This window comes from Leucopleurus acutus, assembly GCF_964270905.1.
Source record: "Leucopleurus acutus genome assembly, chromosome: 5".
Classification (NCBI taxonomy): Eukaryota; Metazoa; Chordata; class Mammalia; order Artiodactyla; family Delphinidae; genus Leucopleurus; species Leucopleurus acutus.
Genome location: NC_139147.1, coordinates 137949875 through 138021963, shown reverse-complemented (window position 1 = coordinate 138021963; position 72089 = coordinate 137949875). Strand labels below are relative to the sequence as shown.

Below are 72089 nucleotides of genomic sequence, written 5' to 3'. Positions count from 1 at the left end.
GATAAAGCAAGTAGAGTGAAATGTGAAATGTTAAGAGTTGAATCTAGGTAGTAGGTATATGGGTGTTCACTGTGCGGTTTTTAAAATCTTCTATGTTTGAAATTTTCATCATAAAATGTTCGGGGGGGGGAGCCCAGCTTCAATATTAACTCACCCATCACCCCTTCCTCCCAAGCTGTCCCCAGAATTCAGGAGGCAGGCTATTTCCAGGATGTTCTGAAGCAGAAGAAAACAACCTCATTTCAACCGGCCCTGAAAACCATCACTGTCTGAATGGTGAATGGCTTGTGACATCGACTGAACATTATTTTTCATTATTTCCCTGCTCAGAGCACCCAGATGACATACTGCCTTAGGCTGAAGGCCCACAGTTTCAAGGCCCTATTCAAAGTGTTATGAGCAGCAGGCAAGGACAGTTCAAGGGCAAAGGATTCAGGAGGCTTGTTGCCTCTGCATAATCAGGCTGCTGTGAGCATTTAGTGAGCTCCTGTGTGCAGTCCTTTTATGAAGTGAGCACCAACAAAAGAAAAGGCAATGTGTTCATTTACAAAGTATTCACAACTGTGAAAGGATGTCCATCTAAAATGGAAATCTCATGCATGTGCCCTGAAAAGAACGGAACTTGGAACTTAAGAACTGAGAGACTGATTTGCCCTAAAGGCTGTTATACAGAAGACCCAGATTTACCTCCTGACCAATGAAAAAGCGCCAAGAATCTCTTCCCGTCCTCAAGCCAATGAACTTACTGCTTGGACTGCAACCAGACTCCCTGTCTTTGCTCTCCCCCACCCCATAAATACAGCCCACCCACACACCAGCACAGTTGCCCTTAGCTTGCTGTGGTTTGCATTTCCTTAAATTGCAATTCCCATGCTATTCCTGAGTAATCTCAATTTCTCATAGTTCAAGCTTACCTCAATTTACCTCTTCATTTAGTTTAACACAACTTGCTGAGGTAAGCAAACCACAATTAGGAAAGAAAAGGCTTGGGGAGTAGGAATTGAGGGAGCAGGTTGACCCTTGGAGGTTTAGTTCTGGCTTATTAATACTATAGAATAGTATGCAGCTATCACAAAGAATGACCATTATACAAATATAATAGCATAGGTGGATCTCCAGGAAATGCTGCTGAATGAACCCTGTACAGTACAATACCATCTATATTAAAAGCAAACTCACACTGGCATATAAGTACAATTCTCTATGTGTTCAGTCAATGCATATAAAAATGCAAAAGCCAGAGAAAGATTTAGAAAGATATGCAGCCGATTCCTAAATGTCGTTGCCTTTACTGGGCTCCCTTGAGAGTAAAACTTCTTTTTCTCATTTTTATATTCCCAGTGCCTCACTCAAAGAAAGTTCTCAATAAATAGTAGTAGTTCTTTCTACGTGCAAACTGGACTCTGCTTCCCTTGCTCTACCATGATCCCCCTCTTCGTGGTAGAGTTTTTAAATTGTAAGTGCAGGGGCTTCCCTGGTGGTGCAGTGGTTAAGAATCTACCTGCCAATGCAGGGGACACAGGTTCAAGCTATGGTCCAGGAAGATCCCACATGCCGCGGAGCAACTAAGCCCATGCGCCACAACTATTGAGCCCGTGCTCTAGAGCCCGTGAGCCACAACTACTGAGCCCGTGTGCCACAACTACTGAAGCCCACGCGCCTAGAGCCTGTGCTCTGCAACAAGAGAAGCCACCACAATGAGAAACCCGTGCACCACAACAAAGAGTAGCCCCCACTCGCTGTAACTAGAGAAAGCCCACGCGCAGCAACTAAGACCCCATGCAACCAAAAATAAAAAATAAAAAAAAAATTGTAAGCGCAAACCTGATCCCACAACCCCCTGCTTGAAACCCTCCAAGGGCTTCTCATAACATTGAAAATACAATCACAACCCCATAACCTGATTGGCAAGGCCTACCTCTCCAGGCCCTTCTCCCAGGTGTGTGGTTTACTCCAGCCTAACTCAGGAAGCTTTTTCCTGCCTCAGGGCCTTTGCATTTGCTGTCTTGCCTGACACCTTCCCCCAGACAGCATGGCTGGCCCTATTCATCTAGTATCCTTTGTCTGGAGATGCCTTCCCATCTAAGAAAGGAAGGATGGGGACCATCTTCTGCTACTCCAGCATCTAGTACGTCTTTGCCATATTCCTTCTTACCCACCTTCTATAATACACCAAGATCCTGAAGCCCACAGATGGATTGAAATTGTCCCCACTGAGGATGCAGACTCTGAGGACTAGTCTGGACAAGGGGGTATCACAGCAGGTTTGGCCCAGTGTGTGGCCAATGACTGGCATCCTTCCCTCCCAGCACAGCCACCTGCTTATTTAGAGACAACAGCTCGATGAGAATATAAAATAAAGAAGGAGGAGACAGATGCCTTAGGCTTGGGCCAACTTCCCACTGGAGACAGTGGCTGTGATCACTGGACATTTATTTTAATAACCTCTGAAATAAAATCTATCTGTCTAAGGAAAAATTACTGGAAAACAATTAGGAAATGAATCCTAGGATGGGGAAACATAAAATCTCCGTCCCTGGTTTTCAAGCATCTTTGCAATTAAATCATGATTTCCAGTGTGAGTCTTAACTCTGCAGCAAATACCATTAGTGCTATTTTTTTCATTTTTATTTTTAGTTGTTCTTAGTAGCAATTTTCATATCTAATGTGAATAGGCCTAAATGTGCTTGCCTGAGCACTGCCCTTGTAAAGAGAGAGGGTTTTTTCCCTTTTGTTTTCTGTTTATAATTACTAACACATAGGACTGTTTTAGCAGCCTACCTACCATTTACAATGAAGGTACAAACTAAGTAAAAGAAATGAAGTCTCCTTCTTCCGAACTCCGGCTAAATGGCTGACTGCTTTTCTAAAGCACTATGTGAGTATCTATCTCTCTGAGCAACTTGAAAATTATATAAGAACATCAAATTTCCAAGGAACCAAACTTTGGTATGACCTAGATTTTCTCCAACAATCTGAATATCATGAATTTTACTAATGTTAGTGCCAGATTATTGTTTAAAATAAAGGTAAGAGGGAGTCTAATTCCCTAACTCCATAAAAGTGTTCATACACATGATTTCACAAATTAAGGAAAAGATTTTTAGGACAGGTTTTCTAGTTTAGGTCTCCTTATCGAGGGAAAATCTGTTTCCTCAAGTCCTTAATCTTAAGTCCTGGCTGGCTGACCCTCTGGGTCTAAAATCAAAGCTCAGAGTTGGAGTGTTTCAAAATTTATAAAGTAGGTGCTATACATCAGCAACCACTTTGGGTGAAAGCAACAAACAAACAAACAAAAGTGTGAAGCATAGTAACAGAACATCCTCCCAAAGCACAAAAATGTGTATGTTGTTATAAAGTATTTCAAACATATAGAAAAATAAAGGGAGTGATTTAATTTCTGTACATTCACCAGCCACATTTTCTTAATGTTTTCATTTGCCGGCGAGATATATATTATTAGTTTAAGAAATCCTCCTTCCTAAGTCCCTTTATCTCAGTTTCCCAGTGCCTGCCTCCACAGAAGTAAACACTCTAAGGCAGGCTGTATCCTTCTTGTTCATGTTTTTCAACATTTACAAAATAAAGCCTGTAGTAAACACACTAATTTAAAAAAATTTTTTTATTAAAATAGAGTTGATTTACAATGTTGTGTTAGTTTCTGGTGTACAGCACTGTGATTCAGTTGTACATAAATATCTATTCTTTTTCAGATTCTTTTCCATTATAGGTTATTACAAGATACTGATTATAGTTCCCTGTGGTATACAGTAGGTCCTTGTTGTTTATCTATTTTATACATAGTAGTGTAAGGTATGTATGTTAATCCCAAACTCCTTATTTATCTCTCCATCTCCCATCTCCTTTGGTAACCATAAGTTTGTTTTCTATGTCTGTAAGTCTGTTTCTGTTTTGTAAATAAGTTCATTTGTATCATTTTTTAAGGTTCTACATATAAGTGATAGCATATGATATTTGTCTTTCTCTGTCTGCCTTACTTCACTTAGTATGATCATCTCTGGGTCCATCCATGTTGCTGCAATTGGCATTATTTCATTCCTTTTTACGGCTGAGTAATATTCCATTGTATATAAGTGCCACATCTTTATCCATTCCTCTGTCAATGCACATTTAGGTTGCTTCCATGCCTTGGCTATTGTGAATAGTGCTGCTAGGAACATTGGAGCAAGCATGCTCTTATTAATTGTCTAGCTCAATGAATGTTTATATATGCATATACTTGGTCATCCGCCATCCAGACTGATATAACAATATATTCCCAACACCTAAGAAGGCTGCTTTTGGCACCTTTCTAGTCAGTGCCCTAAGGCAACCATTACTCTGGCTTCATCATCATAGATTAGTCTTGTCTGTTCTTGAACTTCATGTAAATATGCCCATAGAGCATGGACTCATGTTGTCAGGCTCTTCTTTGGAACACCGTTATGTTGATGATGTCTATCATGTTGCTCCATGTGCCATATGTCACTTATTTTTATGGTGGTGTAGTATTCTATTATATGACTATCACAGTTTGTTTATTCGTCCTCTTGTTGATGAACATTTCCAGTTTTTTACTACTATGAATAAAGTTGCTATGAATATTCTTATAATGCCTTTTCGTTGTCGTATATGCTTATTTCTCCAGGGTATATACCTAGGGGGGACAGTTGCTAAATCATAGGGAAAGTGTATGTCAAGCTTTAATAGGTCCTGTCCCTCCCAAAATAATTGTACCAATTTATACTCCTGCCCACAGTGTGTGAGGATGACAGCACCGCCCTCCTCATAAAGCTTTGGTACCGTCTATCTCTTTAATTTTCACCATTTCGGTGGTTGTCGAGTAGTATATTTCTTTGTGGTTTTCATTAGCATTTACAACATGTATAATAACATTGAGCACATTTTCATTTGCGTCTTGGCATCTAGGACGTCCATCTTTTGTGAAATAAATGTCTGTGCTAGTCTTTTACCCATTTTTTATTGTTTTGTGGTAGATTTTTACTGTACAGTCTGGATTTGAATCCTTCGATGGATATATATGTTGCAAATCTCTTAGTCTGTGACTTGCTTTTTCACTCTTTTGAGTGTCCTTTGATGATCAGAAGCTTTTACTTTTATGGGTTTGATTTATCTGTATTTTATTTTATGTTTAGTGTTTCCATGTGTCCCGTTTAAAAACTCTTTGCCTAGCCCGTGTTTGTAAAGATATTCTCCTATGCGTTCTTTGAGTTTTATTGACCTTATCTCTCACACGTACGTCTCTTTTGCAACTCAGTCAATTACTGAGTATAATGTGAGATGGCAGTGGTCATGGTCACCATCTTATTAAACTTTCTCTTTGTATTTTATTTCTAAACTATCATGTGAAATGTTTGGAGCAGAAGGATTGCCTTATAACATGGCCTTCTAGCTCAATCTTTACTGAGAGTTCACTGTAATATTGCCTTTGAAGAATAGTCTTGATACTCCCATTAAAGACTGCATGCTCTTTAATTCGTTTTTAAAGCAGGATCACCCTTGGCCTCAGGCCAAAGGAGCCCCTACACTGGGGTCCACAGTTTAAAGAATCCCTCGTGTCATAAACGCTCAAAGACAAAGTGGAGGCGGGGACATCTCTGTCACTTGTCACTTGTCACCTGCTATGAGCTTCAGACAGGGCAACCCCGTAAACCTGGACTTCACCCTTCTACCCAGCAGGATCAAGCCCTTGCCTGAGACGCACTTCCTCGCATCTGTTGTCCTTGAGCCTGGAAGCAGAAGGCGCCTGCATAGGAATACTGAGAAGTTTTGCATGTGAAAGAGGCACAGTTTTGGAGTGCAGGAAGGATTTGAGTGGCAGGAATGCTTAGGTAAGAGAAAAGACAAATTAATTAACTTGTCAAATCCTCCTTCTAAGCGTGAATGCAAAAGATTCTTGCATAACAAAGTATTCTTTCCCAGAGTACCAAGCAGCCGTTTTCTTGCTTCTCTTTGTGTTCCAATTCATGGTTCTGAGGATCCTCGTCAACTAGCGCCACATTCACTAACGCTGCCCAGTGTCTGAGGAACATTTTGTAATGTTAAGGAATTCATTTTACCCTTAAATGTATATGTATAGAGATCCAAACATTATCTCCGGGAAGCACGAAATAGACTTTTTCATTGGCAAATAGATGAACATTGAATGCAAAGAGTGTGAACAGTTTTATAAAATTATTTAGGAAGACGTCACTGAATTCTCTAAAAAGCTAATAAAACATTCAGCTTATTTTAATATCTTTGACTAAAAATTTGATAGTGATTAACTATAACTTCATTTTGCCTTTTAGTTTTGAAAGGGCACTTTGACTATGGTAGAAGAAAGAGCATTTTTTAAAATGTAAAAAATAATTTGAATTTTTAAATTTTTTTACATTCATGTCATTCACCTTTTTTTGGATGAACATACATTTAAATTTTGTACACTTTAAATACGATTACATTTTGACCGGGTAGTTATGTATAATTTTGAATTTAAAAAAATAAAGAAGAAAAAAAAAGTCCATGAGAAAAATGTCCTTAGAATATTTTCTGGCAAATAATGGGTATTCCATAAATATTAGGGATCCCTGTCTGCCACCCACCCTTTTCCTCTCTTGGTTTTAACTTGATATCAGATTAAACATCCTTTCCCTCCCTCTTTTTCCCACTCTCCACCCTCCAAATACAAACATACATATCCTGTTTGGAATGTGGTTGCCTTATGGAAACAAGTCTAAAATTTGGAAGAAAACAGAGCCAGCAGAATTGACAGGAGACATTAGGGGAATCTCGTTGAGGCCAAATTAAAAGCTCAGTTGTTAAAGATACCCAATTCTTTTTGAAGAATTCTGACATACCACATATGTCAGGCACTTCTCAGCCTAGTGAGGAGTTTTGGGCATCTCAGAAATGTGGGTCAGACCAAAGGGAATTTAACCGATTCTTGCTAATCATTTGACTTACAGGTTGGGCTGCCAGCCCTCAGCAAACCGAATGAAAGCTTCAGGAAGTTAGCACTGCTGGCCACATCCTCACAGCTTTAGACGCACACCTGGAACGTTTTAACAGCTGGAATCCAATTTCTGAGTTGATCTCTGAGAAAATCAAATTTGTTGTAGCACTCAACAATAATAAAAGAAGAATAACTAACAGTTTGGGGGTACCTACTACATGGTAGGCACTGCACTGATCCCTTTCTGCAAAATGTTCCATCTAATCCTTACCAGGACGTGAGGGCTATTATCTCCATCATAGAGATGAGGAACTTGGGGCTCAGAGAAGTTAAGTAACTTACACCAGACTCTCTCCTGATTTTAACCACTTTAACTTACAGCTGATGACAATGGTGGCTACTGTTTTTTTGTTTGCTTGTTTTTGTTTTTTTTTAATTTTTATTGGAGTAGAGTCGATTTACAATGTTGTGTTAGTTTCAGGTGTACAGTAAATTGAATCAGTTATACGTACATATGGGTATACACATATACATATGTGTGTGTATATATCTATATGTCTATATATCTATATCTATCTATCTATCTATATATCTCCACAATTTTTTTAGATTCTTTTCCCGTATAGGCCATTACAGAGTATTGAGCAGAGTTCCCTGTGCTATACAGTAGGTCCTTATTAGTTATCTATTTTATATATAGTAGTGTGTATATGTCAATCCAATCTCCCAATTTATCCCTCCTCCCCCTTACCCCCTGGTAACCGTAAGTCTGTTTTCTACATCCGTGACTTTATTTCTGTTTTGTAAATAAGTTCATTTGTACCCTTTTTTAAGATTCCACATATAAGCAATATCATATATTTGTCTTTGTCTGACTTACTTCACTCAGTATGACAATCTCTAGGTCCATCCATGTTGCTGCATGTGGCATTATTTCTTTCTTTTTTATGGCTGAGTAATATTCCAGTGTATATATGCACCACATCTTGGTCCATTCCTCTGTCAATGGACATGTAGGTTGCTTCCATGTCTTGGCTATTGTAAATAGTGCTTCAGTGAACATGGGGTGCACGTATCTTTTCGAATTATGGTTTTCTCCAGGTATATGCCTAGGAGTGGGATTGCTGGGTCATATGGTAGCTGTGTTTGTAGTTTTTTAAGGAACCTGCATACCATTCTCCGTAGAGGTGGTACCAATTTACACTCCCACCAGCAGTGTGGGAGGGTTCCTTGATGGTGGCTACTGTTTACTGAGCACTGACTAAGGGCCTGAACATGTGTTATAACAAGTTTCATCTTTGTAAAAACTCTAATGGGAAGCATTTAAGAGTCCCAGCTACAGATAAAGAACATTCAGCTGCAGCACCTGGAATTATGTGGAATACAGACGATGATAATAATAGGTGCAGAGTCTCTTCCCCACCTCCTCTTTTCTGTGCAGAAGAGGCTATTTTTCATTCTAGGGCCGTACTAGTCAATACAGCTTTCTGTGATAATGAAAATGTTTTACGTCGGCACTGTCCAATATGGTAGCTACTGACCACGTGTGGCCATTGAGCATGTAAAACGTGGCCGATGACACTGATGAACTAAAATTTTAATTTTCTTTTAACTAGTTAAATTTAAATAGCACATGTGGCTAGTGGCTACCATTTTGGGCAGCACAGCTGTAGAGGGTAAAACCGCTTGGTGGCCAAGTTCCCAACAGAGTCTAAGAGTTTCTCACACTCCACTCTTCTTTCTCTTAGCTCTACTATTGGTCAGCTTCTGGGGCAGGATCCTCAGACTAAGGCACTGCTAAGAACTGAGGAAGAGGGAAAAGGATCAGGATCTTTCTTACTCCCTTTATTCAAAACGAAATATTTATAGGGAATTCCCTGGGGGTCCAGTGGTTAGGACTCTGGGCTTTTCACTGCTGAGGGCACGGGTTCAATCCCTGGTCGGGGAACTAAGATCCTGCAAACTGTGCGGGCACAGACAAAAAAAAAAAAAATCCTAAATATTTAAGTGTGCAAACACTTATTTCACGTGTTCATTTATTTATCTAACAAATATTTATGGAGCTCTCCCCACATGGCAGGTATATCTGCTTATTATAAGTCTATGCATTGGCCCCTGGGTTAAAACAGCAAGCAAGGCAGGACTGGAGAGACAGACATTAATTAAATCATCACACAAATGCATCATTAGAAACTCACTCAAATAAAGGGAAAGTATCAGGAGTTGTGAAGGCTTTTAAGGACAGAGGATTCACGTGAGGCATCGGGAAACACTTTAATTTTTTTTTTTTTTTTTTGGCTGCGTTGTGTCTTCGTTGCTGTGCACGGGCTTTCTCTAGCTGCGGAGAACAGGGGCTACTCTTCATTGCGGTGCGTGGGCTTCTCATTGCGGTGGCTTGTCTTGTTGTGGAACACGGCCTCTAGGTGTGCGGGCTTCAGTAATTGTGGCTCGCAGGCTCAGTAGTTGTGGCGCAGGGGCTTAGTTGCTCCATGGCATGTGGGATCATCCCTGACCCAGGCTCGAACCCCTGTCCCCTGCATTGGCAGGAAGATTCTTAACCACTGTGCCACAAGGGAAGCCCTGGGAAACACTTTTCTGATGGTGCTCAAATTCAGCTTGTGGAAGTGACGTTTTAGCTGAGAAACTAAGAATGAGTTAGAATTAACTGAGTGACAAGGAAGGAAAAGCATTCAGGGTGGAGGGAATAGCATGTACAGGCCTGAGGTGTGCAGAGTGTGGACATGATTGAGGAACTTTAAAGAAAGGGTCAGTGGGGGAATTCCCTGGCAATCCAGTGGTTAGGACTCTGCGCTTGCACTGCCGAGGTTCCAGGTTCAATTCCTGGTCGGGGAACTAAGATCCCACAAGCAGCATGCAGTGTGGCAAAAAAAAAAAAAAAAAAGAAAGAAAAGAAAAGAAAAAGAAAAAAAAGAAAGGGACAGTGGGAAGAGACAGGCTGAGGCTTTCTACACAGCTTCATCTGCCATATCAGGGCTTCTGACCTTTATCCTAAAAGCAGTGGCTGGCTACTGAAAGGATTTAAGCAGAGGAGTGACCTGATTAGAAAATAAACTTAAAAAACAAAACCAAACACACAAAAACCTTGGCTTTTCACAAGGGCGTCATTGTTCCCTGTTCCTTCCTTCCCTCTCCAGCAGGCAGGCAGGTGACTTCCCCAGACACAGGGCTGCAGCTGGCTCAGGACAGACTAGAAGAGCTTGGTCCTGGGCCCAGTGGATGAATGGAGCTGAGCTGTGTTCTTTCCTCTCATGCTCTGTGTGTTCTGTGTGTTTCTGCCATTGAATAAATACTGGGTATTTATAAAAACTGTCAGCAAGCCACCCACTCCCTTTTCTCTGCCTCAGGCCCAGAAGCCCTCAAACAGTAACAGGCTGTACCAGAATCTCTGCGATATCCAGAGATCCAGCTCCTAAAGGACAGCTAAATATAACTCTCTTCCACACAGGCTGGTGTCTGTCGTCTCCACTTTTAAGATCCTAGCTGTGGAACATCCAGGAAACTTGAACTTGACGGGCGGTTTACACCAAACCAGGGCAGAGGGGTGTCATTGGGGAGGTGGGGTGACTTTCAGTATTTTCTTTTCTGGCCACCTTTCCATTGAGCCACAGGTCATGGATTGGCCTTCAGAGGGGAGAATGACAAGTGAAAGAATTTATTCCAGTGAGAGAAGGGCAAGAAGAGTGAAAAGGAGAGGAAGGACTTGTGAGTGTATTTGAACTTCAAAGTAATGAGACTCCAACTTCCTTCACAAAATGTACCTGTTACGGTCCTCTTCTTCCAAAATGAATTGATTTTACCTCCTTGCCTGGCATCCTAGAAAAGTTCCCCATTTTGTTGTTCAACACACTTGACCTTGATTCCCAGCTCTGTCGCTTACTCGGCGCAAGGTAACTCACCACCCAGAGCTTCAGGGTCCTTGTCTGTAAAATGGGTTAATGGTGCTTGCTTGCAGGGTTGTGTGACTGTGAGACAATGTGGATGGAATGCTTAGAAATAAGCAGGGACTTCCCTGGTGGTCCAGGGACCCCGCACTTCCAATGTCGGGGACGTGGGTTCGATCCCTGGTCCAGGAACTGAGATCCTGCAAGCTGTGAAGCACAGCCAAAAAAAAAAAAAAAAAAACAGAAAAAGAAACATAAATAAGCACCGGCTTTGTTATTATCCAGTAATGCGTCTGTGTGTCTCTCTTCCCCATGACACTGAGCTCCTCAAGTGCAGAGAACTCTCACTGGCCTTTATATCTACTACTTACTCCTGCAAGTGCTCAAGATATAAAATGAATGGTTGATGTAGTTATCTAATAGTGAAGGAATTCCTCTCTTCCTGCCCAAGATGGTCAATCTTCTAATTTCCTACACCCTTGACTGTTTATTTAGACACAAATTGGGAAAATAAAATTAGTGGATACACTTCCAGAAAGATAGTTTCCTACAATGTTTCTACTTACACATACACATACATATTTTAAATTAAATAACTTTATTTTTAAAGCAGTTTTAGGGTTGCAGAAAAATCGAGCAGAAAGTACAGAGATTTCTCACATGCCCCTTCACTCCCTTCCCTCTACCGTATTAACATCTGGCAATAGTGTGGTACATTTATTACCACTAATGAGCCAGCAATGATACGTTGTTATTGACAAAGTCCATAGTTTACGTTAAAGTTCACTCTTTGTGTTGTACATTCTGTGAGTTTTGACAAATGTATAATGGCATGTAGCCACCATTACAGTTTCATACAGAATAGTTTTGCTGCTCTAAAAAGCCCCTGTGCCCACCCATTTATCCCTCCCACCCCACCCCCCCAACCCCTAGAAACCACTGATCCTTTTACTATCTCCGTAGTTTTGTCTTTTCCAGAAGTTGTGTAGCCGGAATCATACAATATGTTGCCCTTTCAGATTGGCATCTTTTACCTAGTAACATGCATTTAAGATTTATCCATGGATGCAATGTTGGGAGGCCCACACGGCTAGGAGGTTGAGGGCAGCCTCTGGAAACTGAGGGCTACCTCCAGTGAACAGTCAGCAAGAAGCCAGGGTCCTCCGACTTGGAAATGCAAGAAAATGAACTCTGCTATCGACATGAGTGAACTTGTGAGTGTATCCTTCCCTAGCTGAGCCTCCTGATGAGAACCTAGCCCTGACCAATATCTGATGGCAGCCTTACAGAAGACCCACCCAAGCTGTGCTGCACAGAAATCATGAGGTAATAAATATATGTTGATTTAAGTTACTAAGTCGTGGTAGTTTACTATGCAGCAATAGATAACTAATATACTCTTGTTGAGAGATATTTGGGTTGTTTCCAGTTTTTCCTGACTATCAACTATGCTAATATAACTGCTCTGATGCACGTCTCCTTGGTGCATACCCACAATTGTTTCTATAGAGCAAATTACTCGAAATGGACTTGTAAGCATAAAGCGTTGGGCAAGACAGAGGGTGGCAAACTTTTTCTGGGAAGGACCAGGTAGTAACTGTTTTAAGCTCTGAAGGCCCTGTAGTCTCTGTTGCAACTATTCAATTCTGAAATCGTATTATGAAAGTGCCAAAGACAGTCCATGTGAGAATGAGCATGGCTGTGTTTTAGTATTTCATTTGTGAACACTGATACGTGAATTTTGAATAATTTTCACATGCTACAAAATATTGTATTTCTGGTTTGTTTCAACCAATTAAAAATGTAAAAACCATTCTTAGCTTGCAGACTACGTAGAAACAGGTAGAGGCCAGATGGGCCCACAGGCCATAGTTTGCAGGTCCTTGGGATTTTCAACTTACCGGATAGGGCAACATTGTTTTCTGAAGTGATGGTCCTGATTTTCCCTCCCATCAGTAGTGTAATGTTTAGGAGTTCTCATGGCTCCACATCCTTGCCCATATTTGTGACATCTATGCAATATTGAGTTTTCCAATCCAAAACACAGATAAGTCTTTGCCTTTATTCATATTTTCTTTTATGTTCTTGGTAGTGTTTTACAGTTTTTTTCACATGAATTTTTCCCTCATACTTTTTTTGAGTTTCTTTTTTTTTAAACGTTCTTTTTTAAACGCTGCATTGGGTCTTCATTTCAGCGTGTGAGCTTTCTCTAGTTGTGGCGGGCGGGGGCTACTCTTCACTGCGGTGAGCGTGCTTCTCATTGCGGTGGCTTCTCTTGTTGCGGACCATGGGCTCTAGGCGCGCAGGCTTCAGTAGCTGTGGCTCACAGGCTCAGTAGTTGTGGCTCATGGGCTTAGTTACTCTGCGGCATGTGGGATCTTCCCGGATCAGGGATCGAAACCGTGTCTCCTGTATTGGCAGGCTGATTCTTAACCACTACACAACCAGGGAAGTCCCGGGTTTATTTCTAATTAAATTATTTTCTTGTTGTAATATCTAGTGGGTCTTTTTTCCCTTGTATTTCAAATTATTTTTTGTACATTAATTATGTAATCCTCCACCTTAGAAGGTTTCTTTATTTTTTTCTTTATATTTGGGCAAACGTAGTACAAGTTGTCATTTTAGTGGACACATGATATTCTCAAGAATATTAAAGGCTTGGGACATCCCTGGTGGTCCAGTGGTTAAGAGTCCACCTTCCAATGCAGGGGATGCGGGTTCAATCCCTGGTCTGGAAAGATCCCACATGCCGCGGGGCAACTAAGCCCACACAACTGGAGTTGAGGCCTGCGCGCGACAACAAAGAGACTGCATGCCGCAACTAAGACCTGACGCAGCCAAAAATAAATTTAAAAAAAAGGACAAAGTCTTAAAAAAAAAAAAAAAAAGGACAAAGTCTTAAGACCCTGAAATAGCTTTGCATCGTTTCCTGCCCACTCTTTTAAGTTGCTTTTGAAACACGTATATGTACACATTACATACGTGTGTGTATGTGTGTGTGTGTGTGCGTGTGTGTGTGTGTGTGTAAAGGTGACATGGAGCTAGGGTGGTGAGGATGGATAGAGACATAAGCAGGGCCGAAAGTGAGCAGAAAGAAACAAATAGGTGCAAGTGGATCATAGGGAGAGAATTTAATGGAAATGTTTATGCAAAGGTGGTTGTGGAACGTGGGGAGACTAAATAATGTTACTAAGTTGATATTAATGATAATAACAATTACGTATTGAGCATCTACGCTGTACACTGTGCTCAGTGTTTGACAGACGTAGCTCATTTCACATCAACCAGCAAGGTTCCTAGTATTATCTCTATTGCACCGCTGACAAACTTGGGGTCCCAAAGGGCTAGATAACCTAAGAGCACCAACAAACCAGCAGCAAGCTGGGATTTGAGTCCAGCCGGCGTGCTCCTAAGCCTTTGCTACTTCCATTCTGCCGTGTTGACTTTCCGTGGGTCGGATATCCCGCAAGCAGCAGCATCCACGTGAACAGGCCTGGACCTCTGTGTTCGTGTTCGTTGTGATGTTATTAGAGCAAACAAAACAGAACAGAAACAACCACTTCATTACAGGTAAATGGTTCAATAATCTACATTACATGTTTACACTTACTGTAGAATATAATACAGTGGTTAAAAAGAATGGGGTAGGGGGAATTCCTTGACGGTCCAGCGGTTAGGGCTCAGCACTCTCCCTGCCGAGGACCAAGCTTTGATCCCTGGTCGGGGAACTAAGATCCCACAAGCCATGCAGCATGGAAAAAAAAAAAAAATGGAGTAGGTTGATAGGTACTGACTATCAACCTAAAAAATCACCACCCCGTACTAGATCCCATACTAGTAAGTGACGGGAAATGTTTACCGAATAATATTATGATTATGCTGCCATGTTATTTTTTAAGATACAGAAAACAAGACTTAATGGAGTCTACAAGTGTATTCCTGTATAAAAATTCATCAAGCTGTACATTTAGAATTTCTGCAACTGACTGTAAGCAAATTAGATCTGAATTGCAAATTAGACCGTGTCTATGTTTTCATGCACATACATATGAAAATACATAGAAACCGGTCTGGAACAAGTTACACCCAATTTTTGGCAGTGGTAACTTTGGGGAAAGGAAGATCTCTTCTTTTCCTCTACATACTTCTGTATTGTTTGAATATTTTTAAAAAGTGTCATTGGGTGTCTAATAAATACATAGAAGTACATGTTTTTGTCAATAAAAGAAATAACATAAAATAATTAATCAATTCATAGACAAAATTAACAGACAGCGAATACACTTTGGAAGAAAAGAAGCTACTGAGAATCCATGTAGAGATAGACCCAGCTGCTCCCTTGCAAAGTATTTCAGGAATATGTTTTCTCTATTTTTGCCTCTCTGGAAAGAAGTTGACCCTAAGTCACTTTTGTAAGGAGGTTTTCCTACAACCCTAATCACCAGCGGGCCTGAGGGCTGCATGTGGAGATATGAACACTCAGCCACCCTAAGAGAGATACCTGACCCCGCCCGGGAGCTGGAGCTGACAGGAGACTCAGGACTTGCTTGAAAGAACTGCCTCAGTAACCTTCCCACACTGACGTGGCATGGGTGTGATGCAGCTGCTGGGAGTGATCAGGCAGTACACCTGCATGAGTGGTGTGAAGGAATTATGGAATAAGGAATTCATTCTGGGGGACTTCCCTGGAGGTCCAGTGGTTAAGACGGTGCCCTTCCAATACAGGAGGCGTGGGTTTGATCCCTGGTTGGGGAACTAAGATGCCACATGCCGTTCGCCACGGCAAAAAAAAAAAAAAAAAAAAAGAATTCATTGTTGAAATCTGACCTCACACAATTTGTGGAAGGAGCCGGGCAACTGAACATCTGGGAAAGGAAGCTGGAAGGACCAGAGGAGTCCGTAGCCAGTCTGAGAAGCCAAGGATATCCAGCCACTGAAGTAGGACCACAGAAGGCATGCTGATGGAGGAATCTGGAGGGAGTATTTGCCTTTGGGGGTCCACTTGCTGGTGGATCTGGGGCTGCTGTGGGCAACGTAGAGGGAGCAAGGACAAGCTGGACCTGCTAGGCACCTCTGCATCTGGGGTCATCTCATTGAACCATGGCAGCTTCATGATGTACTGCCCCCAAATTCCTTTCTTGTAAGTCTAATCTGGAACCACACAGGGAAAAGGATTCTGAAAAACATAGTTTCTAGCCTAACCAAGTTAATGGTGGGAGATGATTCTGGAGGAAAGGTGGTGAGTTCCATTTTGGACATGTTATTTGGGGTTGACTGGAATACGTGCTCGTGGTGATGTCCAGTAAGTAGTCGGGCTTGTCCAGTCTTCTTCAATATGCAAACAAGCTGTTCTAAGACTCTAGTTCTAATACAGGCCTGGGGTGAGAAAGTGGAAGGCCGCTGTGGATTAAGAACCTAGGAACTAAAGATATCGACCAGGAATAAAGTTAGCCTCAAGAAATACAGTGCAAAACCCAAAAAGCCTGTACCTTTCAAGCAGTGACTTGGGGCGGCAGGATGGGAGTGGGGATGGTGAGACTCTCCAGGGCAGGTAGGAAGGGGTGCTGGAGAGATGGCTTGAGATACCTTACCCCTGAGTGGGAAGACAACTGTACATTAATTGAGAGTCACTCTTTTCTTTTCTTTTATTTTCTTTTTCTTTTTGCGGTACACAGGCCTCTCACTGTTGTGGCCTCTCCCGTTGCGGAGCACAGGCTCCGGACGCGCAGGCTCAGTGGCCATGGCTTACGGGCCCAGCTGCTCCACGGCATGTGGGATCTTCCCGGACCGGGGCACGAACCCGTGTCCCCTGCATCGGCAGGCAGACTCCCAACCACTGCGCCACCAGGGAAGCCCACTGTTTTCATTTTTTAAGTCTTATTATGCAGGCATAAGGCAGTCTATTCAATGAATGATCCTTATTTCAGAAATTTCAAAGACAAGTTTGTTACTTAACACAATTTGTGACCTTATTGCTTCACAGTTCTTCAGAATCATAGAGTGAGTTCTGACTGAGGTTCCAGGTGATGTAGTAAACATTCCAAGCAGAGAGGTCCACCAGCAAGTCAGGGGACCCTCCCACCGGCATCACCACCATCACCACTATCACCCACCCCTCCACTCCTACCACTGCCAACACTAGCCAGGTTGGAGGAACAGAGGCTGGGAAAGGTGGTAAAGAGAGGGCAAAGGATGGTGGCAATCCCAAAGGAACATGGAAGTTAATAGTGCTTTCAGGTAACGTTTCTTCACTTGTATTGGATAACAAATGTAGTCAATGAACAATTGTATCTGCAGTTTTCTTTTTCCTCCACTTTCTCAGTCATCAAATGAAACTTTGGCTTCCTGTTAGACTATGTACGTGGAGGAGTGGTATATTCCTCCGACTACCTTATACAAAAAGGGCTTCTGTCTCTCTCTCTCTCTACTTTTATTCTGCTATATTTTTCATGATAGTACTTATCTCTGATATTATGTGTTTCCACGTTTCCTTTATTTTTTTAAATTTTTATTATTATTATTATTTTTTTGCGGTACGCGGGCCTCTCACTGTTGTGGCCTCTCCTGTTGCGGAGCACAGGCTCCGGATGCGCAGGCTCAGCGACCATGGCTCACGGGCCCAGCCGCTCCGTGGCACGTGGGACCCTCCCAGACCGGGGCATGAACCCGTGTCCCCTGCATCGGCAGGTGGACTCTCAACCACTGCGCCACCAGGGAAGCCCCATGTTTCCTTTACTTACTGTCTGTCTTTCATATCAGAATATAAGTTTCATTACAGAAAATGCCTTTGTTCGCATCTCTATCCCAAGCAAATAAACCAGTACCTGGCAAATTGCAGACATCCAAGTGTTTGTTGAATGAATGAATGAATGAACGAATATATGAAGATGCATTACATTCTAAGCATAGCTCCACGTGAGAGAGAGTTGTATTATGGCTCCATATAGGAAAATAAAATTCTGATATAACTTTATTTTTATCTGATGACTCTAGGTCTAACTATAGAATTGGTATGCCTTATATATTGTCCCAACAGTTCTACAAGCCTCAGAAAAACTGTATCCTTTATATGAATATTACCAAATAATAGCAATTTTAAAATATTTGATATACCTTTTGGTCAGAGAGCTGAACAGCTTTGCCGGTTCCCATTTTTTCCACTGCTTCTCTGTGTGCCTGCCCACCTCCTCGGCTGGGTCGTCCTCATCCTTCTGCCTGCTGGCTGGTCATCCCTCTGGTTTGGCCTTGGAGCCCTTGCTGCTTTCTCACCTGAGCGTTTTTCTAGGTCAGCTTCTCAAGTGTCCTGGTGCCATTCCTAGCCAGATGAAGGTTGGGCCCCTGGTTGAGCCCTGTCATGGGGCTCTGTCCTGGCTTCATCTGACCTGTCTGGTTCTTTGTATGAGCACATGGGTGGGACTACAGACTCCTCCCCTCATAGCTTCAAGGGCAAGACACCAGCCTTATTCGTAAGCTGCACTGTAGCTGCACAGTAGCTGGCCTGTTGTGGGTATTGAAGAAGTGAATGGATGCTGACTAAATACTGAAATATCGATGAGTGAGATTGATAGAACTGGGGGATTTGCTTTAAAATACTCCAGTAAAAATGAGTAAAATGAAATAACGTGGCTGAGGACACAGTGGAAACGAGAGTGAAAAAATGTTGGTAATGGGTGAAGCTGGTGATGGGTACGTGGGGCCTCATTATATGTTTCCATTTTTGTGTGATTTTAAAATTTTCCATTAAAAAAAGAAACAAGTTTCTTTTAGATTCTTATGGTGGTTTTCTGCTGCTAAATCCAAATATCTGTACATTTTATAGACAACATTAATAAAATATATTGTTTTAATTAAGATAACGGAGTAAAGAAAAAGTTAAAAATAGAAAAAGAAACCAAAAAAAGAAACCAAAATTTGTTGGTGAGGCAAAGCCAGGAAAGCTTGCTACTAGGCTAATAGTTCAATGAGCATTTATGGAGTGGAAATTTGTAAATGAAATTTTACTGTAGGGATGAGTAGCTGTATCCAATAGAGTTGCACACCTCAGGGAATTAAATACACATAAGGAAAGGAGCAGACTAAATATACCCATATCAAATACAATTCATATATGAGTTGAGTTGAAGTTAGCTGATTTTTTAAAATTAAATTGAAGTATAGTTGATTTACAATGTTGTGTTAAGTTTCTGCTGTACAGCAAAGTAATTCAGTTATACATATGTATACTTTTTTAATATTCTTTTCCATTGTGGTTTGTCACAGGATATTGGATATAGTTCCCTGTGTTATACAGGAGGGCCTTGTTGTTTCTCCATTTTATATATAGTAGTTTGTATCTGTTAATCCCAAACTCCTCATTTATCCCTCCCCCACCTCCTTTTCCCTTTGGTAACCATAAGTTTGTTTTCATTTTTTAAATTTATTTTATTGAAGTATAGTTGATTTACAATGTTGTGTTAATTTCTACTGTACAGCAAAGTGATTCAGTTATACATACATATATTCTTTTTCATATTCTTTTCCATTATGTTTATCACAGGATACTGAATATAGTTCCCTGTGCTGTACAGTAGGACCTTGTTGTTTATCCATCCTATATATATAATACTAGTTTGCATCTGGAAGTTAGCTGGTTTTAAGATATCACATTTCATAAACATTTAAAGTCACTAACTTTGATTTTTCAGGTTTTAAAATATTTTGTAACCAAAGCATTTTTTTTCAGGTCTCTCATACCTCCACAGGCCCTTTCAAAGATCTCCTGCCCTAGGAATTGCCCATAAAAATGGATACAAATGGCTTCGTATGCTGAGTACTGTTGTAGATGCTTCAGCTAGGAAGGAGTGTAAGAAAGGGTGTCTGCTTTCTGGAAATTTATCATCCAGCTCCTCTTCTTTCCTCAGGCCATACCTCTTTCCCTTTGCAGTCCTAAAAATTTCTGTCCTTACTATCCATTCTTTTCATCATTCTGCTTGGTTTTGGCATCTCCCTTTCATTTTCTTAACTCTTTAATTAGGACAAACGCGTTTTTAAAAAATTATTCTAGTTCTTTATATATTATTATATAAATTAATATTATATAAATAAAATTATTTTATTATTAGGACAAAATCGAATACAAAAATAATTATGCTTTATATTTGAAATCACATTCCTAGATCTCAAGCATATACCTTCACTTGCCTAGATAAAATATTGTGCTGATTTATCTGAGTGTTTGTTCTTAGAGGTCTAGCTGACTTTCTGGAGATTTTTCTGAATTTCCTTTGGGCCTACACAGGCCAATCACCAATTCCTTAAGTACTTACTATGTGTTTTGGGGGGGAATCACAGAAAGAGGAATAAGAATATTCTAGGCCAATATAAAATCTCAAGGATCCAAAACAAATTGCAAAGATAGGGGCCTGCTTGAAGAGATTTTCAGTGCATCATTCCAGGCATGTAAATATCTTTTATCCTGTTTGCAGAGTGTTTTGGAAATCAAGGCAATTGTACACAAGAAAACTGACATATGATTCAGATGAGGGAGTCCCACTTACCTGGAGAAGAAAGCATTTTAAAAGGAAAAAGAAGAGACCATCACGAAGTGCAGGTCTACAATGAGATGATCACGTTTCCCTGTTCCATATGCAAGCATGAAATTGACCTACCTGGAATATTCCTCCATAAAAAGCAGCATGTAGCTCTGGCTACATTGGGCTTTCAGTGGATGGGTGGGGAGCAACCAGGGCTCTCAGCGATTGCTGATCAGAGGCAGTCCGTCATTGCTAAACTATTGTCATCGTTTGCATTTACTGAAAAAATCTTACAGGGCATTAATAATGCTTTTGAGCTCCTTTGCAAGAAACAAATACCAGCACACTATAAGATTATTGATAACATTCCCAAGAGTTCAATATATCCTCAAAAAATCTGTCACCTATTAATTAAAGGAGCAGCCATTTGCGAAGACAGGAATTCTACGTGGAGAGTTGACATGAATGATAAATTCACTGTCGTGAATAATTTTGGCAACAAACCCAATGTGTGTTTTTTTGGTTTGTTTGATGGACATCACGGTGCCTCGGCAGCAGACTTGACATCAGTGGAACTCCCAGTTTTACTTCTCCACCAACTTTCCAGACTTGATCCTTCCTACCAAATGACCCCTGAAGAGCAAAAAGTAATCAATTCTTTTCACACAGTGTTTAGAGAAGACTACAGAGCTATAGAAGACACCTTCTCCTCCATAAAGAAAAAGACAAAAGCATTGAAAAGTGAGTATGAGAACATACACAAAGCCTTTGCAAAAGCATTTTGGAGAATGGACAGGCTTTTACGTCTTGGAAGGAAAGAAGTGTCCAGGGCTCGATGGAGCGGCTGTTCTGCAGTTACTTGCATATTGGAAGGCAACATTGAAAGTCCCAAAGCTAAGAAGTCTTCGAGAAGATTCAATGACCTTGATGCTTCTTTGGTCCCTTTCCAGGAGACGCCGAAAATAATTTCTGGAGTGCTACATATTGCAAACACTGGTATGTATATTGAATGGTACCAGGTTACACCTTAACATGTTTTATTCCTGGCAGCAAAACCTCTCTTGCTTCCAGAATTATCTAGTGACCTATTATTTAATGACTTACTAGTGCCTAGATATTTCACTGACCAATTTAAGAAACGACCAATAACCACAGTTTAAATGTAGATTTGCAGGCACAAAATGAATTGTAATTACGTCTCAAGGAGGCACGTACATGAAATAATGTGACCAAAACATGACGTTTTCTAAATGGGGTAGCAACACAGCTATTGATAAAGGCAAAGCAAATCTATTACATTTGCTCAGATCGGAATGAAACCAAAACATTCCCCACACTTCCCTTTTTCGGGAGAATGGAGAGTTCTTTGAGTGTTGTTAGTATAGCTGCTAAACTGGTCAGTTTTTCTGGTAACTAACATATTTGCAACAGGTCACTCTTGTGCTCACTGGCCAAGTTGCATCGATTTCATCTTAGGAAAAACAATCGTCCATGATTCAGTTTTATAGGCGTGTATTTCCTTCTCCAAAAATTTTGGCTGGATTCTTTTAATTTTATTTCAAGAAGCAATTCTTTTGACTTGCTGTGCTAAAAAGTTCTAGCTAAGGAGCTTGCCAAACTCGAAAGCCCAGAGGTAAAACAGTTTTAGCCAAGTTAACCCGAGTTCCATGCTCATTTCCATGAGATGCTTAACTAGGGTTCCACCACCCCTTTCCTCGGTAGAATTATTATTAATGACAGTGTCCACTTACTGAATATTGCACACAGAGTAATTTCTCATGTAGTCTTCCAAGAACTCTGATATCTAAAGATATCTAAGTATTGTTTTTAAAAAAATATATTCGACATGTAACATTGTGTAAGTTTAAGAAGCAAAACATGTTAATTTGATACATTTTTATATTGTAACATGATTGCCATTGTAGCGATAATTACCACTTCTATCACATTACATAATCATCATTTCTTTATAGTGGTTGAAAAAATTAAGTTCTAGTCTCTTAGCAAGTTTGATGATTAAAATATATACGTTCTCTCTGTTCCCAATATTGTGCATTAGACCTCTAAGACGTATTTACTGCTCATTGCAAGTTTGGACCCTTAAACCGCATCTGTTCTCCTTCCCAACCCCTGCCGCCATTTCTAAGTGGTGTTGACCCAGTTGTCCAGATGAGAAAATAGAAGCTCGGAGAGGTGAAATTATTTGTTCAAGGTGTCAGAGGTGATAGAAATTGGAGCTGGAAATCAAACTGCCTCTGAAGGAGATTGCTTCCAGAGTCTGAGGAGTCTGGGCCTCAGGGAGTGGGACTTTGGCCCACACCGGGGCCAGATATATTCACCAAGACCATTATAATGTCAAGGTCCCTGGAAGCCGGCCTGTTTCTGATCTAACTCTGGTTGTGAGCCCAAAATGAGAACACCAGATTAAGCAATACCACGGAGCCAAGTGCAATGCCAATTTCCTTGGAGCATTTGCCATTTCTCAGGCCCTACCCTGAGGTTCCAAAGTGCTTCAGAGCAGGCCTACTTCATGGATGGAGAGTTTTCAGATTTCAAACTAATCTGGGAACTGACCCATATCCTTGGACTTTGGACCTCTATTAGAAAATATCATTTGATATCATGGTTCCTGGGAAATGAAAGGAAAATATACGAGATACTCAATAAGTAGATACTATCATCAAATGTTCAGTTTACTATGATTCATTACTTCCAAGCCCACTGTTGTTTGGCAGGTCCTAATTTCCAGGTCAAACATTTTTTTGGATCTAATTTACAGGCTTACATACATAACTGTGTTAAAATGTTTTCATTTGGGCATCCTTCATTCTAATAGAAACAAATAAGTAGGGGGAAAAATCCAACTTGTGAAAGGGAGGTCATGATTTATGATACAAAAGTGCTCCTAAAAGAAAGTAATTTAAATGAGTTACAAAAAATAAATGTTCACACAAATTTATCAAGGGCATGTTTTGTATTTTATAAAACAAGACCTATAAAGATAGCAAGGGGATTCATTTTTCTTGTTTGAAATTTGTCAAATACCAGTATCATCACAACTCTGGAATTAAAACCAAGAAAAAAACTCCACCTCACTTTATAAGGAAACATGAGTGTGGTGATACAGTCATTGAATAAGTGTTGAATTTGTGCATGTGGAAAAAGATCCTTCCAAACAGACATTCCTGACTTTTTTTCTTAGCACTTCTCATTTATATTGCATTTTATCACTTCTCCTGGTGCTCTCTTATTTTTCTTCAGTTAATCCTCACAGGATTAAAACTCAAACATATTGATACAGCATACATAATTACACTTTTTTCACAACATCAAATAAACCACAAATTTTTACATTTCTAATTAACCACACTAGTTCCTTATAAACATATGGGATTCTTATTTGATCCCCTAAATCCTTTTCCCCAGTGATTTTATATTTAATAGCTTTATTGAGATACAACTCAAAAAGAACACAGTTCATCCAGGTAAAGTCTACGGCTCAGTGATTTTTACTATATTCACTGATACAGCCTTTTCTCCCCATCTTTTTATCTTTGAATCAAGTGTCTTGTTAGAGAATATATAGGTGGATCTTGTTTGTATTCATTTACTGTGGTTGTTGTTACAAATTTACCATAGATTTCGTGGCTCACACAACAGAAATTTATTCTCTTACAGTTCAAGAAGTTCTAAACCAGCATAACTGGCCCAATGTCTTCATGGCAGTGCTCCCTCCAGAGGATGTGGGAAAGAATTTGTTCCTTGCTCCTTCCACCTTCTGCTTGGCTGCCAGTATTCCTTGGGTTGTGGCCACATCACTCTGATCTCAAATGTGCTTCCATGTGCACATTTCCTTCTTCTGTGTCTGTAGCCAAATCTCCCTCTTGTGGTTGAATTTAGAACCCACCCAGACAATCCAGTGTTAAGCATCTCAGGATCATTAATCACATCTTCAAAGTCTTTGCCATATAAGGTAACATTTACAGGCTCCAGAGATTAGGTTCTGATATCTTTGGGGATTTTATTCAGCCAGCCACCATGTTTGTTTGTTCGTTTTTCCATTCTGCCAAACTTTGCCTTTTGATTCAAGTATTTAATTCATTTACATTTAAGGTAATTAATTATAGGGTAGGATATATGTCTGACATGTTTCTGTTTGTTTTCTCTCTCTCTCTCTCTCTATATATATATATATACATCTTTTGTTTTTCTATTCCTCCGATACTGCTTTCTTTTTTATCCCTCAACTAAGATTAGTCATCCTTTTTTTAAAATTTAATTTTATTTATTTTTTTATACAGCAGGTTCTTATTAGTCATCCATTTTATACACATCAGTGTATACATGTCAATCCCAAGCTCCCAATTCATCACACCAACTCCCCCACCCCCCACCACTTTCCCCCCTTGGTGTCCATATGTTTGTTCTCTACATCTGTGTCTCAATTTGTGTCCTGCAAACCAGTTCATCTGTACCACTTTTCTAGGTTCCACATAACGCGTTAATATACGATATTTGTTTTTCTCTTTCTGACTTACTTCACTCTGTATGACAGTCTCTAGATCCATCCACGTCTCAACAAATGACTCAATTTCGTTCCTTTTTACAGCTGAGTAATATTCCATTGTATATATGTATCACATCTTCTTTATCCATTCATCTGTCGATGGGCATTTAGGTTAGTTCCATGACCTGGCTATTGTAAATAGTGCTGCAATGAACACTAGGGTGCATGTGTCTTTTTCAATTATCGTTTCTCTTTTTGAATTATGGTTTTCTCTGGGTATATGCCCAGTAGTGAGATTGCTGGATCATATAGTAATTCTATTTTTAGTTTTTTAAGGAACCTCCATACTGTTCTTCATAGTGGCTATATCAATTTACATTCCCACCAACAGTGCAAGAGGGTTCCCTTTTCTCCACACCCTCTCCAGCATTTGTTGTTTGTAGATTTTCTGATGATGCCCATTCTAACTCGTGTGAGGTGATACCTCATTGTAGTTCTGATTTGCATTTCTCTAATAATTAGTGATGTTGAGCAGCTTTTCATGTGCTTCTTGGCCAGCTGTATGTCTTCTTTGGAGAAATGTCTATTTAGGTCTTCTGCCCATTTTTGGATTGGGTTGTTTGTTTCTTTAATATTGAGCTGCATGAGCTGTTTATATATTTTGGAGATTAATCCTTTGTCCAATGATTTATTGGCAAATATTTTCTCCCATTCTGAGGGTTGTCTTTTCGTCTTCTTTATGGTTTCCTTTCCTGTGCAAAAGCTTTGAGGTTTCATTAGGTCCTACTTGTTTATTTTTGTTTTTATTTCCATTACTCTAGGAGGTGGATCAAAAACGATCTTACTGTGATTTATGACAAAGAGTGTTCTTCCTATGTTTTCCTCTTAGAGTTTTATAGTGTCTGGTCTTACGTTTAGGTCTCTAATCCATTTTGAGTTTATTTTTGTGTATGGTGCTAGGGAGTGTTCTAATTTCATTCTCTTACATGTAGCTGTCCAGTTTTCCCAGCACCACTTATTGAAAAGACTGTCTTTTCTCCATTGTATATCCTTGCCTCCTTTGTCATAGATTAATTGACCATAGGTGCATGGGTTTACCTCTGGGCTTTCTATCTTGTTCCATTGATCTATGTTTCTGTTTTTGTGCCAGTACCATATTGTCTTGATTACTGTAGCTTTGTAGTATAGTCTGAAGTCAGTGAGTCTAATTCCTCCAGCTCCGTTTTTTTCCCTCAAGACTGCTTTGGCTATTCGGGGTCTTTTGTGTCTCCATACAGATTTTAAGATTTTTTGTTCTAGTTCCGTAAAAATTGCCATTGGCAGTTTGATAGGGATCACATTGAATCTGTAGATTGCTTTGGATAGTATAATCATTTTCACAATATTGATTCTTCCAATTCAAGAACATGGTATATCTCTCCATCTGTTGGTATCATCTTTAATTGCTTTCATCAGTGTCTTGTAGTTTTCTGCATACAGGTCTTTTGTCTCCCTAGGTAGGTTTATTCCTCTTGTCTCCCTAGGTAGGTTTATTCTTTTTGTTGCAATGGTAAATGGGAGTGTTTCCTTAATTTCTCTTTCAGATTTTTCATCATTAGAGTATAGGAATGCAAAATATTTCTGTGCATTAATTTTGTATCCTGCAACTTTACCAAATTCATTGATGAGCTCTAGTAGTTTTCTGGTGGCATTTTTAGGATTCTCTATGTATAGTATCATGTAATCTGCAAACAGTGACAGTTTTACCTCTTCTTTTCAAATTTGTATTCCTCTTATTTCTTTTTTTTCTCTGATTGCCATGGCTTGGACTTCCAAAACTATGTTGAATAAGAGTGGTGAGAGTGGGCAACCTTGTCTTGTTCCTGATCTTAGTGGAAATGCTTTCAGTTTTTCACCATTGAGAATGATGTTTGCTGTGGGTTTGTCATATATGGCCTTTATTATGTTGAGGTAGGTTCCCTCTATGCCCACTTTCTTGAGAGTTTTTATCATAAATTGGTGTTGAATTTTGTCAAAAGCTTTTTCTGCATCAATTGCGATGATCATATGGTTTTTCTTCTTCAATTTGTTAATACGGTGTATCACATTGATTGATTTGCGTATATTGAAGAATCGTTGCATCCCTGGGATAAATCTCACTTGATCATGGTGTATGATCCTTTTAATGTGTTGTTGGATTCTGTTTGCTAATAGTTTGTTGAGGATTTTTGCATCTGTATTCATCAGTGATATTGGTCTGTAATTTTCTTTTTTTGTAGTATCTTTGTCTGGTCTTGGTATCAGGGTGATGGTGGCCTCTTAGAATGAGTTTGGGACTGTTCCTTCCTCTTCAAGTTTTTGGAAGAGTTTGAGAAGGATGGCTGTTAGCTCTTCTCTAAATGTTTGATAGAATTCACCTGTGAAGCCATCTGGTCCTGGACTTTTGTTTGTTGGAAGGTTTTTAATCACAGTTTCAATTTCATTATTTGTGATTGGTCTGTTCATGTTTTCTATTCCTTCCTTTCAGTCTTGGGAAGTTATACCTTTCTAAGAATTTGTCCATTTCTTCCAGGTTGTCCATTTTATTGGCATAGAGTTGCTTGTAGTAGTCTCTTAGGATGCTTTGTATTTCTGCGGTGTCTGTTGTAAATTCTCCTTTTTCGTTTCTAATTTTACTGATTTGAGTCCTCTCCCAATTTTTCTTGATGAGTATTAGAGTATTTTGTATTAGATAGTTTCTAGTACATCATTTTAATTCCTGTATTTCTTTTACTATATATATATATATATATATATATATATATATATTTTTTTTTTTTTTTTTTCCGGTATGCGGGCCTCTCACTGTTGTGGCCTCTCTGGTTGCAGAGCACAGGCTCCGGACGCACAGGCTCAGCGGCCATGGCTCACGGGCCCAGCCGCTCTGTGGCATGTGGGATCTTCCTGGACCAGGGCACGAACCCATGTCCCCTGCATTGGCAGGCAGACTCTCAACCACTGTGGCACCCGGGAAGCCCCCTGTTACTATATATTTTTAAAAAATATATTTTTAGTGGCTATTCTGAGGATTATAATAAAATCTTAACTTAAAAACAATTTGGCTTGCATTAATGCCAACTTAACTTCAAAAGATATATATGGCATCTTTGCTCCAATATAGCTCCATTTCCTGCAGCCTTCTTTATACTTTATGGAATTACATCTTTACACATTACAAGCCTATAAAGTTTTATATTATTGTTTTATGCAGCTTTCTTCTAAATAAGACAGGAAAATAAAAGTGTTAAAAGTAAAATACATTTTTTACTGTTTTATATTTACCTATATACAGTTGACTCCTGAACAACATGAGTTTGAACTGTGTGGGTCCACTTATATGCAGAATATTTTCAATAGTAAACACACTATTACACAATCCATGGTTGATTGAATCTGTGAATGTGGAACTGCAGATATGGAGGGCTGTCTATTGGACTTGAATATCCACAGATCTGTTGTGTGTCCTGAACAGTGCTCCCCAGATACTGAAAGATAATTATAGTTACCTTTCTTTTTTTGTGTGGGTTTGAGTTACAATCTAGCGTTTTCATTTTTGCCTGAAAGACTCCCTTTAGTATTTCTTGTATGGAAAGTCTACTAATGATGAATTCTCTCAGTCTTTTTTAACTGGGAATGTGTTAATTTCTTCATTTTTAAAAGGATAGTTTTGCTTTTTTTTTTTGCAGTACGCAGGCCTCTCACTGTTGTGGCATCTTCCATTGCGGAGCACAGGCTTCAGACGTGCAGGCTCAGCAGCCATGGCTCACAGGCCCAGCCGCTCCAAGGCATGTGGGATCTTCCCGGACCGGGGCACGAACCCGTGTCTCCTTCATCGGCAGGTGGACTCTCAACCACTGCGCCACCAGGGAAGCCCTAGTTTTGCATTTTGAATATGTCATCACATTGCCATCTAGCCTCCATGGTTTCTGATGAGACATAATTTTTGATCTTATTGAGTATCCCTTGGCTGTATGTAATGAGCCACTTTTCTCATTCTACTTTCATTATTCTTTCTTTCTCTTTTGACAGTTTGACTATGATGTGTTTAAGTACTGACCTCTAATTTAAACTCTTTGGAGTCTGTTGAGCTTCTTGTATGTTTTTATTCCAATTTGGGAAGTTTTTGGCTATTAGTTCTTCAAATATTTTTTTTTCCCCACTTCTGTCTTCTCCTTCCATTATGCATATGTTGGTATACTTGGTGGTGTCCCACAAGTCTCTGCGATGCTGTTCACTTTACTTCATTCTTTTTATTTTTCCTATTCTTCAGATTGCATATTCTCAATTTATCAATCAAGTTTGCTGATTCTTCTGCCAGATCAAACCTGATGCTGAGCTCATTCTAGTGAATTTTTCGTTTAAGACATTGTACTTTTCAACTCCAGAATTTCATGCTTCTTTGTTATAATTTCCATCTCTTTATTGATAGTCTCTAGGTTGGTGGATCATTGTTCTCATGCTTTCCTTTCATTTTTAGCCCCATTTTCCTTTAAACGTATTGATAATTTTTTTTGCGGTACATGGGCATCTCAGTATTGTGGCCTCTCCTGCCGCGGAGCACAGGCTCTGGATGCGCAGGCCCAGCAGCCACGGCTCACGGGCGCAGCTTCTGCACGGCACGCGGGATCCTCCCGGACCGGGGCACGAACCTGCGTCCTCTGCATCTGCAGGCAGACTCCCAACCACTGCGCCACCAGGAAAGCCCTATTGATAAATTTTAAAACATTTTCGTCCAGTTAGTTCTAATGCCTAGACTTCCTCATGGACAGCTTCTATTGACTTACTTTCTTTCCTGTATATGGGCTATGCTTTCATTACTATGTTTCATTACTCTCCCATTACTCTTTTTTTGTTGAAAACTGGACATTTAAAATAATATAGATGCCCTCCCTCTCCAGGATTTGTTGTTGCTACTGTTTTTGTGACTTTTATGAACTAATTCTGTAGACTCTATATTCTGTCATGTATATAAGCTCTGAGTAAGCTCTGAGTCAAGTCAAATGATGACAAGATTTGAGAATGGAGCTTTCTTCAGGGACTTGCAAGATAGTTCACATAATGACAATTCTCTGGGGATAGATAAGTTTAGGGAGGTCTAAAGCCGTCCTTTCTCCTGCAGAGGCTGCTAGACTGTTGATTGCAGAGCTAGCATCACTATAAAATGTTTGGCTTTCAAGGCTACTGCAGAGCTGAAGAGAAGTGGTTGGAAGTAGGCCAAGTTACAAGGCCATGACCACTTGGTTTTACCTACTTTGTTTCTCTTCAATGTTTCTCAGATTTTTGCAAGCCTTTGGCCAATTTCCAGCATTTCAGAAAAGCTGACTTTAACAATTCTTGTCAGTGTTCTCATTCCTTTTCCTGAGGAGTAGATTTTCAGAGATCCTTACTCTGCAATATCTAATCTTTTCTTCTGCAATATTGAACCTGCTGTTAATCACATCCAGTGTAGTATTCATTTTAAATTTTGTATTTTTCATCTTCAGAAGTTTGATTTTTAAAATTATCTTCCATGTCTGTATTTAACTTTATAACATTGAGAGTTGTTGCCTACTAATTCCAACATCTGCCTCAGTTCTGGGCTGGTTTCAATTGATTTTTCATTTTATTATGGGTAGTATTTCCCTACTTATTTGCATGCTTGCTGTTTTAGTTTCTTAGGGCTGCCATAACAAATTAGCCGAAACTGGGCAGCTTAAAACAACGAAAATCCATTCTCACAGTTCTGGAGGCTAGTTGACCAAAATCAAGGTGTTTGCAAGGCCATATTTCTTTCCTCCACTGTTCAGCATCAGTTTGAAATAGTCCATTATTCTGGCAGTCTGCGTGGTGGGTGAGAGGCATATATTTATTTTCAGTTCAGTGTTGCAGTGAGGGCATGGTTCTTTGGGCTCCTAGCTTTGTTGGGGAGAACCACTAGTTTTCCCCACCTTGAACAAGCCCTAGGTTTTGTTTCCTGTTCCATAACCCCGTGAAAAGTCTAAGCTCATTTATTCAGCTCAATAAATGCTCTCAGGTAAAAACTGGCTTTTGCTCTTGGCATACTCTGGGATTCAGCCATTATTCTTTTGACGGGAGAATTCTTTACTTTCTTACTAGCTCAACAATGTACATGACTTAAAAGTATATACATTATCCAGGATATTTTCCTATTCTCAGTGGGACTCAATCCAAGACCCACACTGGCACATTACTGCTCCTTTGTAATATTTGAGTGTTTTAGCGTATCTGCTATTCCAGTATCTTTATGTCTAGATTATACATATTTGTTAATACCTTCTTTTAATGAGGCCCCAGAAACTACCTTTTTTTCCTAGTGTCCTTGTTCTCTGTCCTGTGAGCTCACTCTAGATCCAGAGGCCAAGCATGACTTTACCCACTACTTCCCTATTACTCACAATCCTTTATTTGTTCCTCAAGCCCCCTTTCTTCTCTCTTCTTAAGGTTAACAATAACTCCTTTATCTAATCCTCACAACCTGTGAGGTAAGAATAATCTCATTTTAATAGAAGCTTGAGGCTCACCAAAGCCTTATTATATATGGTTATATCATTAGTGAGCCAGAACCCATGTCCTTTAAAGTCTCATTACTTCAAATGAACACCAGCAGCTTCCTGCTTCTAAGGTGTCCCTTCATTCTTATGTGTCTTCACCTTCCTCATTCACAACTGATGCTGTGTTTGCAGATCTTTTAATTTGTTGTGATTTTCCTATCTAGATGTGATTGTCCTTAGTGGTTAAATAAGTTGCTTTTAAAATTACTTCCTGCCCCATCTTTTTCCCCTAAAACCTAATTCAACTCCAGAATCACCTTAAGCGGGGGGGGGGGGGGGGGGGGGGGGGGGGGCGGGAATATATATATATATATATACACACACACATATACATATTCTTAAACAACACTGACCTTTTATAGACTTTTCCTTTCCCATCTCCCTTTTTTGGGGTATGTTGGTTTGTATATATGTGGACTCACATATATACAAACTGGATTCTGAGAATATAATCAACAAATATCTGACAGATAGTTGAGACTGATGTGTGAAGTACTGTTAGGCTCCAGTTGGAAAATGGTGAACTTGAGTTTCATGCTCACACATCTTACAAAACAATCAAAGGAATCTTTTGAACATACAGTGAAAACTAGCTCCACATCAATAAGGCTCTCATGCTAATCACCAGTAGTAAGAGTCAACACATGGCACCCATGCATACAATTTCAGCCTCTTTTGCCAAAATTAGAATCCTGAAAAAAACTGGATATAAGTTGTTTTCCTAACCTCATCTACAGGTGTTTCTACTATGCTTCCATTTTAGGGATACTTCACTAGGGTTTAAATTTCCTTAGTTTGTTTATGCTGCTTTTCAACTGCTCCCTTTTCTTTCTCCAATAACTATTTCCTCGTTTCGCAAGTTCCAAGTTCCTGCTCCCTACTCCCTTAAGCCTATAACTCTTTTTCTTTTTTTTAATTTTATTTATTTATTTATTTATTTTTGGCTGTGATGGCTCTTCGTTTCTGTGTGAGGGCTTTCTCTAGTTGCGGCAAGTGGGGGCCACTCCTCATGGCGGTGCGCGGGCCTCTCACTATAGCGGCTTCTCCCGTTGCGGAGCACAGGCTCCAGACGCGCAGGCTCAGTAATTGTGACTCACGGGGCTAGTTGCTCCGCGGCATGTGGGATCTTCCCGGACCAGGGCTCGAACCCATGTCGTCAGCACTGGCAGGCGGATTCCTAACCACTGCGCCACCAGGGAAGCCCAAGCCTATAACTCTTTTTAAGGATTTTCTTATAGTTTTTTTTTTTTTAAATGGGTCTGAAATGAAACATTCATAGCTTCATCTCAATCTCTTTTGGATAGACTCTCTTCAGTTGCTTTTCCCCTTCATGGAACAGAAAGGAAAATAACCTTTGTCAAGTGTCTACTTATTAAATTACCTTCTTAAACTCGACAAAAAATATTGCAGGTGGTAAATTGTTACTCACAGAAATAATGTGACTTAATGAAAGTCACACAGACAAAACTGGGATTGAAGGACCAGGTAGCAAGCTCTCAAGACTCTCCTCTTCCCCATGCTGCTGCTTCTAAGCCAAGCCATCTTTTTATCCAGGGCACTCGTGCACCTGAGGGATGTTTCCTCTTCTCACCACCATATAACATTTCTCTTACTCTTTCCTCCAGTCCTTTCCTAAAACTTCCATTTACATGACCTTCATGGCCCCATCTGGAAAAAAAAAAAAAAAAGATCTTGCCCATGCAGATCTAGAATTCCGTTTGGGATTGATTCTAGAGGTCATTCTGAAGTTGACGGGGACACTCCTCCTTTTCACAAACTAGAGACAACCCAGCAATTGCAGAAGGCAGTTATGTCATTGCCTCTGCATAAGGAACACTTTGCCTGACTATACGTGTCATCTATTTTATTTATTATTTATTTTATTGCTGAGTTGGGTCTTTGTTGCTGCGCACAGGCTTTCTCTAGTTGCGGCGAGTGGGGGCTACTCGTGGCAGTGTGCGGGCTTCTTATTGCGGTGGCTTCTCTTTGTGGAGCACTGGCTCCAGGCACGCGGGCTTCAGTAGTTGTGGCTCATGGGCTCTAGAGCAGGCTCAGCAGTTGTGGCGCACAGGCTTAGTTGCTCCTCAGCATGTGGGATCTTCCTGGCGCAGGGCTCGAACCCATGTCCCCTACATTGGCAGGCGGATTCTTAACCACTGCGCCACCAGGGAAGCCCCCATACGTGTCATCGTAAAAAGGCTTAAATATCATCTCAAAGCAGTTCATTTTAGTTCCCATTAATGTCCTTAAACATGTTGCCCTTCCAGTAACACTGTTCCTTTTTTTTTTTTTAATTGGAGTACAGCTGATTTACAATGTTGTTAGTTTCAGGTTCCACTTTTGTTTGATAACATTTTTCTGAACAGCACCATCTCTCCAACTACTGAAAGCTGGTAACTTTATGTCTAGGAATTTGAATACTTATTTATGCTCAGATTCATTATGTTTTTGTGTAAAGGTCTTCTTCATCACAGTTCACTACTTAGTTATTCTCATTTCCTCCAAACAGATATTACAGGAACCCTTCTTTAAAGCCAATCTCTCAAACTGTCATGTCTTGCTCCTCTCTCTTCCTTCAGTTCTCCAAGACACATGGATATACAGTGTTATTTTTAAATCTCCCTCCAATTTCCCATCTTCCTTGAAGCTCTTTGTTCATTATTCTATTCTAGCTTTCAGCTTAATGTAGACAACCACTTTCAACAACCCCGATTGCAGCTGGCAGCACATGCAACCCGAGGTCTAGGAAATAGAACTATTAACTCTGCATATCCACTTTTTCGCCATGTCTATTCCATTGATACTCTTCCAGGGCCTCTTATTATCCTCTATTTCCCGAGCTACGCACGAATAGTTGAGAAACACTGGGTACTTCCCCTTCATTTTCTTCTTCCTTCATGCAAATTCACACAGGTTAAGGATGTGAGTTAGTCAGAAGGCACCATTTATCAGGATGAATCAACTGTCCAAGTAATTAAATAACTCAAATCAGATAGCAAGTCAATGGCAGGGCAAAACCTGCAGCCATTACTTACTGTCCTCATTTTCTAGAAAATTTTATTGTGCTGAGCTTAAGGGATGTTCACAATAATAAAATCAACGAAAATGGCATTTCCTACTCTGTAGCACAGCAATTAAAAAAAAAAGGCAAACAGTAGTACCTAAGATGTTTACCAAACTCTCTGCAGAGGCAACTAAAATCAAAATACCAACGTATCACCCTTCCACTGTAACTACATAATCATATTAAATGCTTTTCAAATCACACAGAAACAATGCTTTTTCTTTTTGCTGAGTGAGCTTTGGCTTGCTACATGCAAATAAAACATTTAGAAGTCAGTGGATTGACTATTCTGAGCCTGTGTTTCCAGAGCTATGGTCGCACTATTTATATGTGTAAGTACACAAAGAAATTTTCTAATTTAAAAGAGGAACTGAACCATATGTTCTCCTAAGAGAACAATTCAGTCTACCCAGTTGGCATGTTCAATACCAACCCATGCTGCTTTGCTGGTACAATAATAATTTAAAACTCAGCAGAAGTCAAGAATTATTTTACTGACTTCTCTTCTGCAGAGTGTAAACAGAATGACCAGCAAAAAAGTTAACAGAAAATATTAATAACCAAACCACAAATAAAAGAGGTCATTCAGTTTTGAGGACTATCATTTATACAGCTATCAGGTTTCCAAAATATTTTCCACACAGTCATCTTTTGGTCCCATCCAATAACTCAGATATTAACAATTGCCATTATGTAAATGAGCCAACAGGCTCACTCTATACCTGACACTAATGCTTCACCAGCTCAGGCTCTGTCCAACATATTAAGTGTGTGAACCTTACCTTCTGAAACCTAAATCCCTTTACCTAAAACGTTAGGGAATTAGAAATGAAGGCCTGCAACAACAAAATTCTGACTCCAGGTATGGTGCCATGTTTGAAATCAGAATATTCTAACGTAAATTTTGCCTATGATTCCAGCAATATTAACTCTCATAGGTATTATAAATATGTTCCTAAAAACTTGGGAAAGTCAATTTTTCCTAACAAACTAAAGGATTCTGAGTCCTTTTTTGTATACCAAAGAAAATTTTGGTAATACAACCATCCTTCAATCTGTTCAGAGCATTATGTTAAGATTTTCTTAAGATTTTAATAAAGCACACATCATAGGTTCATCTGAATCATGAACAAACTACAATCAGATTTTTAATACCTCAGTTTTCAATCAAAGGGTTTAATGTTGGTTAGCTATTATCCATTTAATACATTAATAACACGTATTTTTCTTCACGGGGCTACAATTTCTTTTTAACACACATAACAAACCTAATAAGATGGACATTAACAGTGGCTTTCTAATTTTTTAATCACCCATACCTATAATATATTCAGGTTTTAACTTTGACCAGTTAAAAATTTACCTAACTGCACTCTTAGAAAAAAATCAAAGTTTGTATTTTTAATTGAAAAGGCATATATTAAAACATTTTAAAAATGTCTGCTCTATGGAATGTATGTTGGTTATAAAAAAGTTCAATTCTTGATTCTACAAATATGTAACATTCAGAAGCTGCTTCATAAAAAAATTACTTATTTTTCATTATCTGTAGTTTGTTATTTTAATACTAAATTCAGTAAACACTAAATTGCTTAAAAATGAGGAATAAATTAGCCCCCCCCATTTGAAATCTGAATTACTGTAAATCTTCTAATAATGATATCAATACTACATATATTTAAAAAATATTTTTAAGTGGCCTGGTTTCTATTTATGAAGTTAACAGCATGCTTTGATATAAATGGTTATAAATCTCGAGGATCAATTTTTAAAAATAATCTTTTAGGTAATGTGCAAGCAGTCTTATGCAGAAATGGGAAAGGCTTCTGCCTAACCAAAGAACACACTACACGAAACACAGATGAAAGAAGAAGAGTACTTCAGAATGGAGCAATAATTAGTTCACATGAACCATACGGGCTCCTACAAGGGCAAATAAAAACCACACGAGGACTTGGATTTCATGGAAATCTCAAACTGAAAAAATTCATTATTCCAGCACCTCAAACTATTTCTGTGCCTATAGATGACTTATGTCAATTCCTTATCTTAGCTACTAATGGACTCTGGGAAGTTCTGGATACAAAGGAAGTCACTGCACTGACAATGACAGCTTTTCAAGTATATAAAGAAGCACAGTGTTCTATCACAGGAAACAAATTGTCACCATCCAAAGGGTCTCTGCTTTTCCCAATCGATGAACAAAACACATCTAAACCAGAAACTAACATCCACATAGTGTTTCAGAGCAAATCTGAAGAACATGTGTCAACTATAAATTCAAGAGAAAATTTGTCAGGTTCAAAATATTCTATTCGTAACCTTAAAAATATAGGAACATTTCCACCAAAAATGACTAAGCATGATCCTTGCAGTGAGAAAGAAACTGATGGACCAACCAGTGTAGATGGTGTGCCAAAAGACTCAAGTGAAAAAGAGAAAGGATCATGCACTAAGAGTTTCTATGGAGGTGCTGCTGAGTATATCAGCCGTGAACTTGTAAGTGCTGCTTTGGCGGCTGGCTCCAGAGACAACATTACAGTCATGGTCACACTTTTCAATGGAAGCGAGTTATCTCCAGAGAGCAAAAACATGAAGACAATTCTTCAGTGAACCAGATGCTAGGATAACATCAACACCACACAAATCATTTTTAAGAATGTAGTAAAGGAAATATAAAAGCAGATTGTGGGTTATACAGTACCATTTATATATGTTCACTGTTTCATGCCAAAAAAGAGAAAAACCAGTACCTGCTTTTTGTACCACTTTATTCCAACCTGAGCACCTCAATATAAAACTAAACACTGGTGAACTGTTTTCCTTACTAATTTTGAATTACTGTAAATGTACAAGTTCTGCTAGCAGTTCAACATTTAAATAGATTAAATCATCTCTGACACATGGTAGATTTCATATAATGAAAATACCTAAAACAATTAGTGCAATATACTGAACTGATCAAAATAAAATGAACTTTGGAAAACAAGGCTGCAAGATTGTTACTAACATATCCAATACTTATGTTACAAATTACTGGTACATTGTTTATTATGGTTCTAGCCAGGTAGGAACAATTCAAGCCCCTTCCTTTAAAAGGGGGAGAGAAGGAAAAAATTAGCTGTTTTAGTAACTGTACATTTTGTATACTTTTAAGCAACTCTTAAATATTACAGAAAAGTAATAAACATATATGGAGACTACAATGCAGTACCCTATTTACAGTACAGCTGAAGATCGAATTTGAAATAATCAAGTTTGAATGTACATAATTGTTAGTGCATTGACTATTTCTATGTCCAAAGGGCACAAAAGCCCCTCCCTACTCCCAAAAAACAAAAGCTATGTAATGGCCAGCAGTGATTAAACAGAAATCACAGACACCTGGTTTGTTTCATTTTTGTTGAAGAACTTACATGTTTGAAGGGAACACTATTCTTTAAGATGCATTTTATCAGTTTTCATATTCCTAAAATAAGACAGTTACATATGATTTTTTTTTTTTACTCCATTTAAAAAATAACAGGACTAGCTATAATTTAGATGCCACTGATGTTCATTTTTTCCTCCTGAAGATGTGGGAATGTTTCTTTGTGGCTAATTTGTTAAAATGTGGAATGTGTACTTTAAATAAGGATACTAAGTGAAATTACAGGTGGCTTGAATATCGTAGTTAAGCATAAATATCTTTAGAACCTCCTTCCAAAGAAAGAATTTTTTTTGGAAAGCCCAAATGAGTGAGTTCCAAATCTTTTTCACAGAACTGGCTGGTTAACTGTGGGTTCAGAGTCATCTGTTTATATCCCTGGTGAAGAGAAATGAGTCCCGCTAACATTCCAAGGAAATAAGTGTACACACAGCTCTCATCTTCCCCTTTCACTGCTGAAACATTAGTCAGAGGGTCACATGCATGTTATTAAAAATTAAGTTCAAAACACTTAAAATAATTCTGTATTAGAAACTTGACTATCGTAAGTCTCTTCTTTTTGGAAGTCATACTGGGCTGGTTAAATGCTCCAATTCCACTGTTATTAACAATTAGGAAGCAGAAGAACATTCCAGTTAGTTTAAACTGGAGGTTTAGTTACTACAGCACTGACTCCTGGTTGGCTGCGTGGGTTCAGTAAGGTCTACTCCTCTTCCTCTGGCAGAATTTGCTCCTGGATTCTGTGGTTCATTCTTCGGCAACTTTTTAGCTGAGAGATAAATTATCAGAATAAACACAATTAGAATAGCTGTATTTAATTCTTTATATAGATTCACTTAACAATACCAGAAAAGTTGTACTTTAAAGAAAATCTAAGTAAGTTCCTAAAGATAATGGCCAGCCATTATGTTTATAATAAAGAAGCTCAGCTCCAACCCATCATTGTTCTCTGGACTGCCACAAACTTTCTGGAACAAGTCAGGATATAAACGAATACCATCACCCCAGGAGAACTTGTCCTCTACTGTGCAAATTATTACCCCACATCACAACAGACTGTACCTCCTATTTTCTTCACTTATACACTTTACCCTTCAAACATCTATCATTTTCCTCTCTTGTGGCTGATTAAGAATCCTAATCTGATTCATTAGCAGCTCTTTTGAGATAGTGCCTTCAGGATCAAGTCCCTCTCATTAACAGGGACTTGATCCTGAAGGCACTATCTCAAAAAAACTTTTCCAATCTTGAGCCAGATAAGCATGGCTTGCCACACATTTGGACAAAGCCCCACAACTGGTAGTTATGGCTTTAGCTTTGCTAAGTTCTATGGAGCTTAACAGCTGTTCTCTGGAGTATGGCTCCCACTGATGAGAAAATGTACCAGCTAGATGTAGTCTGCTTGGATCCCAAAGATCCTTGATGTGTTGGGATTCATTAAACATTAAATATCTCTAAGAGCACCGACTGTAAGGGTGGCTAGACACACTGGTTTCTATCAGCCTTGGGGATACATCATTGAGGTAAGACTCTAGCTTTACCTTAGCTGTGAGGTTACACAGAAGCTGAACAAGATCTACCTCAAAATCTAAATGCCTAGTTGTGTTCTGGATCTTTTACAGTTTCTTTGTTGTAATATTCCACGATAGCATTAATCATCTTTAGAATCCTAGATGCTGGGCTGGGCAATGGATCTGGGAGCCAGGAGCACTGAGGTTTGGGAAGAAAAGTGTTCCCTTGGGCCACTTCTCTAGGAATGGCTCTAGGAATGGTACTGTAAATGGCAATAAAATGGTAAATTTCCAGTCAAATGTATTTACAAACAAAGCCCCGCCAGGACAAAGAGTAGGCTAACATTACAAACTTTATTATAATTAATACCAAATTAGGTTTTGGACTAAGTGATCATTTCTCCCTTTGGCATACTTCTGGCAAGGACTTTTTGTAATTAGATCTGAGTGAAATTAGGAGGCTGAAAGAATTAAACTGGAATGAGGAAACTTTAACTTGTATTGGTTAATTTTTATTGTGTGAAGATGAACTACAACATATCTTCAGGGGGTCTCAAAAGAAGTAGTCTCCTGTCTCCTATCTTAGTGAGTGCTACCCAAAACGAAGCTGGTACTATCTGCTTTGTATATAGATAACTGCAGCTTTCCAACCTGACCCTGAATTGATTAGGACTGTGAGAAGCTAAAATTCCTGAATCAAGTTAAGGAAGATGTGCAATGAAAAAAGCCACTGAAGGACTTCCCTGGTGGCGCAGTGGTTGGGAATCCGCCTGCCAATGCAGGGGGCACGGGTTCGAGCCCTGGTCCAGGAGGATCCCACATGCCGCGGAGCAGTTGAGCCCGTGAGACACAGCTGCTGAGCCTGTGCTCTAGAGCCCGCGAGCCACAAGTAGAGAAAGCCCGCACACAGCAACGAAGACCCAACACAGCCAAAAATAAATAAAATAAATTAAAAAAAAAAAATGTGGTTGTGATTTAAAAAAAAAAAAAAAGAAAAAAGCCACTGAAGACCTTATCAAATTAAAAGCAGATGATAAATTTATTGTAGACTCCTACTAAACAAGTGTACTCTACTTGGGAACCCATCAAAAGTATAAATATGGGGCTTTCCTGGTGGCGCAGTGGTTGAGAGTCCACCTGCCGATGCAGGGGACACGGGTTCGTGCCCCAGTCCTGGAGGATCCCACATGCCACGGAGCGGCTGGGCCCGTGAGCTATGGCCGCTGAGCCTGCGTGTCCGGAGCCTGTGCTCCACAACGGGAGAGGCCACAACAGTGAGAGGCCCGCATACCGCAAAAAAAAAAATACAAATATGAGTTCACTGTGTGATTTATTTAAGTTACTAATGGAGAGGTTACAACTCAATTTGCACTTGGAGTTTCTTTCAAGGAAAGAAACATTCTAATTTTAGAAAAGTAAATAAGAGCTCTAATACGTAGGCTACTTTCTGACTGAAAGAAATAACCTTATTAGCAAGTCTAAATAAAAGGTACAAATTAAATAAAGCCCATCTGGTGGAGTCTTAATAGCATCAGAAAGGTTTAAAAGTTCAGCCTGATTTGAAAGCCCTATTATCTCGTTTCCCAACTTTTCAGATGTGGTTGTGGGTGTGATCTGTCCCATTTATTAAAAAAAACAAAACAACTATATATTTGTCTCATAATCCTTCACAACTATGCTAGTATTTCCCTAATAAAATGCAAGCCTGAGTTTCTCAGGAAAATATTTTACACAGGCAAGTTTTTCCCTAAATGAAGCTGCCACTAAACTCTCTCACCTAGTGAAAAATAATATGACAGTACCTGCAGCTCTTATTGGGTTTTCTTTAGCCTCTGAATCAGCTGTTCACTGGTTAATTTGTATGACTTCAGTATAAAAGAATACTTATTTGGGACCAAGGATGTGGACACCCCAGTTAATAATCACTGCTGTATAATAAAAGATGTTGTGGGATGAGATGAGCGCTTGGCACACGGACATTGTGGACGCAGCAGACTGTGAGAGCCACCACAGTAGACCCCTCCCATGGGATCTGCACCTGAAAACTACTAGGAGGCAGCTAGGGTCAATAAAAATATTTTAATTGTTGTTATAGAAGAAAGAAGGCTTCAACTTCATCACCTATAATCAACGACTGTGCAACAGCAATCATTATTAGTTAAAAGTACTTAGAGGAAAGGTAAGAGCACAGTGTAGGATCAAATGACCATCGAGGCAATAGAAAGCCTGGATATTGTTTTGCTTTCCCTTGTTCTCTCTGTGCCTCAGTGCTTTGAAACTTTCTCCATTACAATATTTGCGTTAAAACAATTTGTAAATTTGTATGTACAATGTACTTGTCTGTGTTATAGTTGTCAGTAATCAATGATTTAAAAAGAACCTGAAAAATAAACAAAAATAGTGTTCAGAGCAATGGAGAGATGAAAATAGTTATTGATCAGTAAGAAACAAATCTCATCATGTCTATATGTTGCACTGAAAAACATTACTGAGTTTATCTTCCTTTTATATAAAAACTATAATCTAATAGAAAAACATGTATTTATCCAAATTTTTCAGTGAAATCTTTAGAAAATCTATCTGCTTGAACTATCAGCTCCAAGTTCAGGCTTTCAACTCACCTAGAAGAAACTTAACTAAACTGAAAGCACTGCAACCTAATGGGTAATAATTTTTCAAATTTAACAATATGCCTAACAAAGTAATGCTTCTGGAAGAAATCTAGGATAGTAGTATAATCATTAAAAACAAAACAAAACAAAATTCCAAGAATTAAAAGACAGTCAAACCAAATATGCCCCCAGTGTAACCTGTTCTACCTATATTTTTACTGTTTGCAAAAAAGTTAATCTTACCTATTGCCATGAATATTTCATTTACATTCATTGATGTTTTAGCTGATGTCTCCATAAATAATAAACTGTTGTCATCTGCATAGGACTGTGCTTCCTGTTTATAGAACAAAAATTGAGATATATCCTTTGCACATACTATTACTATACCTGCCTTATTTTTGTTATAGAAAAAAAGAGGCTTCCTTATTACTACTCCAACTTGATCACCTACAACCAATAACTGTATAATAAGCAATTGTTTATAGTTAAAAGTAAAACAAAGGTAACCACTGCGTAGTTTATAATTTCCCTTTTGCCTTAACTTCTTGCACAATTCCATCCTACTTTATCTGGTCTCACATTAAATCTACTTTCAGATGATGAGTTTCGGAGAGAGGGACAACAATCCTAAATATAAAAACTCTCTTTGATCTTTATGGCAATTTTACCTATGCTCGTTATTTACAAGGAAGGTAAAGGGAAACCAAATGTTTAACACTGGCTTCAACCACTAAATGGTACCCTTGTATTTAATTCTGAATGACTTCTACAAGCAACATTTTAATTTTGAATGTCATGAATCATTCCTTTGAAAATTCTACAAGCAGCATTTTAATTCTGAATATATCATGAATCATTCCTCTGAAAATTCTATTACTACTTTACGTTGTCATGCTTTACAGTTTACGTGTATTATTGCCTTTGATCCTCACAGCTGTTGTGAAGAACAACCAATTATCATTCCAATTTGATAAAGAAAAAAAATGAGGTTCCTTTGAAATGTTATGTGACAGGGCCACTTGTGACTATAATGTAAGTGCGCTATCTGCCTCTCTATGCTGAGGAGGTAACTATCTTAGAAAGAGTAATAGATACTATACCTCTCATGGTTGTCACCAGAATTAAATGAAACCACATGTGCAGATTCTCAGTTTACTACCTAATAGTGCAAGAAATATTAGTGCCCTTTCTCCCAGTACGTGTACTCCATCATCAAAAAAGAATATTAACCCATCACTGATATTATACATATAATGGCCACAACCAAACTTCTCTGGTAGAGAAGCTGAAGAGCAAGAGGAGGGGAAGTTTTAAAATGTCTAACTAGAGACATTGCTCTATTTTAAATGACTGTACTTTATTTTGCAGCTGGGAACACTCTTAATTAGCTATATTAGATAACATACACACTGGATTTAAGCTTTTATTTTTGAAGGCCCTTTTAAGAATCACCACATATATGTATGTGTGTATGTGGGTATGTATATGTGTGGTGATATATATAGGTAGTTAAAAAAAGTTAGGAAGGATACTAAAGTTATACGTGGGGTTGGAGGGATTAGGGTAGGAGGCAATCACCTTTTGCTTTATATATTTCCACACTGTTTGTGAACAATTACTTCTTTTGTAATTGTTTAGGTCGACAAAATCTTTGAATCAACTTATATATTACAATTAAATAAAGATATTAAAAAATTCAGGTTTATCATGAGATTTTATTACATAGTACACATCTGGCTAAAAACTTTTTATCATTTGCATCGTTTTAAAATTGTAACTGCAATTCAAGTGTGGGTACAGAAGAAAAATATGCGCCTCCAAGTGAAAGTTAAATTCAACATACCTGGAAATCGACAGCTCTTTTATTTGCGAGGTCAGCCTTGTTTCCTGACAAAGCTATAACAATGTTAGGGCTGGCCTGCCTCTGAAGCTCTTTAACCCAGTTTTTGGCTCTGGCAAAGGACTCCTGGGAAACAAAGAAACAGCTATTCGGCACAGGCTCAAAGAATGGCTAGGGAGCGTGTCTGTGGGGCGAGGCTTTAAAGACTGTCCAGTGTGACTCCTGGAAAGCAATTCTTAGCACTACTGTAGTAGCTGAGACAATTGCATCTTATTTTTTAAAATCAGCTTCTCTATTTCATAAAAGCTTTGGCAGAAATGTCATGCTTGGCTAACAAAAAAAGATTAAGAAAAAATCTTTTCTATAATTGAAATTCTGAATACCAAAAATGGATACTCAAACAAGTTTCTTTGTAGAATGCATTTCTACTTACCTCGTTTGTGATATCATATACAACTATGGCTGCTTGTGCTCCTCTGTAGTACATTGGTGCTAGGCTATGGTATCGTTCTTGACCAGCTGTATCCCATATTTCAAACTTTACTGTTGTGTCATCAAGACACACCGTTTGAGTTAGAAAAGCAGCTGAAAGAAGAAAATGTCTGCAATAAGTTTATCATTTTCCTACTAATATTTTAATACTACAGAAAACACCTAGAAACCTGATATACTGCATACCCACAGTTAATAGTGGCTTTAAATACCTGTAAGATCTATGCTTCAAAGCTAGATAAATATATGCTTACATATAAAAACCTTCATAGTAAAATCACAGCTTGAAAGTGTTTCCTACATTCTTAAAAAGTGTGTTGTAATATTAAATAAGTTTTTTAAAGTTCTTAAATTGTTTTACAAATTGTGTATCTAAAAACTTTAAATTGTAACATGACTTAAGAAATATATATATTTTCTTTCTTTCTTTCCTTCTTTTTTTTTTTTTTGTGGTACACGGGCCTCTCTCACTGTTGTGGCCTCTCCCGTTGCGGAGCACAGGCTCCGGCCATGGCTCACGGGCCCAGACGCTCCGCGGCACATGGGATCCTCCCGGACCGGGGCACAGAATCCGCGTCCCCTGCACCGGCAGGTGGATTCTCAACCACTGCGTCACCAGGGAAGCCCATTGATATTCCTGAGAAACTTGGGGGAAGGTGGATCAGCATACCTATAACTACCATCTATACTGACAACAGCATACCTCTTGCTCCATTCTCCTGGGTTTAACTGGCATAATCTGGGAATTTAGTCCCAGTCCATTACCACTAAATCAATATATTTTTTATATTATTCCATCAAAACATCGACACTAATTTTTATAATCGTTATTACCTCAACCTAGACTTAATTTGTTTAATAGAGATTCAATATTAACTCCTAGCTTTCATTCCTTGCCTTATGGATTTTGTGATTTGTACTTTTTCCACCTGTTCTTTTCTGAGATTTTAATCTTAATAATAAAGTAGCATTTTATAATGATATTCCTCCTTTTAAAATTAAGAGATTGCTGTCACATCCTGCAAAGAATTACTGTATCATTTATTTTCTCAATTGCTTCCTGAGAACAATATGAAGTAAAATGTCTATTATAAGTATGATTCTCTTGGCTCTAAGAATAAACATCAGGAAAAACACCACATGGATGCTTCTGAAAATAAGAAATTGACTTATAAGAGGTACATGATAATCAAGTGAATTGAACTTTAAAATATAACTCTTAGAGTAAGTTTTTAGATGTTGTTAGCTGCACCAAAGACCTACACACAGCCATTTTCCCCAGCATGCTGGCCAACAGTAAGAACACCTTACAGTTCCTTTCTTTCATTAACTTTGGTAGTTAAACCCTGCTGCTCTATCACTCAATTTTAGTTGGTAAGCTCTTTCCTTTTTCTTTCAGCTCAAGATGTATTCAACTCCTCTGAAACTGGCATAGAATTAAGTTATAAAGTTTTCAAAAACTCTGTCCTCCCATGCAAGAGAATTATGATCCAATCCTGTAAATTGTAGCAGTTTACGAGTGATGTTAATCTGAAGAGATTTACTAGTTAATACCAATGTGCTGAATAAACCAAGTCTAATTTGATTTACATCTCTTCTATATTAGACATAACATTTATTTTCTGTGCTATTTTTATTAGGTCAACTGACTGCTGTACTGGCTTTGGTATCAACAAACTATAATCTTCTCAGTTTTGCAACCATCATGATTGGAAATTTCTTTATTTTGAGTTAATTCTATTAGGGTTCTGTGAATTCTCACAATTGGCTAGTCATATTCAAAATATACTCCAATTCAAACTTCTTTTACCATCCAAAATTAGCTAAAATATCCATTTTTAAAAATCCTGTATTTATGATAAAGGATACCAAGAAAGTACTATGTCACTTTTTCCCAGTCACGAAAAGTTCTCATGCAGAATCAGTATTTTTATTTATTTACATTTTTTTTTTTTTTTTTTTTTTTTTGCGGTACGCAGGTCTCTCACTGCTGCGGCCTCTCCCGTTGCGGAGCACAGGCTCCGGACGTGCAGGCTCAGCGGCCACGGTTCACGGGCCCTGCCGCTCCGTGGCATGTGGGATCCTCCTGGACCGGGGCACGAACCCGTGTCCCCTGCATCGGCAGGTGGACTCTCAACCACTGCGCCACCAGGCAGTTAAGAATCCGCCTGCCAGTGCTGGGGACATGGGTTCTAGCCCTGGTCCGGGAAGATCCCACATGCTGCAGAACAACTAAGCCCATGCGCCACAACTACTGAGCCTGCGCTCTGGAGCCCGCGAGCCACAACAACTGAAGCCCACGTGCCACAACTACTGAAGCCCGCCCGCCTAGAGCCCATGCTCCACAGCAAGAGAAGCCACCGCAACGAGAAGCCTGCGCACCGCAACGAAGAGTAGCCCCCACTCACCGCAACTAGAGAAAGCCTGCATGCAGCAACGAAGACCCAACACAGCCAAAAGTAATAAATAAAATAAATTAAAAAAAAATGTATCAAGTGTCCATTCCATCCTTAAGCCTGAAACCTGCACTTTGCACAAAGCTCTTAGGGCAATCTCTCTAAACCTAGAAACCAGAAGAGAATGTCCACCATCACGATTATGTAATATCACTTCAGATATTCTTATAATAATTAATGTAATAAATTATTGGAAAGAGACATTATTTGGAAGAGGCAAGAAGCCTGAAATGAAAATCCAAAGGCGTCAGCTAAAATAAAGCACATAGTAAATTCCTTAAATTGGCTGGAACAGATCAAAGAAACAGCCTTACAATACACAGGCAGTGACCAGATTTCAGTGTTATGCTGGGAGGAGACTGGATCCCTATCAAATTAACAAAGAATAAGAACAATCAATTCACTCAACTCCTCTCAGAAGCCATCCTTCATCACACCCTTTTAAGCAGGTCCTACCTTTGTGCTCCCAGAGTTCCCTATGCAAGAACACGTTTCACACTTTATAATCACTGGTTTACATTATCTTCTCCTAGACTAGGAAGTTCCTTGAGAAACTAGCTATTCTTGTCCATATTCAATATCTAAAATAAATCTCAGTTCATATAAATGTCCAAAAAGTTTGCTGAAGTCCATGAAAGATATGTACAACTATTTGGGGGCTATTTTGACTAGATACAGTTCCCAAATGGGAAAAAATAGGTATTTCAAAAGGCCTCTCTCAAGTTATTATGTAACAAACACAATCTCAAAGTACCAACAAGATCTTTTTACCTGGGTAACACCATACTGTTAATGTGATATGATAAAAAGAGCATAATTACGGGGGGAGGAGAAAAAAGACCAATATTAGAGGCCAGTGGAATGAGTTTTAGGGTACAGTCAAAAACACATTAGAACTACTTAGAAGTGCTGTAGTGACACAAGGGCAGAAATATGGGAATAGGATAACCCAGTATTATAAACATTATATAACACAAAGACCATCAAGATTTTCCAAAGTTCTCAAGGTTTCAAATACTACCAAAGTATTTACCTTCCCCCATAAAAGTCAGTGAAGTACAGCTGACATCTTCAAATCCTCAGTGCTTCTAAAAGTACATTACTAGTCCTTTACAAAGTTGTAAAAATAAATTCTAGCACTCAAAATATAAACTACTACATAAATACTGTAGCAACATTAACCAACCACCAACTTACCTGAATCTGCAAAACCACTTTAATTTATCCAAAACGTCTATTTTCTGGCTAAGAACCATCACTTTCTTAGACCTCTTCATTTTCTCTTCACTTCCATCACCAGCACTAGCAGTTGGTTTTCTTTTCGGGCCCACATTTCACAAAGAAACAGCTTTTATCACTTCGAGAGTTACTGTGTACGCGACGACAAGTAAAGAAAAACAAAGCTGCGTTGAGATGCAGGTGCTGGCCTGTCTAATAGGCTTCCTCTTTGGGCTTCCATGATCAGTTCCTATTTGCAAGCTTGGCAGTAAGCAAGTAACACTTCAGTCTCAGCAAAACTACAAATTACTGAATGACAGACCTTGGGGTCAGCTGAGAGTTGGTGAAACTGTAAATGTTAAACCTGCAAATACCAAAGGCCTATAATGTGTAAGACCTCAATAAATAGTAAGCAAGGAGGAGACACTGCAATACACTGGGCAAGGGAAAGAACATCCAAAATCAATAGCATTAACCAAAGGTTAACAACTCATAAAAAAAAGTTTAAACTAACACCTAAAATGATTCTACATGAACTAAACAGAAGGGCAAAAAAGGAAAAACCAAGGAACCAATATCACCCCAACCCTCAACTTATTATTTTATCAAATTTGATAGAAAAGAATTACTTTATTAGAACTGACCAGAAATCCTATAAGACTATCAGGTTTGATTATATAAAAATTAAAGACTTCAGGTTTGTAAAACATGTATCATACACTCAAAACACGAAAAACTCATTTAGAAAAATTTCTATAGTGGATATTATGAGATTAATTTTTAATATGTAGAAAGCTCATATAAATCTTAACTCCAAAAGCATCAAAGATAAATGTGTAAGAAAATCCACAAAAGGCATGTAACACAGAAAAAAATCAACACCACTAGTAATCAATGAAATCATCCTCACAGCAAAAATAGTTAACTATTATCCCTTAACTTAGCAAAATTAAAAAATGAAAATAAAAGAGTGTAACAAAAACTGATGCTCTGCTGGAGATACTGTATTAACTGTTTTGAAATAATTTTGCCAACATGTGGCAAAGCCATGAAAACTCTATTTGTTAACCTAGTATCTCATGGAATCTCTAAAAGATGATATGGGAGCAGGAGCATAGGGAGAACACACCTTTAAGTTCAAAGTATTTTTGTATTTAATAATAAGAAATAACCTAATGTATAAGTGAAAAGGCACTGATGGTTTGGTTAAGTATTAAGATGCAACTAAATTTAAAATACTAATAAAATGACCTCTTAATTGCCAAAAAGTAAAAAAAAGAAAAACAAAAAACCCCACATACATACACACACACACAAATATATATATATACATACATACATATATATATATAAAAATTTTTTTTTTTCCATGACTACGTCCTCCCTTACATAAAACTTTCATGGAAGTGGTGGATTTGATGCCCTATTAAAACTGAAAGGATATAGTTGTTAGAGAGGGGAAGAGCCTTGTTCAACAACTCAGATGCTGATCAGGGGCTTGTGAACATAAAATCCAAGTTAGAGGTTGTTTGGAGGTGAGGTGTAGGGGAAGCAAAGGTTTTTAGAGCCAAGTAATTCAATGGTTGGGTTCGATGGATCTGGATCAAACTTCAGGGAGAAAGATGGCAGAAACTGACCAACTGGCATCAAGAACAAGGTATCAAAGTTATCTATGAAGGAAGAAATTGGTTTGTTGGGAAAATGACTATCAGTGGCAGTAGTATTATAATACAATATAATGAATTTTATCAGATAATATAATGAATTTTATCAGACAGATGAGCACTGACTTCAGATGATAAAATCGTACACAGACAAAGATATGGATGGTCTATGGCAGTGGTCCCCAACCATTTTGGCTCTGGGGACCAGTTTCATGGGAGACAATTTTTCCACAGATTGGGGGAGAGGGGTTCAGGAGGTAATGCGAGCCATGGGGAAAGACAGGGAGCAGCAGATGAAGCTTCACTTGCTTGCCTGCCGCTCACCTCCTGCTGTTTGGCTCGGTTCCTAACAGGTCACGGACCGTTACCAGTTTGCAGCCCGGGGGGTTGGGGACCCCTGGTCTATGGGACTTCCCTGGTGGTGCAGTGGCAAGAATCCACCTTACGATGCAGGGTAGGTGGGTTCGATCCTTGGTAAGAGAACTAAGATCCCACATGCCGCAGGGCAACTAAGCCCGCAGGCCACAACTACTGAGCTCACACGCCTCAACAAGAGAGCACGTGTGCTGCAAACTACAGGACTCACGCGCTCTGGAACCTGTGTGCCGCAGCTAGAGAGAAGCTCACGCGCCACAATGAAGAGCCTGCAAGCCGCAACGAAAGATCCTGCATGCCGCAACTAAGACCCAAAGCAGCCAAGAATAAATAAAATAAATAAATAATAAATGATAATCTTTAAAAAAAGAATATATGGATGGTCTAAAAGCCAACAACGGCCAAAATAAAAGCTGCGGCCATTTTTTATTTTCAACTGTATATGTGTATAGAAGAGAGTACCCAGTAGACCATGGCAGCAAAGAAGATGAAGACCACGTATTCTTGGAAGAGTTACAGTTCAACTAACGCAAGGAGGAAGGTAAGAAAGGGGATAAAAATAGATTGGGGCAGAAAGGAAAGCGTACACAGTGATTAAGCCCAAACAGAAAACACTCCAAAAGCCTGGCAACAAAGTATAAATATATACTTTGACCTCTATATGATCTCTATATACAAAACATAGAAATCATATATAAAAGATGGCCATACATGGGCTTCCCTGGTGGCGCAATGGTTGAGAGTCTGCCTGCTGATGCAAGGGACGCGGGTTTGTGCCCCGGTCCGGGAAGATCCCACATGCCACGGAGCGGCTGGGCCCGTGAGCTATGGCCGCTGGGCCTGCGCGTCCAGAGCCTGTGCTCCACAACGGGAGAGGCTGCAACAGTGAGAGGCCTGCGTACCACAAAAAAAAAAAAAAAAGAAAAAGAAAAAAGATGGCCATACAGATGTCCAAGAAGCACATGAAAAGCTGCTTACCATCACTAATTATTAGAGAAATACAAAACTACAATGAGGTATCACCTCATACCAGTTAGAATGGGCACCATCAGAAAATCTACAAACAACAAATGCTGGAGAGGGTGTGGAGAAAAGAGAACCTTCTTGTACTGTTGGTGGGAATGTAAATTGATACAGCCACTATGGAGAACAGTATGGAGGTTCCTTAAAAAACTAAAAATAGAATTACCATATGACCCAGCAATCCCATTACTGGGCATATACCCTGAGAAAACCATAATTCAAAAAGAGTCACGTACCACAATGTTCACTGCAGCTCTATTTACAATAGCCAGGACATGGAAGCAACCTAAATGTCCATCAACAGATGAATGGATAAAAAAGATGTAGCACATATATACAATGGAATATTACTCAGCCATAAAAAGGGACGAAATTGGGTCATTTGTAGAGACGTGGATAGATCTAGACTGTCATACAAAGTGAAGTAAGTCAGAAAGAGAAAAACAAATATCATATATTAACGCATATATGTGGAACCTAGAAAAATGGTAGAGATGAACCGGCTTGCAGGGCAGAAACAGAGACACAGATGTAGAGAACAAACGTATGGACAACTAGGGGGGAAAGTGGTGCAGGGGGTCATGGTGGTGAAATGAATTGGGAGATTGGGACTGACATATATACACTAGTATGTATTAAATGGATAACTAATAAGAACCTGCTCTATAAAAAATTTAATAAAATAGAATTCAAAAATAAATAAAGATGGCATAAATTAATCAAACAAAAAATAAAAAGATGGCCATATTCCCAAAGTAAATCCAACTTATGAGATGATCTATATAAATACTCATTGAACTCATTCTTAAAGACCAATAAGCATCTGATAAGGATTGATATCCAGAATATACACAAAACTCCTACAACTTAGCAACACAAAAATCCAAACTACCCAATTAAAAAAATGGACAAAGGACTTTAGTAAACATTTCTCCAAAGATAAATGGCTGGGAATACCCTGGTGGTCCAGTGGTTAAGGCTTGGCACTTTATCTGCTGAGGCCCAGGTTCGATCCCTGGTCAGGGAACTAAGATCCCACAAGCCATGCAGCATGGCCAAAAAACCAAAAAACATACGCGCACACACACACACACACACACACACACACACACACACAACCATACGGCCAAGAAGCACATGAAACGATGCTCAACATCACTAACAGGAAAATGCAAATCAATACCACAATGAGATACCACTTCACACCCATCAGAATATCTATTATCAAAACGGAAAACAAGAGTTCCCAGGATATGGAGAAATTGAAACCCTTGTGCACTGATGGCGGGAACATAAAATGGTACAGCCACTGTGGAAAACGGTATAGAAATTCTTCAAAAATACTAAACACAGAATTTCCATATGATCCAACAATTCCACTTCCAGATATATGTCCAAAAGATGTGAAAGATATTTGTACACCAATGTTCACAGCAGCGTTATTCACAATAGCCAAAAGGTGGAAGAGACCCAGGAGTCCATCAAAGGATAAAATAAGCAAAATGTTGTATATACATAAAATGGAATATTATTCTGACTTAAAAAGGAAGAAAAATTTGACACGTTTACAAGATGGATGAACCTTGATGACACGCTAAGTGATAAAAGCCAGTCATAAAAGGACACTATCATATAATTTCTCTTATATGAGTGAGGTTCCTAGAGTAGTCAAATTCAGACAGAAAGTAGGATGGTATTTGCCACAGGTGGGGGGCGGAGTGGGGAAATAGGGAGTTATTGTTTAATGGATAGGGTTTCAGTTGGGCAAGATAAAAAAGTTCTGAAGATGGACATGATGTTTGCACAACAATGTGAATACACCTAATGCCATAAAACTGCACACTTAAAATGGTTAAAACTATAAAATTTTTATTACGTGTATTTTACCACAACAAAAATCATTCAAGCAACATCTAAAGATAATTGTTGCCAAATGAACGCAATCTTGGAAAATATTAATGATACATAGGGAAGTCTGCATGAAGTCATGCAAAATGAGGATCAGTTTTTCTCCAATATTATCTAGGAGGAAGATATACTTTTTAAAAGACTAATTCATGCAATTTTTTTCAGAAATAATATGGGAGTAACAGAGGTCAATGTGTTTTTCTTTTACTATTATAGCTTGACAGTTACTCTTAAAGGACACCCAACTCTTCTAAGGGAATCACTAGCCAGGACATAAGCTAGTCACATGTCACTAGTTGAACATTATCATACTAATATTTCTGATAGTACATTAATGTACACTGTTTTAAAATTAGTCGTAGGAGTTTGAACTTGGTTAGTATTAAGTTAGTATCCCAAACCCAATCACCCTAGAATGAACTGATAAAACCAATATTTGAACCTTCAAGGCTGAGAGTCTGTGGTTACCACACCAAGGGCACAATCCTTAAAGTCTTTACTCACCTGATGGGTTTTATGTAACAATCATGTTCCAAATACTAAACTGGGAAGCAGAATGAAGGCACACGTCACAAAGAGGAAAGGTGAAGAAATGGGAGAAAGGGGAGAGGCTGTTAAAAGCTATTAGCTAGTATCAGACAAATGCTCCCCAACAAACATCAAGAGAAAAAGTTAATGAAAATAACTCAGCTTTAAGGGATATATGTCCATGAAAGACATTTAACAGACACTTTGTTAAATAGTTTAAACAGTATTTTTAAAAATTCCTATAATGTGCAAGCAAAGATGACTTCTGGTTCTGCATATAAGGAACTTAGAAGTCGCCACTCCATCCTGACAAATGAAAACCTAAGTAAACTGAAAAATCAACAGTTGTTCTTAGATCTGAAAAAGAAGTGAGGTCACAGGGCAATCTGTTGTCCCCCAAATTGGAGAGACAAGACAGGTGGATACAGAAAACCACAACATGTAAGGGCAGAAACCTGAGGAAACCAGTGCTGGTGTAGGAAACTGTAATTGACAAATTGCTGGAGGTTAGGTATGGACAAATCTGAGTTAAAAACTCCAGGGGAACCCACCAGACATAGGGGAGGAGGGGGGCACCAGACTTTTGTGAGTTTTACATCCAGGAACTTGATCAGGTTCTCACAGTACATATCAGAGAAAAATCCCTGCCTGCTTCTGGCAAGGTAGGAGGAAAAGGAACCATTTTGAAATAAACCAGACTAGCATGTTCTTAACAAAGCCTGTCCCCATGAGAAACTAGTTAACCTGTTGGAGTATTATCAGACTCTTAACTGACTTGGGGGAAGAAATATCCAACTCAAGCCAGTTCTATCCTTCCATGTGGGAGAAGGGAAATCTCTAATTCCAGTCCATTCTAGCCATCCTGTCTCAATCCAAGGGGGGTAGAAAAAAACTGATAACCACTTGTGAAGTTCACTGTTTAGACAAACAGGCTCACTAAAAGACAGACCTAATCACAGGACTATAGAATGGTCCCCCCCTCACACCTCTTTACTGCACTACTAAAGGCCTATTTATGGCACTTGCTTTTACCCAGTATATCATATCCAGCTAGCAAGAAAAATCACAAGGCATACTAAAAGGCAAAACACAGTTTGAAGAGACAGAGCAAGCATCAGAACCAGGAACAGCAGAGATGCTGGAATTACCAGACTGGGAATTTAAAACAACTAGGATTAATGTGCTAAGGACCCTAATGGTAAAGACAGAATACAAGAATAGATGGACAATGTCAGCAGAGAAATGGAAATCTTAAGAACACCCCAAAATTGCCAGAGGTCAAAAATACCATAAGAGAAATAAAGAATGCCTTTGATGGGCTTATTAGATGACTGCACATGACTGAGGAAAGAACCTCAGACCTTGAGGTCTATCAATAGTAACCTCCAAAACTGAAATATAAAGAGAATAAAGACTGAAAAACACTGAACAGAATATCCAAGGACTGTGGGACAACTACAAAAGGTGTACTATATTCATAACAGGAATACCAGAAGGAGAAGAAAGGAATAGAATATGTGAAGCAATAAAGACTGAGAATTTCCCCAAAATAATGTCAGACACCGAATTACAGATCCAAAAAGCTCAGAGAACACCAAGAAAGAGAAATGCTGAAAATTCTACTCCCAGGCATATAATTTTCAAACTAAAGAAAATCAAAGATAATGTGCAAGGATTGTGCCCTGGCTATTTTGCAAAGGAGGCCTCTTTCCCCCTTCTCCTTAGTGATATCCCTTCTCCATTTGGTTTAAGAACCTAGCACTTAATACTTCCCAAGTCTCAAGGAAATCTACCAGACTTTAAAAAAATTACTGGCCTTGAAAGTGACTCTTTTAATGCTTAGCAATAAGCCTATCCACTAAGTGAGCTTAAAATAAAAGTTCTGGGGCTTCCCTGGTGGCGCAGTGGTTGAGTCCGCCTGCCGATGCAGGGGACGCGAGTTCATGCCCCTGTCTGGGAGGATCCCACATGCCGTGGAGCGGCTGGGCCCGTGAGCCATGGCCGCTGAGCCTGAGCGTCCAGAGCCTGTGCTCCGCGGCGGGAGAGGCCACAGCAGTGAGAAGCCCGCATACTGAAAAAAAAAAAAAAAAAAAAACCAAAAATGCAGAGATCAATGTACATAAGCATGGCAAAGATCTGTAAGTATGACGCTACCTTGAGTTAGTAAAATAGGATAACAGGCATTCTGTGTGTTGCTGGTTGGAGGGCAGTGTGGAAAAATGTATCAGAATTACAAAAGCATATAACCTAAGACACAGCAATCAACTTCGAGGAATTTATGTTACAGAATTACTTGGAATATGTGAGAAATGACTATGAATTAAATTATTCAATGCAGCACTGTTAACGCCCCAAAATATAAAACAATGTGCAAATCTGAAACTAGAACTGATAAAGCATATTGATTATGATCCATTCAAAGGAATGCTGATACAGCCAAGAAAAAAATGAGGATGCTCTTCATAAAATGATATGAGAAATCAGACTGTATTTTCCAAGATGGCCAGAAGATTTCACATACATTCTTGTGACAACATGACACTGACACTTTCCTCAAATCTGTACAAGCCTGTGATACGAACATAATTGACGCTATCTATGTGAACTTCTGGGAGGTAGGTCATAAAAAGCTACCCAGCCTCTGCCTGGTATTTTGGGGATATTCATGTTTGAACCCAGCCATCATGCTGTGAGGAAACCCAAACCAGGTGGCAAGGCCACATGCAGGTGTTCTGGCTGACAGCCCCAGCTGAGGTCCCAACCAATAGCCAGAATGAGCTGCCAGATGTGTTGAGATGATTCTAGCCCCAGCACTGACTGCCACCCATGACATCAGAAAATCACCTAAGCCCACTCAACCCCCAGAAACAAAAGAGGTAATAATTGTTTTAAATGACTAAGCTTTGGGTTCATTTGTTTCTGAGCAGTAGATAACTGGGACAGTATTAAAGTGAAAAATAAAAAGTATACTACAGTAGGTCTGGTATGTTTCAAATTGCATAAAAAGGAGAAAATACACAGATATAAATATAATAGTAACTTTGCAAGGACAAAGTAACACTACCTCTGGGAAAAAGAACTAAGTGGGTAGAAGACAGGAGGGAGACTTTTCGATGTCAACCATTTGAGATTTGACTTATAAGAACAAATCAATGAAATAATAAAAATGTGATACATGTGGAGGGCATAAAAATGAACACAGTGGTGCTCACTTTGGAACATGAGTGATTTGAATTTTTATTTAAAAATACTTTCACATTATTTTCCTTATATCAATAAATCGATATATAAGGGGCTCTGTACCTGCCAAGTACCACATATTTTATAACAGAATGCTTATGTCATGCATATCCTGACCCTAAACTTTATCAATTCCAGAATACAGGTGGCAATGAAGAAAGATCTGTCTTTAATCCCAGCTGTCACTTAGTTGCAAAACCTCAGGCAAATCACTTTTGTTGCCTCAGTTTCCTCATCTATAAGATTAGTATTTCCTCATATAGCTATGGTAAGGTCCAGATGACACTGTGAGAATGCTGTATAAGCTCTATGACTACATCATATGACATGGAGCTAACTTAAAAATTACCTTACAAGCTATCCTAAAATTACCCTGTACTTCCTTGAAGTCACATTTGTCTAAAATTTACAAATTACTTATGAATACAATAGATGAGAAAGTTAGAATTGTCTAAGTTCAAGTTCAAGCCCTCTAATATTAAAGGACCCTATGTGTCCAAGATACATTCACATTACACCTCAAATAGAATTGGTATCAACTAAGTGGAACCCCTCTTGGCTCTCGTTCTATGTGAGGATAAATAACTTTTTTTTTTTATTGGCCGTGCTACATGGCACGTGGGATCTTAATTCCCCAACTAGGGATCGAACCCGCACCCCCTGGCTGTGGAAGCAGGAGTCCTAACCACTGAACCACTGAAATCCCTAAGTAACTATTTTTTTAACTGAGAAACGCTGAAGGTGCCTGATCATTAGAGTGACTACAGTCCCATATCATCAAGGTATCTCTTCTTTTTGAATCCAAAGAGTGACTGCTATCTTCAGCTTTGCAAACAGGCTAAAACCACAAATGACTGGTTCCTCATCCTGCTGTTACCCTTCCTCATCTATATTACCTGGAAAAGAGGGTGAATGTTGTTCACCAGCACTTCCCTCAAATACTGTTTTGCAACACTTGTAAAATTCTAAGGATTATTTCTTATTTTCAAAATCCAATATGTGACTTCACTCTCATCTTGAGGAATTTAGTAATCTGGTAGTTGCAGTTCATGTTTACATCAAAATAGCCAATGATCAAAAATCAAACGCCTCTGGAATTACTCCTGTTGCCTTTCTCACTCTAATACATCCCTATTTGCCACCAAGAGGCCTGGTAACAAAAGGCTCTCAATGATAACTCCAAATGATGAATTAATTCAGCATGCATCGTAAGGAAGACTGCATATAAGTAACCTCAGATTACTATGGTGTAAGACCCAAAAGGTGGAAAGGTTAACTTTGGTTTCTAATATTTAGCACAGTGCTAGGAGGTTGGTAAATTTGTTGAGTAAATCAATTTCTGAAAAGCTTGATAATCTTATTTCCCAGCAAATTAGTGAATCAACAGAAGTAGTTCACCATACTTAGAGCTAACTGGCAAAATCATTCTACCAAACAGCTTTGAACACTTCAGCAACACCAGAGGGCATCGAAGAATTAAGTAAGACAGGGCAAAAACAGACGTTCATGATCCCAAATTGTGAAATAAATTTTAAGAGGAAGAAATGGTTTAACTATACTGATTGCATTGTTTAATGTGGAGGAGAGTACACACTTTAAAAAAAGTCTGCCCTAAAAGAATCCTTATTTAGCTTACTCTTCTCATTTTATAAATGTGTAAACAGTGCTGTTTGTAAAAGGAAGCCAGGATTGAAGCTAAGCTTATTGGCTCCTAATTCACAGCAATGCTTCAGTAGCCACATATGATAATATTTTAAACTGGAACACTGGGGAATAACTGTTGTTAAGACTATTAAAATTTTTTAGGTCAGAACTGGTACAAGCATATAAAATACCAAATCTTTACCAATTTCTCCTAGTAATACAACCTATCTCAAATACTGAATATGTACTTTCTAGAAGGAAATATTATTATGCAGAAAGGTAATACTCTTTCAATTAGAACCAAAAGATAAACTCCCGCAAATTTTAACTCTCACTGTAACAGAAAGAATAATGAATATTTCAAAAAGCATTTTTCTCATGAATTGCAAACTATATGCTGGTGGTTTGTCCCTAGGTCTCTATCCTTTCTCAAAAGTACTTTTAATTGAAAACAATATGCAGATGCAAAAAGATAAAGGAAGTAAACAAATGCACAGATTACAATTACACAAACAAGTCTTTCTTACAGCTAACAAGTGAAGGGCAATAGTAGAAAGCTTACTACTACAGGAAAAACATGAGTTATTCAGATTTAAATTTTCTAGCTGCTTTTATTTTTCAGTTTAGGAAGCAAATTTAGTATGTACATACATGTCGTATTCTATCTAACTGTGTAATTTCTCTCTCTGAGAAAACTTCCGAAATATCTTAGTTGATGTGGGGAGCAGGCATTTAATGTAACATACATAAATAACTGCTTTTTTGAAAATCAACAAATGGTGGGAGGGTTAAGCAAGAATCTACCATACAGAACTTAAAGAAACTTAGTTGTATATGTTCATGCTATTTACTTGAAGGAATCTGCAAAAACTCCATTTTTGGAAAGGCTCAAATTTAGGAAGTACCTGCTCATAAAGTTTTTTACATCTCATGTGTTCCTATAAATTTTAATAAGAAACTTTATCTTCCAAGAGGAGAAAATCTGGACATAAAATTCTTTAACACTGTCAAATCCTAAATTGAATGCTCTGCACTAGGTGGAAAAGTCACGGTTCTAAAATAATGTCATGTCATGACAATACAACAAAAATATCAACAGTGATAAAAATGACTCAGCAAAAAGTAATGGTGGTGATGGTAATAGCTAATATTTAATAAGCATTTTACTCAATGCTAGGCATTGTGCCAAGAAATGTATATGCACTTTCATTTAATCCTTACCAAAAACCTCAAGTAAGGTACTATTATTTCCATTTCATATAAGACACAAATAAAGCTGGGTATGACCTGCCTCAGATGATACGTGGTATGTGCTGGAGCTAGAATTTTAAATCAAACAATGTGGATATAGAGCCGCTCGCCACCCCTTTCTTAACCACAACGCTCGACTCTTAAGAAGGTCCTGGTTGTAAATTGATAAGGTAAGGTAAAAGACTGTTAATAATAACTTTGAAACCAACCTTGTTTTTCTTAATTTTAATAATTTTTCCCCCAGATGTTTTTGAATCTGAATAGAAAAACAAGTCCTGGTAGCCCCTTAGAGAAAACTGGACGGATGTTAAATATAGAATAAACTTTGTTCTTCCAGTAAAAACAACTCTGAAATAATTATTTCAGACACTCTACTTAGGGTTAATAACTGCTGAAAATAGCTTAAAAAAGAAGGCACTTATTTCTTTAATTTCGTGTATAACCAGTCCTTGATTATTTGTGGCAATAAAAGGGAACAGCATCAGTACAGATAACTGAAAACTATGGATATTCTAACTCCCGTAAGTAAAGACAAGGCAGGGTATCCTTGATGGAACAGAGAAGGAGCCATGCTCTCTTAAAGAGGCCTAGCAGGTTAACAGGAAGGGGTTCCCATACAAAGAAATAACAGGTTAATATGTAATGTAACCAAGTACATAATACTTGAAATTCTCAAACTGGAGGAGTTAGATGAACAGCAAGTTTTAAAAAAATCCTACAGTTTAAAAAAAAGAAAAGCAATTATTCCATTTGTGGGAGAACTTTAATATGTAGTGTAAATGTAATACTGGCTCCTCAGAACACAGAAAGCAGGGGTTCTCAAACTTTGGCATGTACTAGAATCACGTGGAAGACTTGTTAAAACTTAAGATAAATCTTTAGGTGTTCAAGGTGTTAAATGAAAGATGGCCAGTCCAAACATCCAACAAGTATTTACTGAAGAGCTGTGTGCCTCCAGATGAAATAGCAAGGATGACAACCCTCTGAGCCTAATGCTCCCTGCTAACCTTATGGGCTAGTCTTAGACAAACAATGGGAACGTAAATGTCATGCAGACTTTAAACCCCTACAAATAAGCTAGAACTCCCCAAAGCGCTAAACCCACCACCTATCTATCTATCTCATTATGAGTGCTATAGAGCCAAGGGGCAGGGGTGTGGGGTATTGTGAGACAACATGGATTCTTAAATCAAGCTATCGTGTTTAGGAAGAACCACAAAAACTAAAGAAACCTTGATGCTCTTGATGAATATAAGGTTCTAGAATACACAAATTCAAGAGTGCAGTATATGATTTCCACCTTACAACACAACCAGAGATGAAAATTTTAAGTGAGCTCTTCAGACCGCAACTAATGTTATTAAACATCAACAGTTAAGTAAAAAATAAAGAACAGATGAAATGTAAAACATCTGGCCAGGTTCATTTTTAGATAGCTCCTACCACACATCAGCCATAACAAAAAGACATATTACCTACAAGTTACAGACCTTAAATAGCTCAAACCTTGAGATCCTTAAATGCTTAGATTCTACTCTAGTCCTTAAGAGTGAAGAGCTGCTAGCAAAGAGCATAAAAAAAAAAAACAGTGCTCGGGCTTCCCTGGTGGCGCAGTGGTTGGGAGTCCGCCTGCCGATGCGGGGGACGCGGGTTCGTGCCCCGGTCTGGGAGGATCCCGCATGCCGCGGAGCGGCTGGGCCCGTGAGCCATGGCCGCTGAGCCTGCGTGTACGGAGCCTGTGCTGCGCAACGGGAGAGGCCACAGCAGTGAGAGGCCCGCATACCGCAAAAAAAAAAAAAAAACAAAAAAAAACAGTGCTCAACTGTAGGCAAGTTAAACCAATACGTCTTACACCTTAAACTTACACAATGTTATGTCAGTTATCTCTCAAAAACAAACAAAAAATCCAGGGCTCACAGCTGTAATCATAATGGCACTGTCATACCTCCTAAGGATATTAATATGTGGTCAACATAGTGGAAAGGTATCCAGCCAGTAACCATTAACATAGAAATTGGGATGTAAAGTCCTAAAGTTGGTTTAAAAAGCCAGCTCAATCTGTACTCGTAGAAAATATTAAGGAAGTTTTATGTGTTAGAATGAAAACCTTTTGACAATTTCATTAATGAAATGTAGACAATCTAATTGGTATTAAATGGAAATGGAGATTATATATATATATATATATATATATATATATACACTCCCATACACACATATCAGAGAAGATGTATATTTATGTTGATGAACTGATAAGGGGTTAAATTTCTCTTTTAAATGTCCTTCCTTAGATGTCATTAGGAAAAAATACATTTCGAAGATAATCGGGAGTAACCAAAACAAAAACAAAGTTCTAGTCTTAGGCTACATTTCCCAGGAGTTAAGTTCTTTACTACAGTACTTCAGTGTTTTTGTTATTTTAATATGCACTGTGAAGGGGGGCAGGGTTAGCACATAGCAAGTCCCAAACATATCGGCCCAGGTATTTTTGCCTACGATGCATATGTACTTTGGAAAATGCTGCAACTGACAATCACTTGCCAAAAAGCAGTTATAATGACTAACTTTTTGCACCAGTTTAAGGTGGGTGGACATAACCTCAAACTCTTTAAAACTCTTCCTACCATGTGGGCTAGTTAACTTTGGCCCAATTTGCTTTCTGGAGGAGGCTAAAGCTTGAGAGGTAATACTTCATTATTAAATCATACGTATACATATTTTTATATTTCATTATTAAACGGTATACACACACACAAATGTATTCACAAAGAAACCACAAAGAACGTGTGATACACTTCATTAAAGTTTTTTAAAATACCAAGATTTCTGAATCAAAATAAAAGCTGCATGGTATGGACTATACTTTTGATGCTCATCCATTATAAAAACCATAAAATACTAAAATGGGATCACACTGTAACATGATATACAAATGGAGGGGGCTGACAATCACTGTTATACTGCTGAGTCTATTAAAGTGGAAATACCACTTATCTACTACATTTCTTGTATGTAGGGAAAAGCCAGGAGATACTAGAGTTCTGTAATTTATCTTATTGGGAGGATCTGAAACTACAAATAAAATTCTCAAGTGTACTTACTTGAGAACATATACTCAATGCATAGCATAAAGTTATGCTCCTGAAAGACGGACTCCAAGAAGTTGCTACATGCCAATGGGTATCTGCCTTACATATTTCAAAAGTAAGACTTTAAAACGTATAAAATACCTGGAAAAAATATGGTACTGCTTAGTTACACACCCCTTGCAAAATACCGCGAATCTTAAAGCTGTCCACACAGTACCTAATTCAAAAGCTTCATTTGGCAGATGAAACTGACGCCCAAAAAAGGCTGTTTTGCCCCGCTGCTATATACAGTTGTGGATTTCTCTGATGAGGTTCAATTATCTAATTTCTTGTCTTCTATTCACAGCAATGCTCTGTTAGTTGTCTCCTCTTTGTCCTGTATCTTACCGTCCCCTTGCCTCAGTCTTACCAAAAACACTGTAAGCAGTGCTTACTCTACCTCTTTCCCCTCTCCTTCCATCTTTCTCTCCAGGTCCCATTTCCCTTTCATGTCCCTCTTCATTAATCACTCACTTTTTCTCTTCCCTCAGTTATTTAGAATTAGAATTTTAATGTTAACTCTTTTACTATTTACTTTTACTATTTTCACTATTCATTCTAAAGCCAATATAATTCAGCACAAACATGTATTAACTTGAAGAAGCTTCTAATCATTATCAAGAAAGATATCAATCAAATCTTATACTTGGGGACACTGATTCCACTCATGTTTACATCTGTGTTTTAGCTTCCATATAACCATCTTGCGGATAACCAGTAAATCGAAATATTAAACATTACCTCAACAAAAACCAAGTTATAAAGCTTGAGCCTGCTGCTCAGCTCTTCACTCTGCGACCTACTTAGTACCTATCATCATACAATCAGAACAGCAAAATCTTATTTGTCAACGTATGATTCAATTAAATGAAGAAGGGATAAAAGAAAATCTTACCCCCAATGGTACTCTCTTGAAATTCATGAAATTGGCCCTTCACAAAACGAAGCACCAGGCTCGATTTGCCAACAGCAGACTCTCCCAGAAGTACTAATTTGAACTGGCATATTTTATTTCCAGTATTTGGCCCATTGGGTCTTGTTGCTCCTCGATTAGCCATGTCCAAATTTGAAAGAAGTCCCTAATTTCAGTCTCTTAAATGAACTTCCAGGATGCAAGGTGTCAATTTTTTTCTTTCTGGAGGTAGAGAAACCTGTAAAAAAACAAATATGAAGTAATTAAGTATACAAATCAGCAAAACAAAGCAAATCTACTATTAATCACTTTGGTAAATTCTGCCTGTAACACATTATTGCATGACAATTATAACCTCTAATAGACACTGAGTGTCATTTAGTTTAATTCACTACCTTTGTCAGTACTGTAAAGGCATGAGATTTGAGCCTAAAATCATGCTGTAATCAAGGCTTTTAAAACATTTTAAAGCTAACCTTTATCAAAGACTCAATTTTGTGCCAGGTGGTTTTAAGTACTTAACACAGCCACTCAACAATCCTATAAAGTTGACTATTACAATCCTTAAAAATGAGGAAAACAGGCACAGAGAGGTTAAGTAACTTGAGGTCACACAGTTACTGTGACAGAGCTTCAACAGAGCTGAGTTTCAAACCCTGGCAACCTGAAAGGTGACTCAAGTACTTAGGTTAAAACAGTTTTGAGTAAAATTAAGTTAATAAGTGGAAAGCTCTTAGAATAGACCTTAGAACACAGTAACAGCTCAATAAATGTTGGCCATTATTATTTGAAGGCTTCTGTTAAACAGTACATGTTTTTTGTTTATTTAATGGTAGTTTTGGAGCAACAAATATATTAAGTAGGTGGTGTGTCTGGTGCCTAAAAGACTTAAAACTGTTTTCTGATGTGCTCAAGTATATCAGACGTGGAACTGTTAACTGTGGTTCTCTATGTGGTGAGTGAATTAGTGTCTTATTTAGTTATACTTTTCTGTAGTTCTGGAGCTAACAAATGTGTCGTTACTTTCTATTTAACACATTTAGAAAAAGCTAGCCTGAAGGGCAACTTCTGTGTCTTCTACTATTATCTAAGAACGCTAATTTTCAATCTCAAAGAATTAGGGAACTTTCAAAGAACTCTTTTCCAATCTATTCACAAATCAATCATCATAGTTTTCTTCCATCTTTAATCAAAAGCTGATCATGTGCTAATAACATTAAATCTCATGATTCCCCTTCTCAAATCACTGTTCTATTTCATTTAGGTACCTAATAAGATATTTGCCTTACCCATGAAATTAGTTTATACAAGAATCCCTCTTGACCACGAACTCATTAATAAACATATCCATGAGACCTTACATTCATGGCAATAAAATCACCTCTGCCTTACCTAAACAGCAGCTTTGAAGAGTCCTTACCTTTTAGTAATACGTACTGAAATACTGACAAATGAAATAATAGGTCTGAGTTGCTTCCAAACAATGGGGGCGTAAATAAAACAAGATTGGCCATAAAATAACTGAAGCTAGGGTGATGGGTTCATTATACTATTCTTCCTACTTCTGTACATTTAAAAAATTTTCTGTAATAAAAAAATGCTCCAACCCCACATCTATCCTCCTACCACCCCAAAAACATATCAGATTTGGGGATCTAATCCTGGCTAGCTATACCAATTTCTGCTGGAGCAAGTGCTTTCATTTCAAAGCCTCTATTTCCAGTATACCTAACTTTCATAACTGCTGTGGGAAGTAAACAAGAAACTATATATGTAAAAAGTTTCTAATACAGTGGTCAACACACAGCAGGGATTTAAAATTGGCAATTAAAGTGCCCCTTTGATGAAATAATGACCAAGTATCAAAAGAAAGTCAGGTAGACTGAAAATGCACCAACACACCTTCAGATAGTACATACGATAGCAACTAAAACACTTCCCAGCTGTCTGATTACCTACAAAACAGCAAACTGAATTACTCATCAAGGACAACATGCTCCGAATTTCCACAGTCCTCCCAAAATTGCACGGAAAACATCAGATGCCCATTAAAAAAGATTATGATTTAGCTTTGTCTTTTAAGGTTTAAAGCCTTGCATTATAGTTCCCTCCAAGGATCTCAAACGAAACATATCTAAATCTAATTATAAATATACAGTTAGCATAACATTAAGGTTAAAAGTTACATTTTGTAATAGGTGCATTCACTACTTAAACTTTTGTTTCACAAAAGCACAAGATTTTGCACAAAGTGCATTTTAAATCTTTTGAAAACACCTGGCATTCTAGAGTTAAAGTCCTCCTGGGTGCTCTTTGATGAAAACTAACAGCAGCTTACATTTCTGGGTACTTATTTTGTGCCAAGTACCATCCTATGAATTTGGCTCACAGCAATCCTACAAGCTCTTTTTATTATCCCCATTTTACACTAAGAATAAAGTTTCTGAGCTGTCCTGAATTACCGCAGTGGTGTCCATGTGGGTTTTTTCCCTACTAGTTATGTGAAAGGCAATTGACTGGACACTTAGGCACCACTTCAGCAAAAAACAAAAACCAAATATGTGAATTATGACGTTCAGAGCTTGAAAAAGTCTGAGTCTCAGGAGGATAACCAGCTTCCAGGGAGGCGAACAACAGAGCACGTTTAAAGGGCTCTATCCAGTGAGTGTGTTCAGCGACCTAGTTGTGCCGAGTTGTTTAAGGCTGCGGTTCACCACCTTCCAACGATGAGACAAGAGTCCCTAGACAGCCCGGCTTCCCGAGCCGCCTCCTCCCTCCATTACCCGGCTTAGGGAGTCGGGGGGTAGGCGGAGCTCCCCAAATTCACACCTGCTGGAAGCCCCAGTTCCTCCTCCGAGAGCACCTGAGCAACTGACACCCAGCTCCGATCGCCCGAGCAGGCAGGCTCCGCCAGGCCCCTGGGCCGTCTCTCCCATCCTCCTCCCCGGAATCCGGCCTGCTTCTGGCCGGAGACCACCCCCCCCAACCCCGGGCTGCCAGGACGGAGCAGGCGGAACCGCGGCCTCCGGCCCTCTCTCGCGGCGCCATCTTGAGAAGGGAACAGGGTGACACCCGTCGCTCCCTCGGCCGGTCCCCAAATCCTGGCCTCCGAAGCCCCTCGAAGGATGAGTCACCAGGGCCGGTGGGTCGAGACGCCGGGTTCGGCCCATCTCCAGTCTCGGGCCCCGACGCGCGAGAGGGAAGGGCGGAGGACTCCGCGCCGGCAGGGCCCGCGGACCACCCGGGGTCCCGACCCGCTCCGCGCAGGCGGAGGGCCGGCTCGGTTACCTGAGTCCGCAGCTCGCGGGGCCGCGGCGCCGAAGCTTCCGGCTGCAGGTCCCAGGCGGAGCCCGAGAGGAGGCTGAGGCTGAGGCGGCGGTGGTGGCGCGTCTCCTCGTCTCGCCGCTCCCCTCAGACTGGACGGTGCGGGGCTCGTGCCGCGGTGCCGCCCCCGTCGGTCTCCGTCTCCGCCTCTCGCCGCTCCGCCTTCCTCTTTGCTTTCTCCTCCTCCGCCGCCGCCGGCGCTCGAGTTCCCACTAAATCTTCCTCCTCCTCCCTCCTCCCCTCAGGCCGGCCGCCGGCTCCTTCGCTAACCAAAACACAAACACTCCAGTCCCAGCGCGGTAGCCACTTCCGCCGCCCGGCGCCGGCCTCGCCGCCACGTCGCCGCACGTCGCGGACTACGCCCCTTCGTCACTTCCGGTCGTTCCCCGTCCGCCCGTTCCATCCGCTCCCCCGCCCCCTCTCAGAGCCTTAAGAGTCCGGGCTGGGCCGCGGGGCGGGGCGGCCGCGTCACGTGACCCCAGCGAGCCGCGGGGTCGGCTACGGCCGCGGGCCGCCTCCCCTTGCCCGCTTCCCCGGGGCGCGCGCGGCTCCGCCCCCGTCGGCGCCATTGTTATCTGGGCGGCGGTCGGTGGCTCCCCGTGGCCGAGGGCGGGGACGAGGCGGGGACACTCCTTGGCCGGCCTGCTCTAGGGGGAGCCCAGGAGAGCTTGGGTTTGTTACTCCCAGGCGGTGTGGGGCGGCGAAGTTTCCTCTGTGAATATTAGCTGTCAGTTCCCCTTCCCCTACCTCTGCAACACCCCAACAATGCCAGCTCGGCTCAGGGGCTTTTTTGTGGGGCTTTTCTAGCACAAGAGAGCCTTCCAACACGTCCCTAGGGATGGGTGGATAGGTAAGGGGCATTGACTCCAGGGAGGAGGATGCGATCCTCCCCCGACCCCCGAAAGTTGTCTTTAGGCGGGGACATTTTCAATAATAACTTGCTTTTCTTGAGAGCCTACCTGTTTTGGGTGCGAAGGGGCAAGTTATAAAATAATAGGTAGCTTTTATAAAGAATTTCCCGTTGCGGGTTACTGCACTAAACGCTTTACAGGAATTATCCCATTTTCTTCCTACGCTATGGGGCTCTCACTCTGAAACTAGCTCTATCGTCCGCCTCCCTCTACATTGGAATATTACCTACCCAAAGTGGTCCTCGCCGCTGTCTAGCACAGCAGCTGGCAGCCAGGAGTCTTCAGTCGTGGCTGTGGAATTCACGAATGTGCCGTGCCTGTTTTACAGGTAAAGAATTTGAGGCACAGAGATTGTGTAACTTGTCCAAAATCACCGCGGAGTAGGTGATGAAATTGTGTTCTAACCTGCGGGCTGGCTCCAGAATCTGAGTTCTTAAGCACAGTTCCAGTAAAAGAACCCAATACATTCATTAGCCTCCATTGCAGACCTACTTAAAGCAAGCTGTTTTGGCTGCATCTCACACAACAGTCCCTGGCTGGGCATCTGAAACAAAACAAAAAATTCCTTTCGGAATTTGGGAGAATGTTAAATCGATTTTTCCTCAGGATGAGGGTTGCTTTTTCAGTTTGCTGTTTACTATTTATAGCCCTGCCGTGTGGCCATCAGTTTTGATCGTCTAGATGTGTACTTGGCCTAAGGTATCCTGTCGGTGCTCAGTCAACATTTTGCAATGAAGGTGATTTGAACAGCCAGCCTTTCAGATCAACCTCCCAGTTACCCCAAGAACATTATGTGTCATGTGCAAACGGTGTCTGTGGCACTTTATCCCAAGGGGTGGTTCCAATATGGTATGTTAGTCATGGTGATACCTCTTGGACAATCCCAGGAATAATCAGGAAATAGGATATGTCACATCAGTTTTGGCATGTCAACAGTATGCCCCAAACCAAACCTATTCCATCCCAAATGTGCTTCTGCTTGGTGACTGGTATTAACAGCCTCCCAGTCACCTAGACTTGAAAGAGCAGAATCATCTTCAGCTCTTCGTTGTCCCATTCTGTCACCCAAAATTCTCTAATCCTAAATCTAAGCTCTAATCCCAAAGCCTGGGCCATGGTAGTATTTGTACAAGCTGAAATTAATGCACACTCCTGCCTTTTCAACCCATTCTTTACACTTTGGCCAGTCACTCTCCTACTCAAAAATATGCAATTGCTAAATAGAGTACAAAGTTCTTCAACTCTGGTCACAACCCATGTTTCTTTCATTCTGTTTCTAAAGCCTCCCTCTCCCCAAACTCTTGCCTTGTGACCTAATCATACCAGTCTACTCTGTGTTCCCAGAGTGTCGCCTGTGTGTTTCCATCTTGGCATCTTTGATCACTTTGTTCTCTGCACCTTGGAATACCACTACCTCTCATCACTGCAGGTCTCACCTTGGCCAGGATGCCAGCTCCTCTGGATGGCATCTGAGGCTACTTCTACTGGATTTAGTGATCTTTTTCCTGTAGTTTCATGATACTTTACTGTCTGTAATAGTTCTAATATGTATCTGCCTTATTTTACAGTTAGAGAGTACCTGCCTAGACTTTCCTCCTCAGGCTTTCATTCCCATTAGGATTTTAAAGTTCTTAAGGACCAGGACCATAATTTATTCATGATTTAACTTCCTTTCAGAGGAACTTTGATTGATATCATAGGGACTCCCCAAAATTTGTGAGCTTAATTGCATTTTTTTTTTTGCCACACCATGCAGCTTGTGCAATCTTAGTTCCCTGACCAGGGATAAAACCCCGCCTTCCACAGTGAAAGCACTGAGTCACTAACTACTGAACCACCAGGGAATTCCCAAGCTTAATTACATTTAGAATGGTGAACATTTGACTTAAGTCCTCACAAATAACACCTGGATGCTGAAATTTATACATTGTTAGGAACTCCCCATCATTGTTCTAGGGTATTGCTTCCTCATTCATTTCTTTCTACCAATTTTTAAAATATTTATTTATTTATTTATTTTGGCTGTGCCGCGTCTTAGGTGAGGCACACAGGATCTTTGTTGAGGCATGCAGATTTCTTAGTTGTGGCATGCACGCAGGATCTAGTTCCCCGACCAGAGGTCGAAACCGGGCTCTCTGCATTGGGAGCACAGAGCAGAGTCTTACCCACTGGACCAGCAGGGGAGTCCGACTTTCTACCAATTTTGTCTTTTAATTCACTTCCTTCGTGAGGGAATTCCTGGCTTTCCAGAGGTTAGCAGTGCTTTCATTGCTGGGGCCTGGGTTCAATGGTCGGGGAACTAAGATCCTGCAAGCTGTGAGGCAAGGCCAAAAAACCCCAATTCTCTGTATTCATGAATATATTCCACAGTATTTTATAGTTTAGTCATAATGTTTGCCTGGGGAGTTCTGCTCCAGTGGCTGGTACCTCTAAGATCCAGTAGTAATTTTGGAGAGATGGAAATGCCACAGTAAAGCTTTGCTCTTGTACTGCCACTCACAATAGGCCTGTGTTTTTTTTCCCCCTAACTCTGGATAACTGAGGAGGACTGATAATTGGATACATTCTAGTAGCAAATGGGAGATCCTACTGAAACCGTGTAACTTGGAGTGGGACTTGAACCCACAGGCCGGGACCCAAACCCAGCCAAAACCCAGATTGGGACTTGAACCCATGGTCTTTTAACGGAGATCACACCTAGTCTCAGGACTTAATGAAGCTCATGTTCTTGATGTCTCATCGCAGAAAGAATTCAGTGAGAGACAAAGTGATAGGTAAGAGGATTTATTTAGAAAGAAACACACTCCATAGACAGAGTGTGGGCCACCTCAGAAGGTGAGAAGAGCACCAGGGTAGGGGGGGTTGTCAGTTTTTATAGGGGTGGGTAATTTCATAGGCTAAAGAGTGGGAGGAGTATTCCAGCTATTTTGGGGAAGGGGTGGGGATTTCTAGGAATGGGGCCACCGCCCACTTTTTGACCTTTATGGTTGGTCTTGGAACTGTCATGGCGCCTGTGGGTGTGTCATCAGCTTGCTGATGTGTTACAATGATCATATACTGAGGCTCTAGGTCTAGTGGAAGTCGACTTGTCCACCATCTTGGACCTATTTTGTTCTAATCTGTTTATGTCGTGTCCTCGGGCTATGTTATTCTTTTAAAGGTTGTGCCCTGCCCCCTTCTCTCCTGTTTAACTACTAGGTGGTAAAATTTCTTAAGGAAGCTACAAAATGGATGGAGCCTAAATAAAGTCATGCAGAACTGAACACTGCCCTTAGTGCAGCCTTTGCCCTCAAATCTCTAAACACCGACTCAGGAATTCCCAGCACCTTGCATCTCTCAATCACCACAACACTCCATGTCTTCTACCTTCTCCTCCAGGAAATCTTTCCATTGTGTAGTTGAAGAATGACTCTTTGCATAGATGGTAATGAATGGTAACATTCACTTTTAAATGGGACTGTCTGGAGACAAACCGAAAGGTAATTCTGGCATAAGGAATTGTAGGCATGGTGGCAAGGCAGTGAGAAAAAGGCTATGGAAACTTGAGCTATTCAGGTTTAAAAGCTAGTGTCTTTGTAGGGCATCATGAAAGCCTCAGCTCAATGTCACATACCTAAGGGATTTCTAAGCCCATCAATTCTAAAGTAGCTTCCCTCCATATCAAAGTGTTCTGTTTTCTTCATGGTACTCATCACTCATCATGTGAAATGATCTTATTTATTCCTTTACTTGATGGTTATCTATCCCTACTAGAATATAAATTCTATGAGGTAGGGATTGGCTTAGTCCATTGTATTCCCAGAACTGACACAAAATGAGGACTCAGTACTGTAGGTAGTTGTAAACAAAAGAATCGAATGAACACTTATACAGACATACCTTGATTTACACACAATCAAGTCATTTAAATTGCTTAGGGGGAGAAGAATATGTATACTAGCTATCTAGAAAATTACAGTACACTGTTTTTACAAATGTAAAATAGTATCCCTTAACCACTTTTTAAAAAAATTGGGGGGCTTCCCTGGTGGCGCAGTGGTTGAGAGTCCGCCTGCCGATGCAGGAAACACGGGTTCGTGTCCCGGTCCGGGAGGATCCCACATGCCGCGGAG

The 72089-nt window shown here is 39.6% G+C and overlaps 2 protein-coding genes across 5 annotated transcripts; one reads left to right on the top strand and one right to left on the bottom strand.

Moving 5' to 3' along the window:
- Positions 1–20374: 20374 nt before the first annotated feature.
- On the top strand, positions 20375–37138 carry PP2D1 (protein phosphatase 2C like domain containing 1; the record flags this gene model as incomplete). The annotated part of the gene is made up of 2 exons (XM_082839294.1): positions 20375–21365; positions 36296–37138. The coding sequence occupies 2 exons, from the start codon at positions 20375–20377 to the stop codon at positions 37120–37122; spliced, it is 1818 nt and encodes a 605-aa protein (XP_082695420.1). The 3' UTR covers positions 37123–37138.
- Positions 37139–37254: 116 nt separating this feature from the next.
- RAB5A (RAB5A, member RAS oncogene family) lies at positions 37255–68292 on the bottom strand. 4 transcript variants are annotated; one of them, XM_082840179.1, is made up of 7 exons: positions 68208–68222; positions 67031–67331; positions 63725–63980; positions 44336–44487; positions 43906–44028; positions 42303–42396; positions 37259–38705 (listed from the first exon to the last, which is right to left on the bottom strand). In XM_082840179.1, exons 3-7 carry the CDS (start codon positions 63885–63887, stop codon positions 38590–38592), a joined length of 648 nt encoding a protein of 215 aa, XP_082696305.1. In that variant the 5' UTR covers positions 63888–63980; positions 67031–67331; positions 68208–68222; the 3' UTR covers positions 37259–38589. The 4 variants fall into 4 exon arrangements, with proteins under 4 accessions (XP_082696307.1, XP_082696305.1, XP_082696306.1 ...); XM_082840180.1 differs by lacking the exon at positions 67031–67331 and having other exon boundaries at positions 68208–68292; XM_082840178.1 differs by lacking the exon at positions 68208–68222 and having other exon boundaries at positions 67031–67355.
- Positions 68293–72089: the final 3797 nt, after the last annotated feature.

Coding starts and splice junctions, on each gene's coding strand:
- RAB5A (XM_082840180.1), bottom strand. CDS start 63,887: ATGGCTAATCGAGGAGCAACAAGACCCAATGGGCCAAATACTGGAAAT. Junction 44,488..63,724: donor TCAAGAGAGTACCATTGGGG/GTAAGATTTTCT, acceptor TTCTTCTTTCAG/CTGCTTTTCTAACTCAAACG. Junction 44,029..44,335: donor TATATGATATCACAAACGAG/GTAAGTAGAAAT, acceptor TTTGTTTCCCAG/GAGTCCTTTGCCAGAGCCAA.